This window comes from Lycium ferocissimum, chromosome 11, assembly GCF_029784015.1.
Source record: "Lycium ferocissimum isolate CSIRO_LF1 chromosome 11, AGI_CSIRO_Lferr_CH_V1, whole genome shotgun sequence".
Classification (NCBI taxonomy): domain Eukaryota; kingdom Viridiplantae; phylum Streptophyta; class Magnoliopsida; order Solanales; family Solanaceae; genus Lycium; species Lycium ferocissimum.
In genome coordinates, this window is record NC_081352.1 from 49,184,696 (window position 1) to 49,256,784 (window position 72,089).

The following is a 72,089-nucleotide window of genomic DNA, read 5'->3' on the forward strand; positions in this document are numbered from 1 at the left end:
AATGATAGAAGTTTAAAGGATAGTGTACCTCTTGTTCTAAAAATCAAGGAGGTCGTGGTACTAAGCCCCCCTCCAAGCCTGTGCAATTTTTTGGTAATAGCAATGAGAGGAAGACCATCTAGTCAATCGTCAATCGCTATCACGTACGGAACGTGCTTTCGCATTGATTAAAAAGACGACTTAACAGGTACGCATCTTTATCTCGCGTTCTTATGCAATAATCCTAGGCTATTATAAAATTAACTTACAAGTAGAGCATGCAACATTTTGGTGGCTAATATAAATGAGGTCATTTTTATAAATATAAAAAATTAAAGTAAATTTTGAAAAAGAAAAATAAATGAAATTGTCCAAAACTGAAAGTGAAAACAGGATTTTAGATGTTTTCCAAATTTGAAAATACAACTTCAAGTTGTATTTGAAAATTTCATGGCCAAACGTGATTTTCAAATAAAGTGAAAAAAATCGAAAAAAGTGAATAATTCTCAGGGCCAAACGGGTAAGAGTCTCATATTAAACAAGTCTCTCGACAAAACTCATATATAAAGTTAGCTTCTTTTTATAACCCTAAAACTTCAAGGTCATTGACGCATGAAAATCGGTGAATTATGGGCCCGCCCATTATCCTTTTCTACTCAAGTCTACTTTGAATAAATACAAGATAAAACATTACAGGGAAAAGGGCCAAATATACCCCCTCTACTATTGAATATTGGCCACATTTGTCCTCTGTTATACTATAAGGCCAAATATACTCCTACCGTTGGCAAAGCATTCAAAATTATCCCTCATTTCTAACAGATTCCCACATAAGCAAGCCTAGTAATTGAAATTGGTGACGCGAACGCCACATGACATTTAACTTATTCTAAAAAAAAATTAAGAAGTTTTAATGTTTTGAGTGAACAAAAATGGGGAGGAAGAGGAAAGAAAGGGTTTGCAGAGAGTGAAGGAAAAAGGGAGAAGAAAAAGAGGCAACGGGCATTTTTTGGTGGTGAGTTGGTGTTTTTTGGTGGCTGGTCGGGCTTTATTTTCTAAAATATTCATTTTTAAAAAAAAAAATTAGAATAAGTTAAATGTCATGTGGTGTCCACGTCACCTAATTCCAATGACTAGGCTTGCTTATGTGGGAATCTGTTAGAAATGAAGGGTGTTTTGGAATACTTTGCTAACGGTAGGGATACATTTGACCCTATAGTATAACGGAGGACAAATGTGGCCAATATTCAATAGTAGAGGGGTATATTTCGCCCTTTGCCCAACATTATATTTGAAAAGGATCACGGGTGTATAATTAATTAATTAGGAGGATTTTGGTAAACTGTCTACCTGGTCAATAATGTCCCAAGAAACTCTAGTAGTGTGTGTTGCACGGTTGTAATATACCAGCTATTTTAAAGGGTGTATGCCTCTTTCTATTGAAGTTCGTCTTGTCTTGTAAATTGTAATTAATGTCAGAATTTTGCGTCGTGTGAAATGGAAATTGCCAATATCCTCTATCAACAACCGTTGCTTTGAATTAGAACTCATTAATATGTGTATGCTTTACAGAAGTTAGAGTTCCCTTATCTTAATCTGCCCCATTCGTACGTCATTCATAGTTGCCTAGAAAATAACCACAAATAAAAAGAAAGGAATTGTATTGATCACGAAACATGATGACTAATTGGATGTCTTGATGCATGTGAATTACTGGCCTCTTTCTATAATTTTAGGCAATCCTCGCCTCATGAGTTAACTTTTGGGGTTGAGTTAGACCAAATATTCATTTCTTATCATGTTATCATAATCAGACTCATCACAATTCTTCGTTTACCCAATTTTGGGCCCCCATGTTATTTGTTTACGTCCTATTTGACAGGTTTGGACGTGTAGGGGTGTTAAATTTTCCCACATCGGTTGTGGTATAGAATATGCTCTCTTTATATAGTTTAGGATAAGCCTCAATTGATGACCCGTTAGTTTGAGTTCCCATATTATGTTGTTCATGTTCTAGTTCACATATTTGAGCATGCGATCGATATTAAGTTATTCCACATCAATTGTGTGATAAAAATGTATTTCCTTATATAGTTTTGGATAATCCTAACATAGTGACCTGTTTGGAAACAAGGAGCAGGGAGAGCAAAGAAAAAAGGAAGTAGAATCACTTGTTTACTAGAAGTGGTTAACGAAAAGAGAATAACTATTTTCTCTCTGTCTATCTAAAGTATCTTCCTTCTTTTACTTTACTATTGCCATCTTTTAGTTCCCTTCATTTTTAATTCTGATTTAATTTAGTTTGGCTCGTTAGTTGCGTTTAAGGCATTAAAAAATATTATGTTTGAGGATGAAGTATTTAAAAGTGTACCTAATGATGATCATTTTAATATTGAGTTTAATTTTTTTTAATTCACTGCATAAAGAAATAAAGAACATACTTTAATCACGATATGCGAGAAGAGGACAATGAAGCGATCATTGATCGTGTTGGGGATGAAGTATTTAAAAGTGTACCTAATGATGATCATTGATCGTTTTCAAAAGATGGCAATTCATCTAGTACAATTGTAATGATAATGTGGTTCGTTACTTTTTAAATATATAAGCTAAAATCACATCCGCCTTCGTTCAAACTTCATTTTGTATTAATATGGGGCAGTGACTTGCGCCCTAGCTATAGAACATACTACACCTTAACTCCAAATAAACTGAGGTCCGTTAACAATACAAAATCATTGTCCTTATTGCTCCGTTAATTTAAGTCGATCACAAGTACGTATGCTATATTGCTAAGATTCATAAAAAGTCAATTAATTTTACGCTAATTATCCAGCTATTGCAGAACTTCTCCTTTATCCAAGTTTGAGAATGGCAATGTGAGTAAGCTCAGACATTCGCAGAATTAGTGAGCTACCTGACTATACTACTCCATCTAAACTGATAGACATGAAATACCACAGTTTAATTAAAAGAATAAAACAAGAATGTAGTAAACTACACTCTATAAGTAGCACTGAGAAGGAGAAGCTTAAAGCATGTGTTCAATGAGACACGAACACAAAATCATGCCACATAACAAGCAGAAATTGCAACAAATTGCTAGTGATTGCAGATACATTGACTTCATTTGCATTGATTTTTCCACACAAAAACAAGGAAAACAAAGTGAAAAAAACATATATCAACTAGCTAAAACAGATCCAAGTAACTATTTTATTTCCACATATCAATATGGCTTATACACTGACAACAATATTATTCAAACGTACAACAATCTTATTTTAAACATATCCATGAAAGAGAATTTCAATTATTTAATCATAAATTAGAGTATATGTAACACTTCTTAGATGAATGTCCAGTAGTTGTAGGAAGAGCAGAGAAGCCAGTGTACTGTTTCTCTTTCTTTGCTACACATATTTTTGCGATGGTTTTGGAGAGTTCACTTTGGTTCAATTTAACTTGAGCTGCATACTCTTCTATTGGCATCCACTGCAAAGATTTTTAAAAAAGGAATTTAATTACAAAAACGTTACAATTCCAAGTAAATTTCTTGCATAGCCAAAGTTACAATTATAGGAAAAAAGTAAAAAAAACATTAATATGTTGAACATATATACCTTAGCTTCCTCAATCTCAGCATCTTGCTTGTGGATAGTGAGATTGAGTGGTTTTAGCATGCATATGAAGAACAAATCCGACTTTCCAAAGAATGATTTGTGGCTTTGTCTGCATGCAATAAGCACAAAATTAGAAAATTTAATATAATCATGTGTTGTAGGAAACTCGTTAACAAATTTTTGTTAGAATTGCTTTCTTGACCTTAATTTGTCTTTTCTGTTTGGATATAATTTACATACGTAAAAGATTTTTGTACTATTAAGGTGTATTAGGTAGGATAAGAATAGTACTGGTACTAAATTTCAGTAAAATGTTTGATTGTAAATTTAAGTCTAAATTATTTATACGCTTTATTAAAAATTATTTATACTAAATTATTTATACGCTTTATTCAAAATTATTCTTATACATAGTAAACTATGAAATTAACAATACAAGTACTATTTCTATTCTAATATAGCATATTCAGTACAATTTAAATAATATTATTCAATGCATGTTATTAATTTAATATAATAATCCACACAGTCGATAAGAAATAATGATAGCATAACTAACGTCCAAAAGGATGAGGAACATTCATACCTGAAGGCAAGGAGTTCAACAAATTCTGTCTCAATCTAAAAGAAAAAGAAAGTTCTACATTAGTTTTCTGGCACAATATTTTTAAGATAGATTTTTTTTTTCTTTTTTCATATCCAAGAATTTAATAGTGTACACTTACTCCAGTCTCTTCTTGAACTTCTCTAACGGCTGCCGTGCATATATCCTCGCCCTACAAGTGGTAAAATTCGATAAAAAATTTACATACATATAATATATAACTAAATCAATATAAATCATTTCGTGTATATATTATTGACACAAGCATATTGTTATTGATTTCGTCAAATTTAAAATTAATGTATTGTTTGAACTGTGACTAGTCTATTGATACGTGTATCATTTTTCTGACCTTGTATCTTTTGTGTATGAAAAAGAAATGGTCCTAAACAATGTTGGCCTTTTTATTAGAAAAATATATAAGGATAAGCAGAGTCTTCTTTCTTATATGGATTTCAGTGAACATATAAAAATTGCTTAAATTCTCCGAAATTTAGTGTGTTGACAAGTTTCTTTTCAAAAGTTTTTCAACTGGACTTTCCTTTTCCAAAAATTCTGATTCCCACTTTGAGAATTCCCCTTGTAGGTTTAAGTAATGACTCGGAAAAGTATTAGTGCTAGTAAGAGATATGAACGCATGAAGCTACTGATGAAATCCTCGTGAATATAATGTTAGAGTTTATTTTATTCTTGGACTAGTTAAATTAATTTAATTATGGTTTTCATAGAGTAGGCTAAACAAATATAGTTGAAGAACGGGTAAAATTCACAAATAGTCACTTTTCAGTATTTGTAACTGAAGAATAGCCATTATCACGAGGTTTAGTTTAAAAAAAAAAAAAGTATCAATTTCGGAAAATAAAAAAGTCTGGATGTCCAACTCGCGCCTATATGACATGACCGATCAATAGATCCACCTTTGTCATATAGTCTATACATTTCATATCCCACAAGTGACAGTGATTATTTTCAGATACAAAATTGAAAAGTGGTCAATAGGTGCTATTTCTACGTGATGTATCATGATCACTTGAGTCTCATATTGTTGGATTTCATGTTGGGCTTGAATCACTGCAGATCATGACTTTTAAACCTATAAATATATGACTATGACGCCTTTATACTCATTAATAGGGTTGGGCATAAAATACTGAAACCCGAATTATCGAACCGAATCGAAAATTTTGATAATTTGGCATTTGGTAATTCGGTATTTGAGACGGTATTCGGGATTAAAATTTCATAATTACGATATTCGGGTTCGAGTTTGGTAATGAGATATTAATACCGTTTGGTATTTGGTATTTCATGAATACCGAATTATCTATTGAATAAAGGTTTACCCCTAGTTGTAACTCATATATGTAAGGGTCAACATAGTACGGTATTTGAAACTTCGGTACGGTAATTTTGGTTTTCGGTTTTTAAAAATACTATACCATTACCATGCCAAATTAATTCGGTATGATTCGGTATTTTAAATTTCGATTTCGGTAATTTTTACGCTGTACCATAGTTTGTAAAATTTACTTACATATACTCATATATGACTTCTACTTAAGAAACGTCTCAATAATTATGTGTTAAACACCTTACACATGTAAAAATATTCAAAAGAAAGTACAAGCAATCCCCCTCGTAAATTAATTACACAAAAAGGACATTTAAATCAAGATAGAGTAGTCAAAGTTCCAACGTTTAAACAATTAGTTTTCTAATAATACTAGTTTATATATTTGTTAGTATTATAATACTAAGATATATGAATTGTATATCTAAATTATATACTTTTATTCGGTATTTCGGTATTTTCTTTATGAATAGGATACGTCGAAAAACTTTTTAAAAATGAATACCAAATACCATAATAACGAAACCACGATATAAATTTTTTTGATTTCGGTATCATACAATTATACGATATATCTTTAAGTCACGGATGAAAACAAAGTCCCTATGAGCTATGACCAATTGCATATGACTGCGAGACAGTGACTAAAAAACAAAATAGCAAAATAGGGGCATGTAAATATTTGTACCTCATCAACGGATAATTCACATTTGGATTGTCTTCTAGGCTTTTTTGATTTAATTTCCTAGATGTCTTTTAATTGGGTCAATTAGCTTTTCTTGATGTCTTCTTAGTTGATGATCTTTTATTATATCGTGTCTCCACATCGAAAACAGAAATAATTGAAGGAACCGTATTAAATTTATAATTTAGATGATTCTAATTTTAATACGGTATATATATATAATACTAAAAGTATAAAGTTTAATACCTAACTAAACATTTATTTATTTAATACTTTCAACTACCTATTAAAACGGAACTCAAAAAAAAATTGAACTGAATACCAAATGCCCACCCCTCCTCCTAAACTTTGACAACCGCCCCATTAGAACTATGATATATTGATAGACGAGAAGGAGAGGAAGACTTGGCCAATCCAATCACGAACCATGGCTGGAAGTTGCTATGATGTTTTCTGTCATATCTTGTTTCTAAAGTGTTCTAGAGGTTGATGCACCCAGCTACCCGAAGTAGAGCTTTCTTTGTCCGATCTCTCCTTACTGACTTTTCTAGTTTAGATAGCGTATTGAGAATCATGTCAAAATACACCAAAACATGGGCCCAGGTTCTCTTTCTTCAAGAAAGGGTAAACAACCCGGTTCCAAACACACCAAACAAGCAAGCGACTCCCCTTCTTGATCTATGCAATAATTTTTACGCTGTTACTATAAATTTACTTACATGTAATGCACTCGTCTCTTTAAAGAAAAGTATATTCCAATCCTCCAAGTTAATTACTTATCTTTTTATCCAAAGTGCTGATTCCTTATTCTTTAAGATTTTTAATTTACGAATTTGTGTAAATATCGTCGAAAGCATTGTATAAAGAGATGGGATGTTATTCTGTACAAGTACACATCTTTAAGGGAAATGAATAAATTAATAGACTAATTAAAAGATCAGAAAAGGAAAAGATATAAATTTGCTGACCTCATCAACAACGCCAGTAGGCAGCTTCCAAGTTCCAGTGCTATTTCCAGATTTTTCTTTAACGACCAGCACCTGCCAAATGCCAATTGGAAGCAAGTTATACTTTCTATTTTACTCTTAACAATAATCTGTTATAATCGCATAACATTTATTTGTGATATATTCAGAAAGTTTATCGATGCAGATACTTTGGCATGTTGAAGATCAGTAATTCTAAAACTCTTCATTTCTTTTTTAAAAGGCACGACCATATATACTCATCACAGAAATCACACTTGAAAAGAATGAACAATTAATTGTACGGGTGTTGTAGTGAAACTGACACTTTCCTTTTAAATGAAAGACCTAATTATTAAGACCTAATTATTAGGCTCCATAAAATATCTAACTGTGTAAATAAAAAGAATTGCTTAATTAATGACAAGCTCTTATTAATATATATGAACGATTTAAACTATATTACATAAATTAAAATAGGGGGAGTAATTAAAACATCTGGACAAAACTCACAAGGACTCTCGAAAATATAAAAAGAGAAAGTTAGATAGTGACCAAAAAAATAAAGAGAAAATAAAGAAACTTTAATAGACCTGTCCATCGTCGTTGAGAACAAAAGCACCAATACCAACACGATGAGAAGCATTAGCAGGTAAAGTGTTAGGTGTTTCATGAGGAATCCAATACACAAGCATCAAGTATGTTGCTTCTGCATGATGATACCAAAATCCCTCCTGCATTAAGCATGTAAACCACTCATTTATATGAACCTAAAATCTAATGTTAATATTAGTTACTTAGTAGTCTGTGTAAGTGGAGTGTATATGTATTTCCATGAATATTTTACCTTCACTGCTGCATCAACAAGATGTGCTAGTTCTATAGGCAACTTAATCCAAACACCCTTCTTTCCCTGAGCATCAAAATGATTGGAAAAAGAACAAAAATAAAATTAGAAGATGAGACTGAGTTTTCCGTTTTCAATGACCGGCTGTTAATGAATTATGAATTTTCGATCTCCTTTTTTTCTACTTATAAGTTATATACGCTGACAGTGTAATGCATATCAATGTAATTTAACCTGTTATAGCAAGTTATTTACCATTAATTTGTATTAGGTTACCACTCAATATATATTATAGTATTAAGTAGAGTTACCTGCAAAATTACCTTTTAAATGACTTGATTATATAAACGATTTTTACATCATTGGCAATGCATAAAATTACTTAAACTCAAATACAAATGATCTAAATAACAAGTATATATTTTAGTATTATGTATACAAACTCAAATACAAATGATCTAAATAACAAGTATATATTTTAGTATTATGTATACCTTTAGCCTCCAATGAGAAATGGAAGCCCTTAGCATAGTATGAAATGTATGTGAATCCATAGGCTCCTTCTTCTTCATGTTCACAGTAACTCCTCCGTAATTATCTTCATTTGCCTCAAATATTTCCATTTTTATGTCAATTGCCTCTCCAATAGAACCCATATTCTTCTATTCTCAAAAGTCTGAGCTGTTGGAAGAACAAAGGAATCTGAACAACTTAAGTACTGCTGATGGTACTCATATTAATTATATACTTTTGTACGGATGCATAATTATAGAGTATAATATTTTCGCTTTAAGAAAAGGTAAAGAAATCTGAAATTTGTACGAGCAATTAGTTTGTTGCCTCTCCACTATTTCCAACGTATTACTCCGCACGTCTTAAGTTAGATTTAGCTTGAAAGCATGCTTCCAAAGGACAACAAATATATTGTAAAATAAGCGATCGCTTATTAGTTCAAACTTAATAATATCCAAAGGTAGATTCAGGATTTGAATGCTATAAATTTTAGTTCAAATTTTTACCATAACCTATCCAATTTATTGGGTTCGAAATAATTATTTGTATTCTTACTGAAATTTTTAATGCATATATAAAATTTCAGCCAAATAAGTTACTGAATTTGAATGATTCTGCAACTTACCTTCTATTTTGATTGTTTATAGTTGAAGCGAATGCTTTTACTTCCTCTTCCAACGTAATTATAATTTGAAATACAAAGAATTGAAAAAGAAGAAGTAACTAAGTAAGATATTCTTAATGAAAAAGGAGATGATCAACAAATGTTTTTCAAATTTTTACTTTTCATGCCAAGAAAGAAATATCCGTTACAAATTATAGAGTTCAATCCAATAATAATTTTTTGGAAAGTCTTCCTATACCTCTAAATATATCATAAATAACAGGGTGAAAATCATTAGTAATTTGATAAAACTAAAGGATAAGAAAAAGTCATAGTATCCTTCGATAATAACTCTAAATTATAAATTTAGGAAACTCTTGCTGAAGTTTTTAAAAATCAATTGAACATTGGTAAACTAAAATGGAAACATACATTTAATAGATATTAAAGTACTATTTATCCTTTTTCCATAAATGGATATAATAAACGTTACAATTTCTCATTAACTATGTAATATTTTACTTTGTAAACCAAGTAATAAATCTAACTAAATATATAGAAATTGACATCTAATTTAAAGTATGAATGCGCATAGGTGCTAGTGTAAAAGTAAGAATGCAACATGCAGGTAGGTAATTCAATAAATACTAGTACTATCAATCATATGATCCCTCCATTTCAAATTTTTAAACTTATGTTTATGTAACATAGTTTGACTTGACAAAGAATTTAAGAAAGAATCTTTTTTAGAACTTGTGTCTTAGATCGGCCATGAGATATTGGTGTCTTAAAATCATGCCATTAAGAGTAAACCGATAAATGTTAAAAGTTAAATTTTTTTCTAACACCAAAATATATCATTAATGCTTTGTATAACAGACTAACAAAAAATCGTGACGTATAAAATGAAAGGAGGGGAGTAATATGTTTTGGGACCTCAGCGTATATGCTGTTGTTTTCTTAAAGAGGATTTATTGTGAAAATTTTAATGGGCTGATCAAGTGTCACGAGGATATGCATATGCATAGTACTAGAGAAAGATAAAGAAAAACAACCTTTAATCTTTGCAATACTAAAGTTAAGCAACCACAAAGTTCTTGTTCAGCTAATTAAAACGAGGATAACTTACCTACCACTTAGCAAAATATATCACGGTTTTGCTTCAGCAACAGAATTTTGAAAATGCATGAAAACATTGTAATGAGAATGCCCTATTTATACAAGGCAAGCTCTAGCATCATACACTGACGACATAAAGTTTACTTACAAAATACATCATATGGCACTAAAAAATAAAAATAAAAAATATAAATTAGGAATAGAAACTGAGCAGAAATTTACTTGGAGACGTTTACTGGTGTGAAGCACGATATATTGTAGGGGTCGTCTTTTTGCTAATTATAGTTTAATGTTATGTCACATGTACCTTCTGTAGGTCGGGTATAACTGGGTAGTGTAGTGATGTTAGTCAGTTTTTCAGTATAGTTTTAATATTATAGACTCAAATGCTTCCGTTCTGCTAACTATATTGGCCCTTCCAATAATTCAAACAATTCAGTTAAACTATCTACTAAATATAGGATTCATTCAACAGGCAATTTGAATCGGGTATCGATTAGAATTGGAGGTCAATTAAGCCTCACTCAATTTTGGAGCGTGAGACACTCTAAGCTTAATTGCGTTGCATTTACAGTAGCTCTTTCATCTTTTGTTCCGTTATTATTTCTCACTCTTTCATTATTTTTCTTTTACAAATGTAAACTTTACATTAGTTAAAGGAAAATACAGAGAAATTAAAGGCACCGGCCAGTTGAAAGCTGAAATGTTCAGTTTGCAATTACGTACAAGGCATATTCAGCTGATTCTGCATCAGCCTAGCTAAAACTGGCAAGTAAAGTCAATTTGTCACTACAAGAAAAAAAAAAAAAATTTGGCAACAATTTTTTTTTTATTGCATAAATTTTTTCCAACGCCTGTTATTACAACAATTTTTTTTGTTGTTGCCAAAAGTAATTTTTGCAACAATAATCAATATTATAGCAACAAAATTAAATTCTTTGGCAACAAAAAAGTTCATTTGCCAACAATAAAACTAAGTTGTTGCCAAATATTAAATTTTTTGTTGTCATTTCTATACTTTCTTGTAGTGCGTGTCAGATTCTTCCGGTACTTAAAATACTCCAGCCGTTCATTTTTACTTGTCCACTTTAGCATACCAAGAAAAGACAAACTCTTTTTGCTAGTTTTACTCTTAACATTAATTGCTACACATATACTCTAGGAATTCATAGAGTTGTAGTGAAATATTTATTATTATTCCTTCCGTTCACTTTTACTTGTCCACTATACTAAAAATAGATCTTCACTTTTATTTGTACACTATACTAAAAAAAAAAAATACTTTTACTTGTCCACTTAGCATATGAATAGAAAGACAAACTCTTTTTTCTAGTTTTACCCTTAACATTAATTACTCATTTTTAAATTATTTTTCAAGTCTATTGAGATTATACACCAATTAATATAGATATTATGGTAAAATATATATTTCTTTTATTAATCCTTAAGAGAGGTATAAAGTTAAAAGTGGAATGGAGGAATAATTAGTTGTCATTTAAATTAAACAAATATTGTCACAGACTTGTCATTTGCAACTTCTAGGGAAAAAAGTAACAATCCACTTAAATATGCTTAGACTTCTCGTCACAGGGTATATTTGAATGCGATTTGTAGAAAAGTTAGGTTATCATAATAAATGGAGATTATTGCACTCTAATTAACTTCTCAACTTCCAAATCGACAACCAGCCTTTTTTTTTTTTTTTCAACAAACCATTTTTCATCTAAACAATACTGAATAACTCGTCGTGGACCTCCTATTCAAAACTGAGTTACATAATTACCAAAAAGTAGGAGTATATTACTACAATTGCCCTGCTTACGTGTAATTACATAAATACAAGAAAAAAACATCCGATTTGGTAACTGTAAGGTAATTTAGTTAACCAACCAATCAATGGTTTCTCCCAATTTTCATGAATGATGAATTAGTATCAACCAACTCCCTTAATATTTTTATTCTCCATGCATCTACTTGAGTAGCTTAGGTGAGACTTGAAATAATGGAATCAATTTCGCAGGACTTTCTGAACGATTTCTGAGAAAAGTGATCCTGGGGACTGGGGAGCGTGTTATTAATTGAACAAAAAAAATTAAATAAAAGCAGATTCCAAAACTATTTTATGTATGTTATTGAACAAATAAAAGTAAGTGATCCTGGGGACTGGGGAGCATGTTGTTTCCACTTGATTCTCTTGAAATATGTATGTTATTAGAAAGATGAATAAAAGCAGATTCCAAAACTATTTTAAGGGAATTACTTGCATGCATGGCAATCCATGATGCCCTTCAAGACAAGTTAACGCTAATTGCTTTAGGTTGAAGTATAGATAGCTAGTACTATACTCCTACTTAGTACTAAAGGCAGTGGTTGTATGCACAGCAGAAAAGCCACTGTATTTATTCTCCTTTTTAGCTAAGCAAATTTGGGCAATAGGAGATATTCCACCCAAAAAAGAAAAGAATAAAAAAGATAAATAGTAATTGATGTATTTTAATTTAATTTGGTTCAAAAGATCGATAAATGAGAAAATTTTAAATGGATTTCAGGATATTGCCCAGAAAGCCTTCTTATTTCAATAAAAGAATTAGGGGTTGATAAAAGAGTGCAAAGTCTTAATTTCATTATATTGAAATTCCAGCACAAAAGATTAAAGGAGAAGATTGAGGAGGAGATGGAGGCTTTGAAGAGTTGGGTTTCATGCAGTTCATTTTGGGAGGGAAATGGCTAAATGTAAAGGAGGGTTAGAAGTTTGAAAATTTGGTTGAAAGACAAAAAGAGGACCCTCGAATTAATGTGCTAATCTTGTGTTGATAAGGGCATTTTCAAAAAATTAAAAATGGAGAGGGTGCTAACTTACTATCTTCATGAAGTAGGTTATCGAAACCTATATATATATATATATATATATATATATATATATATATATATAAATTTGTCTGTGATATACAGTAATGCACATGACATTGTCGTAATGTCATTTTTCGTGTCTATCTTAACTACGAATTTTGACTCCAAAAGGCACATCACTCCAATCTTTCCCATGAAAAGCTCTGTGATATATACATTGTCGCACTAATATTTCTCAAAGTTGATTTTAGCTTTGAATTTTAACTCTAAATTAGTCCAAATACCTTTAATCTTCCTCAAATTTTGTATATAATCTTGTCTAGATGCTTCCAATGCATTCCAACCACCCATTTCTTCAGGCTACAGATGACCACCTTGAGAATTTTATGAGTTATTGAGGGGTTGTTTGAGGAGAGAACTAGTTGCTTAAGAAAAATGTGTAGAAAGAGAGGCAACATTATAAAAGTTACACCTTGCGAAATATTTTTGGGGAAATGGCACTTTGTCTATTTGGAGTTACTTGAAATGGCTCATATTTTTAATATTACCCGAAATGACTCTTTTATATATTATTATACGCTTTTATACGTGCTTGATATATTATCTACAGTAAGTGTATAATTTTGTATATCGTGTGTATAAACATCGTTGCAAAAAAAAAAAGCCATTTGGATGTAAATTAAAAATATGGCTACATGAATGTAATATTTTATGCTGGATTGCATTATTGAAATTATCCCATATTTTTATGCTATAAATGCCACTGTCAATTATTGGCTAAGCGATACCAATTACTATTTAAGGCAGATATACCTCTCGTTAAAAAAGTGGTGTATATATACCCCTGTCGTTATACAAATGGTGCAAATATAACCTTTTCGCTGACGAATTATTTTTAAAAGTCAAATCATTTAGCTTATCTTTTAATTAAAAAAATATCACGTGGTTTTAAAAAAAGTCTACCCATTCTTTTTAGTAGACACATTTTTTTAAAGCCACATGGTAATTTTTTCTGGTGTGTCGGGTTTGGTTCCTGGTTCGTCTAAAAAGAACATCTCTGTGACCTTAAAAAAATAAGTCTACCCATTTTTTTAAACAAATCAGACCCGAACCAGCCACATGGTAGACTTTTTTTTAAAGCCACCTGACCTTTTTTAAAAACAATTAAAAAAATAAGCTAAAATTTTTACAAAACTTTCCGTCAGCAAAAAGGGTATATTTGCACCATTTTGTAACGGCAGGGGTATATATACATCACTTTTTTAACAAAGGATATATTTGCTCTAAATCGCAAAGTTAATGGGTATATTTGTACCTTTTTCCTTGTCAATTTCCCTTAAATATTTTGGTCCTGAAAAGTCGAGCTGGGCCCGATTTACATGTCTAGTCCTTAGGGGTCGTTTGGTAGGAGGATAAGTTATCCCATGTAGATGGGATTGGTGGGATAAGATGGGATTACTAATCCCACCTTATCCCACTAATCCCATCTACATGGGATTGGATGGAATATTAAAAAAGTTATCCCACCAACCAAACATAGGATTAATTCCAATCCCATTGGATTAATAATCCAGCCCATCATATCCCTCCTACCAAACAATCCTTGGCGTCTTACAAAGCTTTTTCTCAATTAATCTTTTTTCAAAAAAATTAAAGAAATAAAGACTTAGAGCACCAGGAATAATTGCCAATTGTTACACTTTAGCTGAGCAATATAAACAGCTATCTTAAGCCCCAAAATATTTCGAGAGCTATGCACGAATACGTGGAAAATTGCAAACCCAGAAAGTAAGACGAAGCATGTATTATATTATACAATATTATATTTATATATATATATATATATATATATATATGCCCGAGCTGCGCACCGGCCCAACACTTTGGATTATAGTGTATCTATGTGTATGTTGTTGTGTTTGGATAGTGATATTATATATATATATATATATATATATATATATATATAATAAACACATAAGTTTGTACTGTTTTTATGGATATATATACATATATATATACACTATGTTCGAAACATGATTAATATACATTGTAGTTTGTGCTCCGTGTCTAAAACTTTATTATATTGGTGTTTGCTACGAATACAAAGTCGGCAAAAATTTATTAATACTTTTTAAAAGAGAAGACTTGTTTAAAAAGAAATTATTTTCCTCTCTTTGAGATAAAACAATAGCAATATTTAAGCATCAGTTGATACTTTCAATTTTAATTCGATTTTTTATGAAATTTTGATTTGGATAATTCTAATTCAAATTATTATTTTAATTTTACGTGTTTAAAACGAAAACAAAGTAGAAATTGATTTTCTATTTAAACGAAGAAATACTATTTTTTAATTTTTGGTAAATATTCTCGGTTTAGCTCATTTTACTTGTCATTTGATATTAATTTCTTTTCACATTTATTAGAGTAAGAATAAAAATGAAAAAGTAATTAAATTCTATCTTGTTTTAAAATATAAATATTTTAAGTATATTTATTTTAGTAAACATAACAAATAAATGACATGGCGGAATAGCAAATGCAGCAATTAAATATCTAGATTAGATCTCAGGCTAATATAAGAAAAGAAAGGAAATTGTATGTATTTGCCTACTTAACCTTTTGAAGAAAAGCAATAATATGGGGTCCATGTTTTTTGCTGTGCAATAATTTCATTTGCTCCCACTAATGGGTTGATACGCATGTGGTAATGAATCCACTATTATTGACTTGATTGGGATACTTTGGGAATTACATGAATATTGTTTGATTTTTTAGTATATGGGGTGCATGTTATTTTTTTTTTTTTTTGACATTGCTTGTTTTTTAATATGGGTCCACCTTTTTTTTTCATGAGTTTGGAGGGCGTGGGGTTCACTTTTTTTCATTTTTTTTTTTAATATTGCTTGGCGTTTTTAGTATGAGGTCCACCTTATTATTATTATTTTTTTAAGAGTAACTAACGACGAAGCATGGGTAAACCAATGCTTCTATATAGTAGAAAAATAGAAATATAATAAAGTATTTCTATCTACTTTTTAGAAGAGTTGGTAATATTAAAGTATAAAATGTCATTTTTTTGCCCTTAAATAAAAAAGTGGGACCAAAGGACGGACGACGATCTTGCTTAAAAACCGGCTCTTCTATATAGTAGTAAAGTAAAGTATTTTAACTATATAGAAGCATGGATTTATATATATATATATATATCTATTTTTCTAGCTTTATTTATTATCCTAACGGAATCTTTATTTTACAAACTTTTTTCTGGTACTCTATTCTAGTTGTATATCTTTCTATATCTTCTCTTATACCCTGTAATTCTCACGTTATAGCAGAGATTGTTTCTTCGTTAATCTGACTTTGTAAGAGTCTATTGTTTATTAGTGATGATAATGTTTCTGAATTTATTATTTATAAATATGCACTTAACGCCTTTTCTACTTGTCTATATTCTCGTCGTTTCTCTATTCTCTATATAATAACCAATGATCGATAGCTATTTGTCTAACAAAGGGTAGTGTTTTCATATAATTAATATGGTCTAAATCGCTTGTGGTTCTTTGAGGTCTTTCTAGATTTTATATATCCTAGTAACTTATATTCTAATCCTGATATTATATCTATTAATTCTTGTAGTCTTAACTGGTTTTCTTTGGTACTACTTAATTTAATATATTCTGGGTATAGGTTATTTAATTCTTGTTTGATTTTTAAATAATGATCTTGCATCTATTAACCTAAAGGCATAAAGTTTACTTGTTGTTCTAGCTGTCTAAGATAGTCTTCAGTTCTAAATATAGCGTCGTTGGTAAAATAAACTTCCCAAAGGAGATTATTTCGAAAACTTAATACTGTTGTATTATGATTTAAGTCTAAAATGAAGATTACCTAGTACCTGCTGTCTGTAAGTGTCTTGGGTTGAGGTTATGCCTTTCCCCTTGTCTGTTGTCTGAGAACTTGATGGTCTCATGCTGTTCAAATAGAAAATCAGTTAGATGTGATTTTTAGTCTACTTAATTGGTCTGCTAAATTATTATATTTTCCTTTTATATGTTCGAATGTTAAATTATAAATTGAAATAGTATCCATAAAGTTTAACCATCTTCGTTCATCGCTACTTTTATCATTAATTTTTTGATAGAATTTGACTATAGCTTCACAGTCTGTTGGCCCTTTGTATTCTATTTATTAGTTCTGTTTTGTCTGGTAACTTATATCCATCTGTTCTGGTGTTATCATTAAGTCTTTTGTAATTTATTACCATCCTAGCTTTTCCTCTTACTATCTCACTATGATTTCTTACCATAAATGCTTAAATAAAGGACGATGTTGGCCAACATCACCAACAAAAGCAACAACCACCTCTCTCTAGAAAACTTCCATATTCCCCTTCCCTTTCATCAAATGCTCCAATCCCTTACCCAGCCAAAAATCAGTGTAATATAAACTCCTATTGTAAAATAGTATTAAGCTTTTTAATAACTACCCCTAGTGTGAAGTATATATATATATATATATATATTACAATAGATGGTTTCAACATGTCTGCTTAAAGTCAATAAAATTCAAATTAAGGGCATTTCTGACATTCAGCAATTAGCTATCTACGTGTATTATGGTCTTTGAAAGATTTTGCTGATCAGTATGCTTAGTTATTTGGACAATATAAATACCTCTAGAAAAAAGCCCACCCTTCATGTTAAATTACAGATATGCCCTACATTGAAATGCCATTGAATATAGTGGGCCCATATAACTTTCAAAATTGACACGTAAGTACTAACTTAATGCCTGTGATAATGGAATACCTTATTCTAGTTTCCTCCATCTATTTTCCATTTGAATTTGGAAAAGGGTAAATGATTTTTCATTCGAATCTGGCGAAGGTAATACTTACCGCCTATAGCCAGGTTTATCATATATTGAATTGTGTAAATTTGATATAGTTAAGTAATTTAATAAGATTATAATTTATATTAATTAATTATGATTAAATACTAAAAGTAAATAAATGTCATATATTCTTTTTTTTTTTTTAGTCCGTTATACTAAAAATATTTTTTTCTTTGCTTGTTCATTTTAGCAAATCAAGAGAGATTTATTAGTTTCGTCTAATATGAAAGGTAATCATTAAGTAACTACATAAAGTTATAATAGTCAAACTTAGATTTTCAAATTACAATTAATAAAGTTAATTGCATAATAAAACCCTAATAAATATTTATTTAGGGAGAGTGTTAGGTCAACATGGATCAAATAAAAAGAAACCGAAGAAGTATTTATTAACTCGATGTAAACACTCAGATACAATTTTACCATTATGAGGGGTAAACATAATTCACTATTAAAGAACTTGTAATGTTTCGCTATTTTTTTATATGCAAAATAAACCATCCATCATTTGATTAAATGTACTACTTCTATTCTTTGAGTCACTAATTTTAGGGTCCTTACTCTTGCGAGATAATCAACAGTAAGGTTATAAAAGATCTTCGCCCACTGTTTACTATGCCCCAGATAATCCGGAGTTTAGAATTTAATTAGAACATCAATAGACTATGTATGTTTATAAGAAAATTAGATGTGCATATTTATATCCTGATACTGTTGTTTTAACAAAAATATATTAATAGTTTTAATTTTCATAATATTGGGCCCGTGGTATTGGCACGGACGTTGTCCCCTAGTCTCTATATATATATCTCTCTCTCTCTCTCTCTATATATATATATATATATATATATATATATATATATATATGTTTAAAACACGATTAATATAACATTATAATTTGTGCTTCATATCCAAAACTTTATTATATTAGTGTTTGCTACGAATACAAAGTTAGCAAAAATTTATTAATACTTTTTAAAAGAGAAGATTTATTTAAAAGGAAACTATTTTCCTCTCTTTGAGATAAAACAATAGCAATATTTAAGCATCAGTTGATACTTTGAATTTTAATTCGATTAATTTAAAGGTGTAAAATATTCTATTGTTAACGTATGTAGATTGGGCCTAAACAATACCTATTATTTTTTTATCAAATTTTGATTTGGATAATTCTAATTCAAATTATTATATTAATTTTACATGTTTAAAATGAAACAAAGTAGAAATTTAATTTTCTATTTAAATGAAGAACTACTATTTTTTAATTTTTGGTAAATATTTTTTGTTTATCTCATTTTACTTATGATGTCGTCTTTTGCACGGTTTTTTAAGGAAACGTCAATTAGAATTATAATTTCACTAATTTACCTTATTAATTATTTGATCTCCATTTAATATTATTTTTCTTTTTATGACATTAATCTCTTTTCACATTTATTAAAGTAAGGAAAAAAATGAAAAAAGTAATTAAATTCTATCTTATTTTAAAATACAAGTATTTTAAGTATATTTATTTTAGTAAACATAACAAATAAATAAAACGGCGGAATAGCAAATACAATAGTTCAATATCTAGATTACATCTCAAGCTAATATAAAAAAGAAAGAAAATTGTATGGTTTGGCTACTTAACCTTTTGAAGAAAAGCAATAATACTAGGTCCATATTTTTTGTTGTGCAATAATTTCATTTGCTCTCACTAATGGGTTGATACGTATGTGGCAATGAATCCATCATTATTGATTTAATGAGATACTTTGGAAATTACATGAATATTGTTTGATTTTTTAATATGGGATGCACTTTTTTTTTTTGACATTGTTTGTTTTTTTAATGTGGGATTCACTTTTTTTTTTTTTTTTTTTTTTTTTGATATTGCTTGATTTTATTAATATGGAGTCCACTTTTTTTTTCTTTTTTTTTTTTTAATGGACGGACGACGAAGCATGGGTCTAAACCCATGCTTTAATGAGATACTTTGGAAATTATACGAATATTGTTTTATTTTTTAATATGGGATGCACTTTTTTTTTTGACATTGTTTGTTTTTTTAATGCGGGATTCACTTTTTTTTTTTTTAGATATTGCTTGATTTTATTAATATGGGGTCCACTTTTTTTTTTTTAATATTGGTTGGTGTTTAGTATGCCCCCCCCCCCACACTTTTTTTTTTTTTTTTTCCTTTTTTATATGGGACGACGCATGGGTCTCAACCCATGCTTCTCTATAGTTATAATATCTCTTAAGCTATATTGGTAATGGATTCTAACTGGAGGGTGGCAAATGGGCCATTTAAGCTAAAGTTAGCAGTCAAAATGGGTTGAACTCCGTAGATGGGCTGCTAAAGCCCAACTTTGCCCAAAGCTTGTTTGACTAAGAGGCCGAGTCAAGAGGGCTAAACAAGGTCATAACCCAACCCGCCCAACTTAACCCACCTTTTCAACATTTTGATAAATTAAAAATATCGATATTCTTTGATTGTAAATATTCTCTCGCTCATGCTTTTCTAAAAAAACAGTGTCATGAAAATCAAATTTAAATACTTTTTGGATATGAAAAAAACTCAAACGTATGCTTTTACTCAAAATAATAAAGATATCCATTGTAAATATTTCCTCATAAGTTATCCTAGTACATAAATTATATTTGAAATTATTCCGACTATAATTCAAAATTAAATGTTAATTGACGTAATGAACATTGATTTTTTCAGATTCCTCTCTTTTACTCCTTTGTCTTATTTATATATTTTTAATTTTGTCTTGTACATAACTAAGAGTGGCAAACGTATGTTAGATATGAGTGGGTCAAAAATAGGTTAAACAAAAACGGATAAGCATAGACCCTCAATAAAAAAAAAAAAAAATTAAAAACTTAAAAATGAAAAGTTACAAGTAAAAAAATTTAAATAAGGAAATTAAAAAAAAATATTTTTTTAAAAAAATAAAAATAAACATTTTAAAAATAGAAATAATTACAAAAATAAATTTAAATAATAATTAAAAAATAAGTTAATCATGTTTTGTGGCTTTTAACTTATGAATGGAGAACATTTGATGGGTCAATTTGGGCTCATTTGATGTTTAATTTGATCGACGATTTATCGGATGCGTCAATCTGCCACCAAATGCTCATCTTCAAAATCACTCTAGACCAAATTTATTAAAGCTTGAACGAATTAGGCGGGTCAAATGAATTTGCGCTAGTCTTGCCACCCGAATTCTAACCGGTCACCACCTCACTTTTTGTGTTTCCTTTTTAAGTACATTGATTTAAGTACTTTATATGGTAAGTCAAGTCTTTAGGTGATTGACTTAACTTTTCCGTTTTTAGTGTCATCATGAATCAGCTAGAAGCTTCTTATTTCTTAGTCAGATTTAGCCTTTGTCATCTTTAATTTTAGGGTAAAAAATCAAAAATATCTATCTACTTTGTTTTAATAACTAAAAATATCATTTGAATTACTTTTGGATAATTTATGCCCCTGCTGTTTTGAAAGTTAAAAAATATATCCTTCATTTGATGAAAATATCCAAATTGATTCAAATAACTAAATTTCAACTTTAGACCCGACGATATGAAGTTCATTCCGAGGAGCTAGATTTTAAAAACTTTGTAAATCTTCGGCTAGTCTTTAAATAGGGAGCATAAAAAGTGGCTATTTGTGCACTTCCCTCTTTTGTCTGCCGCCGGACTAGGTGCGCATTGCTTTAACCCACACATCACGGGCTGCAATTTGATTGGATGAAAGTAGCTTGTACTCACTTCTAAATTTGATAGAATTAACGTTGTTTTGTTTTTTTTATTTCCTGACTTCGTCAAAGTATTAGTAATATTTAACATGACAGTGAACTATTGCACCAACTAACACGGTTGATGGGATTTTAGTGTTTTTTTCTGTTTGCTGGACGTTGCTAGGTATATTTATGAGCAACTACCCAGTTTCATCCAATCGACCGGGTGCATGTGACATCACATTAAATTATGTGTAGCACAGGACTGACAAGTGCACAATTAAAGCAGATTCCTGTAATGTGAAAATTATATATTTAGTACCATGTAAATGTTAGCTCAATTTCCTAGCTATTGTCATAAAGATCCTACAAGAATCGAATGATGCAGGAGCAGGTATATCGTCAGCTTATGATGCTACAAACCTTGTATATAAAAGCTAATTCATAGCAAAGTTTTCTTCAATATTCAATCATTTCCAAAATATTGTAAGACTTAATTATAGTAATGCTGAAGCAAAACCTCACAGCTGGTAACTGTTACGTTGTCATCACTTTTTGTTGACAAGCTATAGATGCATGCACATTACCATGACTTAATAGTGTTGCGTTCATTATGTTATAGTATATAGTGTAATAAAGGCTAAATATTGCTATTCTATAAAGGGAAACGGTGACCATGAACTATTTGAAACTGAACAGATTTGTCCTTCGTTAATTAAGTAATTGATCGGCCAAATACGTTCTCGTTGTTACTAGTGTTACGGTTCCCTTTTACGCGAGTGCATAAAAGCTACTAAGAAATCCAATGGTCCAATTTCCTTGTCAAAGTCCAAAACGTCCAAGTTATCAACTTTGAAACTTAGCCCAGTTGAAAAATCATCTTCTATCAATTTCAACACGTTTTCTTCTTGAAATTCATTTTTTCTGTTAAAAGACGATTATACAAATTTTTTCACAGTTTTATACTTAAGCTGGATAGTCATTTGATCATTTTGAAAGGAGTAATCATTAAACTTAGGGCCTGTTTGGAAAGCCACCCATGTAATTGGAATTGATTGTAATTGGTGTAATTACACAGTTTGGCATGTTTGTTTGACCAGGTAATTACACAGTTAGGTGGGAATTGGGTGTAATTGATAGGGTGTAATTACACTCTTCAATTCTCCGGGGGGGGGGGGGGGGAGGGGGGGGGGGCGTTGAGAATTGGGTGTAATTACACTCTGTAATTACAGGGTTACCTTTTAGTTTATTTCTTTTTAATTTTATTTTAATTTCTTTTCTTTTTTAATTTATTTTTTATTTTATTTTAATTTCTTCTCTTTTCTGATTTATTTTTTATTTCTATTATTTAATTTATTTTTTATTTTTACTTTTTAATTATTTTTATTTTTTAAAATATATTTTTATTTTTATAGTATTTGTATTTCATTTCGTTTCTTCTCATTCACAACCTTTGCTTCTTGTAGTTCCATGTAATTGCTCGTATTTTTTTTAGTTTTTTATTTTATTCATTTAGCATAACCGTGTTAATATTCTAATTTTTGAAACTACATCTCTTAATATTAGAAAGAATGAGTCATTAACAAACTTGGCGTATAATAAGTGATGTTATTAAAGTAGAATTTCATTGTGAATGAAGTTATAGACTTATATTTTCCCTTTCTTTTGAATTATAGGAGTATTTACTTATGTTACGTTGAAACTTACTTGTGCAAGGTTAGAATTTAACATAAGAGTATTATGTTAAAAAAAAAAAAAAATCTTTTGGATTTTGAATTTGGGTTATATTTTCGATTTTAAAAATATTTGTTTTAGTGCTATTGACTTGTTATTTCACATTGCATGTTGTTTATTTTTCACTTGCAGTTGATAGAATTTTGTCAAACATTTGAATAATGTTATGGCATTATATTTATAAATATTCTTTTTTTGTCAAACATCCAATCCCATGATGTTCTCACAAAAACGATATGCTTTTAAGTTTTATAATCAATTAAAATTAAAATATTATTAATTTAAAGTTATATATCAATCATTTTTTACAATATTAGTTACAAATATATGATTATTAATTGACATATTTTCAAGAAACAAGATATTATTAAATAACTAATTTAATATCATTTATAAAGGCACATATTTTTTAAATATTAATTTTAATTTTTTTATAAACAAAAGTTATTTTTAAATTAACTAACTGTGTAATTACACTTGTGCAACCAAACAGCACGCTTGTAATTACACTATAATTACATTGTGACAAACAAACAGATCATTGTAATTACAATACTGTGTAATTACTAGGGTAGTAATTACACCAATTCCAATTACCAGGTGGCTTTCCAAACAGGCTCTTAAATAAATTCCACTTCTTTGTTATTATGCTTTACTGTGATTTTTGAAACAGTTTTAAACCTCAAAAATTATGATCATTTTAAAATGGTTATTAGCCGAGTTTTAAAATCGATTTGGCGACTTACCTAAATTACTAGGTGTTTTCCTAAGTTCTAACCTACATAATGGGCTCCAATAATTCATAATTTTTTTTACAAATACAATTTTGCACATAATGAATAAAAGAGGAAGTAACAAGAAAGGCTAAAATTGGGCCTACCTAAGCCCAAAACGCGTGTACTATTTTCGTACTCATAGTAAAAATGGGCATTCAAGTCATTTTCATTTTAAATTGTTAAATTAAATCAACCATGTATCACGATAATGTTAGCTCTCTCCAAATTGCCATTTTTTCTTTCATACCCAATGAAAACGATTGTTTCAATCAAATGATGGAATATAGTTGGGCCTCATGCCGTTTTATCAAACACTTTGTGAGTATGAAGCCCACAACTCTCATCAGTGGAGTATGCGTTGGATTCATGCGGGAGGGGGCGGTAGAATAGGCCGTTATCAATGAGAGAAGAGATCACATTGTGAAACAACAGAAAGTACCGATTTTAAAGATATGAGTTTTCGTGGTGGCGGTCATGGTGGTAGGTTAGCACTGGAGGTTTCGGTACTTCTTTCTTTTTTCTTTGTCTTTGTTTGTAATTTTTCCTAACTTTGATTCACTTAATAGCATGAAATTTTATCATTTTTCAAGTTTAGATTTTTCTTGCTCCAATCCCATCGGAAATGGTTCAAGCAAACAGAAACAAGGTGAGAGAAAATCAATTTAAAAGAGAAATTTGTGGAATAAATGTAATTTAAGAAAATATTTTAAGTCATGGATTAACTTAGTAAATTTTCCATGAACAAGTTTAAAGCCATTTTCTTGAAAATGAACCAATCAGATAATGTTAGCTTCCTTGCCATTTTTCTTTCATACCCGTGAGAATAGTTGGGCCTCATGCCCAACGAAGTTCATGCGCAGGGTGAGTGGCCCGATGGACCGTAAAAAGCACATTTAACCACGTAATAGCATGAAATTTTATCATTTTACAGATGGTTCAAGCAAACAAACAAGGCCAATTGGAATAAATGAAGAATTAAATGGATTAAAGAAAAAATCCAACATGTAATCACAAAACCCAATTGGGAAAAAGAAAGAAGAAAATCCAACATGTAATCAAAACTAATGTAACAGCAGCCCACAATAAGGAATTGTACATTATGTATATATCAAGTATATCAACTCATATACACACTACAAGAAAAAATATATTTGGAAACAAAAATTTTTTTGTTGCCATAGATTGATTATTGTTGCAAAAGTACTTTTGGCAACAAAAAAAATATTTTGTTGCATGAACTTTTCCCAACGGCTGTTATTGCAACAACGTGCAACAACTTTTTTTTTTTGTTGCCAAAAGTACTTTTTGCAACAATAATTAATACTATGGCAACAAAATTAAATTCTTTGGCAACAAAAAAATCATTTGCCAACAATAAAACTAAGTTGTTGCCAAAGATAAAAAAATTTGTTGCGATTTCTATACTTTCTTGTAGTGACACTAGAGTGTATATATGATTGAATATAATTTGTATACACAAGAACATTCACTCATACACCACATACAAATCAATTAGGCAAGGGAAAATTTTAAGGAAAATATACTTAAAATATGTATACCTCATTACCAGTTAAAATACAGTCACAATAGGTTTAGAAAAGGGGATAGTATACCAAACAGGTTTCAGGACATATATAGTATATACAGATCCACTTAGGTAAGCCAGAACATAACCATTTCAACACATAAATATACACCAAGTAAACAAAACATACAGGCATGTCTCTAAACCTCAATAACACTTTTAGAATGTTCACTTACCACTTAGTCATAGGACAAAGTGATACCTCGTAGTTTAAAAGAGATTTTGAAGGACTTAAACAAACTCCAATCAAACACAGATGGCTTCATTCATACACGCTCTGGATTTAAAGGGACTTATCATGCAACATTTGATTCATTTAAAAAACTAGTTTAGGCACGGTGCATATGTTAGACTCAATTAAAACAAGATGCTATACCAACCATATTCAAACTAACATGCTTCATAGTCATAACTAGTTTTCAAGACAGAACAAGACAAGCATGGATAAGCCTTGACAATCATACTGACAAGAAGCATAGCCACATCGGCTAGATATCAACATAGAAGCCTTAGTAATAGCATTTGGGCATAAAGAGACCACACAACCCAACTGATTAGGGTCAGAACCAAACATATAGAACAACAACATAGGTTTAGATCCTCAAATTCCATATTGTTAACAGACTCTAGGTGATCTAAGCTCAGACAGGAGTATCATAAATTAGTTAGGCATACAAACATGATTAATGAGCCTTTCAATTTATCTTGAACACACAACTAATTATATAGCAAAGATACAACATGTATGCGTAACCTATTAGCATTCTAGTATTTGCAAATGAGAGTACCAACTTTAAAATGTAATCCATTCAAAGTAAACAACATCCATAAACTAACTTCTTGACATTTTAGACTTTGATTAAGAGTTAAACATGTGGAGTGATACCATATGCTCGATTATCAAACTTGCAGTAGGAAACTAGCATGCACGTATTCAAGTAGGCGGGGATATAAACTAACCATAATCTGGTAAGTCTAGACAACATGTGTATCCTATTTCATACTTCATATCATATTGCTAACAGAGAACTTAAGTAATCTAAAAACAGGTAGGTTGACCACAAAGCAGTTAAACACATAAACATAGATGTCAAGCCACATGAGTTGAACTAACATAAGTTTGACTGAAGAACACACTGATTATAAGCACAAAAATCATCTTAACCTAGGGATAGCAAATGGCTAAACTAATCTAAACAGGCCTAAACAAAGATTTATCCCATATAATAAGGCTATCAAAGCAACATAAGCATATTCTGAACCTATCTAAGATAAACAATAAACAAGACTCAACAATAATCCACTAAACTAAACTAATCTAAGCACACCAAACAAGTTTAACTATTAAACAAAATAAGACGGGAACATCATTTAATTAACTGAACTAACACATAAACATGCTAAATTATACAAACAATAAACTAAACTAAGACATAACAAAAAAAAAAAAAAAGGAAAATGCAGGAAATAAAGAGAGAAAGGGGAATTACCTTGCTTATGTGTAGCCGTGAAAAGATTTGAAATTGGAGAGTTCAGTTGTTCCCCCAAATGCTCAGAATCACACATAACCCATACAAGAACAGAAAATAACTTTAAAAATTTTAACTTAACTCAAACGATTAAAGTCTTTAACAGCAAAAATGCCTAAAAGAACTTAAGTATTTCGAGTTTGTGAATATGCTACCTCTATCTGTAAATGAAAAATATGGGGTCCTTTATATAGAAATCCCCAAACCCTAGATGTAGTCGACGTGGGATAAATCCCAATTTTGGGATTTCCTCCTCACATATTAGCATTGTAGAGTTAGGATTGATTCAAAATAAACATCAAAGGTCAGATATCGACCAAGAAATAATCAATCCGTAGGGTTCTTCAAGAACCATTAGAAATTAGGCATTCAAAATAAAATACAACTAAAAATAATTAAAGATTTCAAACATATAGCCATTCAATTGCAAAAAAATAGAAGAAAGAAGGTGGTAATATCGTGTTTGGGGATTGGTTTAGGTGAGAAATGGCGGAAGCAATTAATACTTTGCCTTTCTTGGCCTTGCAAGGCCTATACAAGGCTATTAACTGATGTTGGGCTAGTTCAAGTCCAATCAGACTGGGCCTAGTCCATTTTTAAAGGGAAATTGGATTGTCCTGATATATACACGCATATGTGTGTGATATACATGTATATCTACGTATATACACATATATATGTATGATTTTGGCACTTGTTTTAATTAATAACCAAGAGATCTTTTCTACAGATATGTAGGTGTGATTTCGGCACTGTGAAAATGGGTAACACAAGTTACTCAAAGATTGCGGGGATCGGAGACATTTGTATCAAGACAAATGTCGGATGCACATTGGTTCTGAAGGACGTGCGCCATGTATCTGATTTGTGGTTGAACTTGATCTCGGGAATTGCCTTGGACCGAGATGGATACGAAAACTATTTTACAAATACAAAATGGAGACTCACTAAGGGATCATTGGTGATTGCAAAATGAGTTGCTCGTGGCACATTGTACAGGACAAATGCAGATATATGCCGAGTTGAATTGAACGCGGCTCAAGATGAGGTTTCTGCGGATTTGTGGCATAGAAGAATGGGTCATATGAGTGAGAAAGGATTGCAAATTCTTGCCAAGAAATCACTCATTTCTTTTGCCAAAGGTACAACGATAAAACCATGTGACTACTGTTTATTTGGTAAGCAGCGTAGAGTCTCATTTCAGACATCGTCTGAAAGAAAATTAAATATACTTGATTTGCTATATTCTGATGTTTGTGGTCCAATGGAGATAGAATCGATGGGTGGTAACAAATATTTTGTTACTTTTATTGATGATGCTTCACGAAAATTGTGGGTTTATATCTTGAAAACCAAAGATCAGGTGTTTCAAGTTTTTCAGAAGTTTCATGCTCTGGTGGAGAGGCAGACGGGTCGAAAGCTAAAGCGTCTCCGCAGTGACAATGGAGGTGAGTACACTTCAAGGGAATTTGAAGGGTATTGTTCAAGCCATGGGATCAGACATGAAAAGACAGTTCCTGAAACCCCACACCACAATGGCGTAGCTGAGAGGATGAATCGCACCATTGTTGAGAGGGTGAGAAGCATGCTCAGAATGGCTAAACTACCTAAGTCGTCGGGGGTGAAGCGATTCGAACGTTACTTCCGATCAATAGGAGTCCATCGGCTCCATTGGAGTTTGACATCAGAGATTTTAGACCAACAAGGAAGTGTCCTACTCGCATCTGAAGGTGTTCGGTTACAGAGCTTTTGCATATATACCGAAGGAGCAGAGAACAAAGCTAGATGATAAATTTGTTCCCTGCATATTCATCGGATATGGAGATGAAGAGTTCGAGTACATCGTGGGATCTTATAAAGAAGAAGGTCATCAGAAGCAGAGACGTAGTCTTCCGAAAAAGTGAAATTGGAACTGCTGATGATCTGTCAGAGAAAGCCAAAAATGGTATAGCCCCTAACCTTGTTACCATTCCTTCTATTTCTAACCATCCCAGAAGTGTAGAAAGTATAACCGATGAGGTTGCCGAGCAGGGGGAGCAACCTGACGAGATTGCTGAGCAGGGGGAGCAACTTGGTGATTATGCCGAGCAAGTTGAGTATTCTACTCAGGAAGAAGAAGAAAAATCTCAACCTCTGAGGAGATCAGAAAGGCAAAGGGTAAAGTCATCCAAGTACCCGTCCACAGAGTATGTCCTCATTAGTGATGAGGGGGAGCCAGAAAGTCTGAAGGAGGTGTTGTCCCATCCGTAAAAAGAACCAGTGGATAAAAGCCATGCAAGAAGAGATGGTTTCTCTACAGAAAAATGGCACGTACAAGCTAGTTGAACTTCCAAAGGGTAAAAGACCACTCAAATGCAAGTGGATCTTTAAACTCAAGAAAGATGGAAATGGCAAGCTGATCAGATACAAATCTCGATTGGTGCTAAAAGGCTTCGAACAGAAGAAAGGTATTGATTTTGCCAAAATTTTCTCACGTGTTGTCAAAATGACTTCTATTCAAACAATATTGAGCTTAGCAGCTAGCCTGGATCTTGAAGTGGAGCAGTTGGACGTGAAAACTGCATTTCTTTACGGAGATTTGGAAGAGGAGATTTATATGAAGCTGCCAGAAGGATTTGAAGTATCAGGAAAGAAACACATAGTGTGCAAATTGAATAAAAGTCTTTACGGGTTGAAGCAGGCACCAAGGCAGCGGTACAAGAAGTTTGACCCGTTCATGAAAAGTCAAACTTACACAAAGACCTATTCTGATCTATATGTATACTTCAAAAGATTTTCTGGCAACAACTTTATTATTTTGTTGTTGTATATGGATGACATGTTAATTGTAGGACAAGATAAGGAGCTGATTGCCAATTTGAAGGGCGATTTGTCCAAGTTATTTGACATGAAGGACTTGGGCCCAGCACAACAAATTCTGGGGATGAAGATTGTTCGAGAACGAACAAGCAGAAAGTTGTGGCTATCTCAGCAGAAGTACATTGAACGTGTACTAGAACGCTTCAACATGAAGAGTGCTAAACCCGTTAGCACGCCTCTTCCTGGTCATCTAAAGTTGAGCAAGCAGATGTGTCCTGCAACAAAGGAGGAGAAAGATGGCATGGCCAAAGTTCCTTATTCGTCAGCAGTCGGAAGCTTGATGTATGCAATGGTATGCACTAGACCTGATATTGCTCATGCTATCGGTGTTGTTAGTAGATTTCTTGAAAATCCTGGAAAAGAACATTGGGAAGCAGTCAAGTGGATACTCAGGTACCAGAGGTACTCTTTTGGAGACTGTTTGTGTTTAGGAGGATCTGATCCAGTCTTGAAGGGTTACACAGATCTTTGATATGGTGGTGATCTTGATAATCGTAAATCTACTACTGGATACATGTTCACATTTTCATGGGGAGCTATATCATGGCAGTCGAAGTTGCGAAAGTGTGTGCACTCTCTGTTTGCGAAGCGAGTACATTCTCTACGACAGGGTGGCAAGGAGATGATATGGCTAAAACGGTTCCTTCAAGAACTTGGATTGCATTAGGAGGAGTATGTCATCTATTGTGAGAGTCAAAGTGCAATATACTTGAGCAAGAACTCCATATACCATGCAAGGACGAAGCACATCGACGTGAGATATCACTGGATTCGAGAAAAGATAGAGGACGGATCTATGCAGGTCAAAAAGATCCCTACAAGTGAGAATCCTTCGGATATGCTGACCAAGGTGATACCAAAAGACAAGTTTGAGCTATGCAAGGAACTTGTCGGCATGCACTCAAACTAGAAGCCTGGCGTTGCCTCCTTCAAGTGAGTGGGACTGGAGGGGGAGATTGATGAAGTCCATCCCATTTGGTGATAATTGGCATGGGCCAATTTAGTTGGCTAAAAATTGAACTTGGAGCCAAAGGAAAATACTTGGAGCCAAAGATAAATTCTTGGAGCCAAAGCAAAATTTGTGGATTACAAATTTTAGCCTTTTTTCTTTTTCTTCTTTTTGTTCTAGGAGGCCAAGTTTGGTCTCCTATAAATGGAGAGCCATTCTTCCATTTGTAAGACACGCCAACAAAGAGAGAAAGAAGAGTGAGGCATTCACAGATAAGAAAATAGTCTGTGAGAAAAAATAGAGAGTGTGAGCGATATTGTAGTGAGGTGGAAAATCTTAAAAGAGGGTAATTTCTTTTGAGTGTGTAGTGGTCTTTGGAGTATTTTACTCAGACCTACAAAGTGTAAAATCCTTGCTATAGTGATATCAGTTGCTCCTCTCGGCCCGTGGTTTTTCCCTTTTGGGTTTCCACGTAAAAATCTTAGTGTCATTATCGCTCTTTTTTATTCTTGTTGATTAACCATATCACGGTGCTACATTATTATTCCGCTATAAATACCGTGAATATTATTTCTGTGGCGGGTTTATTCCCAGCAAGATCACCATTAATTTCCTTAGTTTGGTACCAGAAAGTGAAAAGGCATTGGAAATGAAAGGTTTTAAAAACTGTAAATAGAGGCAGCAGATTCTTGGCATGATAAATACCTGAGTAATTACTGTATTTACTAAATTTGCTATTATGTTGGCTTCTGTAAGGAAGCACAGGGACAGAACATGGGTGTAAACTAAATAATAATGATATTTTATTTATTACTGTATCATGTATGCTACGTGGGATGACTGTTATTAGGGGATATACATTTAAGATAAAATAAATAGACAATTTATGGGTGAAATGGTTACTGCACGTCTGCACTCCCAAAGGGATGTGATACCTTACTAAATGGGTAATGCATTTAGACACTTTTAGTTTTGTTTCCTCATTAATTGAGTATTGTATTAGAGAATTTCAGCTTTTTTAAAATATGATAAATAGGAAAACTAAGATAAAAAGGAGAAAAAAGATAAATTGGAATGGTGGCTATAGAGAGGTGCCATATCATCTTGTTTATTTCTAGCTTTATATTATATATAGATTTAACTCTAGGAGAATTAAGTTACAATTACAAATAAGGGTACAACCAAAGCGAAATACAGAAATATAGAGTATATACATTGGAGAGGAATACGATGCGAAGTACAGAAATACATGGATATATACATTGAAGAGGAATACGAGAATACACACGAATATGGCTACGATAACCAATCGAGATTGAAATACCCCATAGCTGTGTGAGGATTTCTCGATTCAGATCAATTTTGGTGTAGAAATACACTTGTATCAATTGTAGAAGAAATTTCTTTGAATATATACAAGAAAACTATTTAAACTCCTTGTACAGATTAAGAAGTTGTTGCTTCATCTGTAGCAAAGAAAATAGCAGGGATTTGACGTCTTTGAGGAACACTTCGAAATGGAGTTCTAACATCGAATTTGTTTCATCTAATACACTTTACTGATATGTTCTTCACCAATGACAATGGAGTTTCTTTGAATACATACATACACTCTTAAATTCAAAAAATGGTTTAAAATTTCAGATTTTAGAACGGAAATTCCAGATCATTGAATATATACAAACACCGTGTATATCTACGAACGTAAATACAGTGTATAAGTTAGCTAAACCGTGTAATTCGTTCAAAATTTCAGGATATTTTTAGCGACAGATTATTTTATTTACCAAAAATAAGAAAATGCTTAACCTTTGGTTAACAGAAAAATGGATTTAAGGAGACGTTCATATTTCAAAAAAATTCTAATGATTCGCAAAGGGCGAAATAAGAAATTACTATAAGAAAAACAAAAAAAAATTGTTTAAATTAGAAAAACAAAAGCAGCAGTATTTGAACCATTAGACCGAGGCCCACGTAGTCGCCGGTGCAAGAGCAAATTCAAAATTGGGCCTGCATTCATGTAAAATTCAGAACTTCTTATGAAGGATTGCTATTGCTTCTATATTTGTAATGTAATTGCAATTCGTGTTTCTTGGTCATGTTTTTAAGAACATGACCCAATAGTAAATGCTCGCCGGTGCTGAGCACGGACCCAATATTGTATTACATCTTATGTTTTTTCTTCCATTCACATTTTTCTGTTTTGTTTTAGACAATCAAAAGAATTAGATGCTTATTGTGATTTCAATTTGTTGCTCATGAGACTAATTTCTTTTCCGGACTTTAAAATATGCAACAATATTTATTCTTATTTGTTTTTCGCAATGGCTTTACATTTCTCATTCGAGCATAAATAGAAGTTATGGTAATTGTATTATTTTTGGTTAATACAATAATCTTTTAACAGCCTTTTGCAACATAGTTTTTTGTAAGATAATCGTTCGACCAGGTACGATGTAATATGTATATTATGGATTCATTTAAGCCCAATAAATTTGATCAAATAATGTATTATGGTGAATTTTTTATTAAATAAGTGCAAATATGAGTTCTCAAATCGTAAATCAAATTGACTTGGTAGAATCTAAATTCGAACAAATAAAGATCAAATCCTAAATCCATCCATGTGTTCAACTGCAATTGAATTAAATCAACCACAATAGTACTTCTAAATCCATTTTCAATACTTGTTAATAACTAATACTTGATTTTATTTATTCTTCACCCCAATACTTTTCATGACCTTGCTAAGAGCGAAATAAAAAAATACATATACAATTTTAGCGTTTTGTCCCTGCTTCTTATATTGATAGTTTTTTCAATATTTGTTTGTTATGTTCCAAATTTTTTTCAGATGAGTCCAAAAGTTATTTAAATGTTAGCAAACTCAAAATAAAATTTTTTAGCAAGTCAAACAGAGAGCAGAACCTGAAATGGTAAGTAAATTTATGTGAATTCACATGGTCATGTGGCAGCATCAAAGGTTGCTACATGCCTACATCCGTTGCCAATTACATGAAAGTTGGAGGTAGGGCCCACATATAAGAAAGGATAAACCACAGATGCAATACCTTTTTGTCCATTAGGGAAAAGGTACACACAATGTAATAGTTAGTACAGCACAACTAAAGCCTAAAAATTCTGTAATACCATAAATGCCCCCGAATGTTGACGGAGAGGAGCCTGCTAACTCCCTCTTATAGAATAAGAGAATATTTTATCAGTATGTGATATGCTAGTATATTTATATGGAGTATAAATGTTTTTTTGGTCCGATCAGCGAATATACACCGTGTATAAATACAGTGTATAAGTTAGCTACACCGTGTAATTTGATCAAAATTTCAGGATATTTTCATCAACAGATTTACCCAAAATAAGAAAATCGTTAACCTTTGGTTGGCAGAAAAATGGATTTAATTGGAAAAGGAGACATTCATATTTCAAAATTTTAGAAATGAACTGTTCATCCACTTCGTCATCAATCTGCAATAGTCCTTTTCACCTTTAACTAATACTTGCACTGATTTTTATTTATATATTTCAAAGGAGGAGGGTAAAAAATATAAGAGTAATAACAAAAAAATAGATAAAGTTGCTTCAGGAACATAGTGCTATGAAATCTCTATCCTACCATCAATTTACGACATAATCACCTAAAAAGACTATTTATGACAGTGTTATTTTCTATGAGAGTTGCTTTATTTATTTATATATGTTAGGAAAAATCACTACAACATGATAACATGAAGTATAAATATCATTACACCAATAATAAAAAATCATATTATATAGCAAAAATACTTTTAAAATGAAAAAAAAAATCAAATTTAACATTGGGGGCTTACACGCCTGGACTTGGATCTACGCCTTTCATTTGGGCTCCCGGAGCGTTTTTGGTACGCCCCGCACCGAGACTCGTCGCGTAAACGCCTTTGAAAACACTGGTTAGTATCTCTTTGCGCTTCATTATTTGAGGTGCATAGCCGGCGAGCCCTACGTTCCCTACGTTCTCGTAATGCCTGCCACAATTATGATATTTAAGAGATCAAAATAAATTTCCAACATGATCTACATTAACAGATACTCCATCCGTCTTAAAATAAGTGTCACCTTAGCAAAAATCACACTCATTAAGAAATCAATAAATACAATGTAGAGTTTACTAAGCTACAAAGTGCTATTTTTTTAATGCTAAGGGTATAGTTGGAAACCCATGGCCATTTTTTTCTTGAATTCCTAAAGTGACTTATTTTAAGACAATTTTTTTTTTTTTTTTGTGCTCATGTGACACTTATTTTGGGACGGAGGGAGTAATAACAAGAGGCGTCCAAGTTTTAAGCACCATTTGCAACAAAGCATACACGAGTAGAATTATTGCTTTACCTATGATAATGCTTCCATCCAAATCAACTGTTCCTGATACTCCTTACTTTTTCTATTTCCAATTATCATTGCAAAACCCATAATCTGAACAAAGAAAAGTGGTTAAAAAACAAATCACAAATTGCGTTCTAGAAAATAAAACATTGGGAGATTGATGTGAAGGAATACCGTAAGAAATCCCATGGTTGACTGCCACGCACTCTCCTCGTCGAGATGACCAACTTTGACAATATTTGCACATTGGTTTATCTGGAATCCACTCAAAAAAAAAAAAAAAAAAAAAAAAAAAAAAAGAAGCATATTTCAAGTGTTGGTAGTTTGCGTATCAAAATTGAAAGTAGAATCGAAGATGTGTTAAAAACTTTATATTCAGGACTGGAGGACAGTTTTTAAAATTCATTTACCTGAGCCTTCCCGAAGATGGATCGTTGGAAATTGAGGTTCAACCCAGAAGCTATAGGCTTTAATATAGTCTTCAACCCAACGGCAACACAATTGAGTACTGGCATCATGATGACAAGATGAGTACAGGCAAGAATTCATGAAACATGGAAGACCATGAACTAATGAATGAGAATTCAGAAGTGTTGTACATAACTACTTTTAAATCTTTTAACTACATAAATGCATGTTTTGCCCTCCGTGGCCATGGGCCACGCATCCAGGTCACTAGGACTACTAGCCTCATGCCTAGAGCCCTGGTGAAGGATTTAATTGAAAGTCCAAACGTTGGACTCAAGCCTAATATACAGGGACACTGATTCAGAATTGGTGTTCTCTGGGATTTTGTAGGAGAGTCCATAGCCAGACAGTTAGTTTTAGTTCGCTAAATTGGCCTCTTTAATGCGAACAAGGAGAAAAGTGTTGTGCCTTACTCCTCAGTGACGCTATTTTTCTTTTTGTGATATAAAATTTTAGTCGAGGCCCTTCTTTCAAGTGTTGATGGACTACAAATAAGAAATATCATTACGCAAACCCTGGGATTATCACTTAGTAATAGGATTTTAAAAAATAGGTAGGATTTAGCCTTTGCTTAATCCTAAAAACCTTGCACTGGAAATCACACGTCTATACCAATTTATTATTTTTTTTTTTTTTATAACCATCATATCTCTACAAACTCTACATCTAGCGAATTTGGTCATGTGGTTTTCTCTCATTGTTTGATGCCGCATCACGACCTCTGCCCTCTAAATCAACACCAGACCAGGTCTTGTGTTAATCAAGGTCCGAACTTGTCAAAAGAAAAACTACTCAAATTAAGAGGTAGGTAAAGTCTAACATCTTTACAGAATTGGAATGATAAATCCTAGTTAGAGATAGGGGTAAATTTTGCCCTAGATCAGTAATTCACAATCTGATATTTTCTGCCATTACACAAGTTATAAACCGTGAGTAAACAAACAACAACAACACATACGCAGTGGAATTCCACAAAGTGGGGCCTGGGGAGGGTAGGCCGTATGCAGACCATACACCTACATTGGGAGGTAGAGAGGCTATTTCCGACAGACCCTCAGCTAAGAATAAAACAAGTCATAAACCGTAAGAGTAAGATCGCATAACTAACTTTAATTTAGAAAGACTTACTAGTCATGATGATTCAGTGTGATGAGTTTCTTGCTGTGAATAAATAACCTACAACACCTGTGAAAAAAGGTTAGAGGTTTAGCTCTCAAATCACAAGAGGAACTAAACACACCTCAAAGATGCCAACTTTTCCTCTATCACGCCCACACACACACACACACACACAAAAAAAAAAAAAAAAAAAACAAAAAAAAAAAGTGTTCTCAATACATATCTGGAACAAACAAAAACCATGGATACACACACAACGGGAAGCCACAACTATAATCTGGATCTAACGCTCATATGCTATTAATTTCAAATTTAATCATGTTCAGCCAACTAACAAAGAAACATAATCCTTGTTTGATTCATCGAATACACATTTCCCCTTCAAATTAAATCAAAGGCGAGGTTTTGGTCTAATATCACTAACGGAAGTTAACTTGTACCCAGGGCTTTGAAAACACCTTGAGGTCAACATGGCACTTATCATCTCCCTTTCTTAGTTGCAACAAGGCTCTTTCCCATACCAAAGGTAATTAAACGTTACACAATAATGCATGTACTATAGGCTTTATTATTCATTTGGGAGTAAAAATTTCATCTAATATTCATTTTTCGCGTGATTGCCCTTCTTTTGGGGTGGTCTTTAAATTTTGTCCGTCATATTTATGATCTTTAAGTTTTGCCCTCCGCTTGGAAAGGTGGGCGAATACCTGAGATTTTGGATTCAAACCCCCGTTCAGGCATAAAATTAAAAAATAATTTCGCAAGGCAGGGCTGTGAGGCGTGTATGTCGAATCCCAAGATACACTCCTTAAGGAAAAACTAAAGTTAACATAACTAAAATTCTGTCCTATAAGGCATAACTTCTCCTTAAGACATAGTTTAGTTATGCCCTATGGGGCAGACTTTTAGTTAAGACATAACCAAAAGTATGCCCATAAGGCAGAACTTTTCCTTAAGGCATAGACTTTGTCTTATAAGGCAAACTTTTAGTTATGACTTAAGAAAAAGTTCATACTTTTAGTTATGTTTTATGGGAAACACTTTTAGTTAAGGCATAACTAAAAGTATGCCCCATAAGGCGGAACTTTTCCTTAAGGCATAACTAAAAGTTTGCCTTAAAAAGTAAAAACAATAAAATATATGCCTCAAGCCCGGGAGACTTTTAGTTAAGCATAACTAAAAGTCTGCCGGATGAGGCAGAGCGAAATTCAAACTCTGTCTGGCTAATTTTTTTAAAAATTTTGACTGAGCGGGGATTCGAACCCGGAACCTATGAGTTTTAGGCGAAGGACAAAAATTAAAGACCACCAATTTGAGGGGCAAAAGTTAAAGACCACCCCAAAAGAAGAATTGCCCTCTAATATTCATAAATAAACTTTTAGGGTCATTCGCACAAATGGCCCTATTTCTAGGTGGTCTTTAATTTTTGGGCGCGACATAAACTAAATTTCGGTCGGCATAGTTAGCGTTTAGCTTCAACATATGTATTATAACATCCCACAAGTTATATCGGATAAGGCAAAATGTTCAACACTAAATATATCTGAAAAAAGCCAAAAGTTTACATTCGCTCGGCATAGTTAGAATTTAGCTTCGACATATGTATCATCACATCCACACAAGTTATACAGGAAAAGGCAAAACTTTCAACACTCAACATAATCTAAAAAATATTACACAACTTATGCCGCATAACTTAATTCCTACAGCACTTGTGCCCGAGTGAGGCAATCAATTTACAAAGATAAAAAATGTTAAAAAACTTATGTTGAGAGAAGTATATCTAGATATTTTCATTAAATATGTAGCATGGCCAAAAATTAAACACCACATATATTAGCGGCAAAAATTAAAGACCAGTCCGTATGAAGGACAATCCGTGCAAAACTTTGGAACTTCTAATGATCTTGAAGGGTTAGCAGATATGTCATGTTTTTGTTTCATTGAGTTTGTAGAGGTCTGATTTGTGAATTTTTAAGCCTCCATAATACATACACATGAAGAGCGAAGGTGATGAAGCCTTTCACAAATGCACGGGCCAAGAGAAGAATGCCCAAGTTAACATATATGTTAAGCAACTAGGCCCAACAAGCTAGGGCCTAGGGAAATGGGCTTTATAGGATCTGTGTGTTTGTCACTGTGTCAAATGTCAAGTTTTTGCGCGGATTGACTCATCTTTAAATTTTCGTCCCTCAAATTGCTGGTCTTAATTTTTATCTCAGCTCCTTATTTAATACTAAAATTTATGGGCCAAAGTACCCTTAGTCACTGATAGATCAGAGATTTTGGGTTCGATTTCCAGCAAAGTAAGATAAAAAATCATTTCGCAAAGCAAAGTTTCATAGATATTATGCTATTCGAGCAAAGTTACATAGAAACTATGCTTTGTCCGACATAGCTCTGTAGAAATTAAGTTAACAGGCATAAGATGTGTAGTACTTAATTTGCAAGACAAGGTTTCATAGAAACTATGCCTATGCGGGCAAAGTTACATAAAAACTATGTCTTGTCCGGTATAGTTCTGTAGAAATAAAGTTATGTGGGATAACTTAATTTCTACGTAACTATGCCGGACAAGACATAGTTGCTATGTAACTTTTCCCGAATAGGCATAGTTTCTACGAAAGCTTACCTTGCGAAATTAGGTCACAAATTCAAATTTCTTTTTTTATTTTTCCGGTGGGATATTTTCGATCACTTTTTTGTTACTTAAAATACTGAAGATGCAAAAATTAAAGTCCTGCAATTTTGAGGGGCAAATATTAAAGACCACCCCAAGATAGACATTCCTGCGAATTGCCCGCCAATTGTTCCTGATCTGGCCTGAATCGCTTAATGCTATTGCTCGAGTGAACATTTTGTCTACAGTGAGTAATCCAGTACATACTCGCTGCTTTTTGTTCAAGCTAAATTTTTGAGAAAAAATATATGCACTCATTGTCATAAGAAATGATGAATGTAGTAGTTTGTTGCATAGAATAGCTTTTGTATTGGTTAGTCTTTTAGTTTTGGAAATCAAATTGTCCATGTTTCTCAGTTGTAAACTTGTATTACTGCCATCTATATATCGAATCAAATAGGGATATATACGGTGAACGTAGATTTTGAACAACATATGTTTGACAGTGTGCGGGCAATTACACTATACAATTACATGCTAATATAACTTTTCTAAATATATTTTATTTTTCTTTTCTCAAATATATTTTGAAATATTCCTGTTACAATATTTCTCTTTAATTTCTCTTATTCTCGTTTTCAACCTTCAGACATGTTTATTCTCGTTTTAAACCTTCAGACGCGGTCCCAATTCAGAATATTCGAAAGAGGATGCAACACTGAAATTGGATCACTATTCCTGCTTAGAGTTTCCTTCATTTCCAGAAACTTAGAAACCAGTTCTGGCTTGCTTAACTGAATAAAGACAGCAGCACTTTCATCCAAATGGTAGACAGAGGAAACAGAGGTTGGGCCAAAGGCTTGTAATAGACAAGCTCTGATCTCCCTTGCTTTTAGTTTAGATGGCAATCCCCACAACAAAATGACCTGGTACCGACATTTGAGGTTACTAATAGCTGAGGAGTCTGCTGTACATTTCCCAGTACTTAGATCAATGATGTCTCCACTAACCCAGCTAAGGTACAGGCGATTGATATAACTTTGAAGCTGCGTCTCCTTGGCTAAACCTCCAGCAAGCACATGAAGGCTGAAATCAATGCCTAGATGATTGCACGCCTGTGCAAAAATGCATCCGGTCATGAATGCATCATAGCCAGCTTCATGCTTAGCTCCTGAGTTCCAGTTCGAGGATCTGCAAATCAACTTAAATTAGTGACAAGGATTATTCACATTGTTCATTTTGATCTTATAAATTGAGATACAGAGCAATAGATTTAAGCTATGGGAGTGCTGAAAGAAGCGTAAGATTTTCTTCACAAGCTAATCAAATATACCAAAGATGCAAAGCAAACACAGGCGAGACACGCATAACTTCAGTGTCAAATGCATGCAGAATTCCAACAGGAACTAAAGAAAGATATTGCGTAAAAGATGTAAATCAAAATCAATAGTCAAGCTAGAAACAACCAGGCACATGGTAAGCACATAGTAAAGTAACAAAATAGCATTCTGTTGATTCAGTACCAAGAGTTAAGTAGAAATAGCGGTAAACCTTTTTTCATCTACTTGAACCTCCACCTCTACACATTGTCTATCAGCCAAACCAGAAGTTTTGACACCTTTTGAGGACAGATAGAGACAAATGCTCTGGATAGTGATGTGCTGTTTTTATTCACCATCTTTTGAAAAACAACGTTTGCATTCAAGAGTATTTTGTTGTCAATTATGAAAGGGAAGTACTTCTGAATGGAAGATACATAGTCCTCAGCGGTCGAAGGTAGTGGACCAACGAATTTACTGAATATATGTGCCATATCTGCGTTGATTGTATAAAGTGTTGGGTAAAAGTTGAAAAAGAAAAGGTAACCTTTCCATAAATTGAAGATGATTTATTTACCAAGAAAGCAATTGTGACCAACAATCAACTTCCGTTCCGAGGAAAGAAGATCAATAACATGTCGAAATCCAGCAGCAGACTTGACCATCATTTCTGCTTCTTTACGAAGGCCGTCCTTCATCTCTGTCTACTTGATTTAATACATGAATAGCTTAGATGAGATACAGTCAAGGTACTGAATGAACAGATGAGGAATCACTTCTTATTTTCTTTTTCTCTCATCATTATAAGTTTTATCGTAACACAAGGTGATTTTAATAACTCTTTCTGCAAATGGAACTTAAACTTATTTACTCACAGGTTTCACGTAAATACTCATCCCATTTAGATCAATTTTTCTTTTTTTAATGAAGATCCCATTTAGATCAATCATTATAACTGGTTAATGAAGAGAATAGGTCTCATATTGACAAAAATGATACCAATAACAGTTAATTAAAAAAGACGTTTATTACTAGTACTTGTGGACTCTCAGAAACTGGAAAGTACAGCAATGGTCATAAATGTAATCACTGTGTCCATATATTGTTTCAGCAAGAATTTTCTTTATCAATCAAGCCTTTAGGCCTTACCATCAGTTGACCCCTGTCATCGTTGGAATCTGTATAGACAATCAACTGCTGCTGAGATGTTGCTTCACTAGCTACTCGGATATAGGCAAGATCTTTGAAATGCTTTCTAGTGAGCTGGATTTCCGGTTCACCAAAGGACAATATCATATCAACAATTATATACACTTCTCTTGTTCATGATGAACTGCCGAGGAACAAAGAGAAGGTAATATTGACACTATTACTGGGTAAGTGATTACCTCCTGCTTAAATAAAAGGAATACATCCTCTAATTCAAGCTTTTAGACAAAAAGTAAAACACCAGCTAACATTGGATAAAAGAAGATACTCTCACAGTCTCACATCATAAGTTGATCATAGTACAAAAACAAAGAAAGAAAGAGAAGAGCTAGTTACCTCTTTAATCACCCTTAGTTGACAAGAAGTAAACCCACTAAGGGCAAGGGCTGGACGGGTCTTGAAGAAAACCATTTAAAATCTTTGACTTGGATCAGTGGATAATATTTTAATTACAGAGCTACTGCTTCCCTTAGTTAACAAACTATCACGCCATTCCCTCATTGTGTTCTTCATTCTCTCAGCAAATAGAACATCTGCCATCCTAACCGATGGAATTCTGCATCTTCTCTCAAGCCAACACAGAATCCAATGATTCATCCATGTATATTGAGCTTATACGTTCCAGTGCTTCCTCTTCTTGGCTTCTGGATAAATAAGAAATTCCTGAGATTACATAGAAATGTAAAATCTCAAAAATGAAAGCAATGAAGAGATAATTGAGCTAGCCAAATTGAAATCCGACGGGTACATAACTCTTATATAAATCTAAATAGTGACTAAGTCAGAGAATTTAAAATCCAAATTCAACAAAGAATAACACCTCACCAAGCAAAACCATCCAAGTTTTGACAGCACATCAGTTCACCTGCTTGGAGATGAACCAATGATATTTGCAGCATGCAGCATACCACTTACAATGGTAGCAAAGAGACTCAAATGTAAACTTTTCTATATGATAAAATAAATTCAGAATATAGAATGCTTCCAGAACAGGATGAAACACAAAGTATAAAAAGTACAAGAGAAAAACAATGTGATTCGAAGAGACTGCACATCATAGGTAAGTCAAACTACTTGAAGAAGGGGGTTGGGGGTGGAGCTAGGAACTGATGTCTAGATAGACAACTCTTTAAGTTCACAATCCATTTCTCACAAGCTTCTAGAAGAATGTACTTTGCTATGTTTTGTTCTTCTGGGTAAACATACAAATTCATGGTAGCATTTAAAAAGGATGACATGGGTTTGCTGGAATTCATGATGTCATGGTTTAAACCTTTCTTTTCAATTCTAGTCAATTGAGATCTTGGTAAGTTGAGAAAGTTAAAACCCAAAAGATGGCAAAAGACCTAATCTGATTTGGTATATCAAAATCTTAGGATCACCATCACAACTTCAGTCATAGCCAAGTTCAGTCAATACACTAATGTTTCAACTACCCTTATGTCTTTGTCCAAATGGTCAGTCACCTCATAGGACTCGGATAAGCTGATGCAGATCCATATATTTTGAACAACACTGACACTAACAGTTAACATAAAGTTGCCAAATTGTGAACGTGCTATGGTCTCAATAACTTGTCCAAGAGAACAAAACAAGGTGTTAAGGACTTACCTTCACGTACGCAGATATTGAAATCGAATTGGTATTTCGTCAAGAAATCCAATGAGGTTGTCTGGCAAAGGAACTCGTAGGATTGGTTGCTACCCTTGCCGTGGGGATATATAAAAGTTATGTCTGCCAGAGAGAAATCAGATTTGAGAACTCGGAATGTAACATTAACTGATCAATGCTGTTTATGCTACTTGTTTCCCTTAAAAAAGCATGCTTATTCTAGCCTGTACGCCAAAATAGAGCAGAATTGATATAAAAAATGCAATGTGCAACATCTCTAAGACAAACAAATCAGGTCGCTGCTCATTTGACTTGGACAAACAGAAACAATACAGACATTTCTGCGTTTAATAATTTTAACTCTCATTACACAGCAGTCTGAAAGTACATAAACAATTAACTTGGACAAAAACCATATAAATGAATGAACTAATTATGCATCAAATCTAAATTAATTGCAGTGAACAGTATACAAATCCTTTATATATCCAAGAAATAAAAAAAACAGTGAAGACTTACGGATGAGCGATGAACAAACACCGAACTGAACTTCTCCTTCACTTTGACATCGGTCAAAGTCAAACGACTCTCTCCAAGGAGCGCTAGTTACTCCGGTCCTTGAGAACTGATTCCAAGTTTGATTTGGTAACAAGAAGATGAAGTGAGTGTGCGGCGGCGCGTGGGATAATTTGATTAAGGTAGTTAGTTGATAATAAAGGTTGTGTTTTGTTTTGTTTTTCTTGGCGAAAATTATCAAAATGGTCCTTAGTGCATGGACTTTAGTTTTATTTGACTTCACCCTTGCCCCCGGTTTGGATGGTTGTTTCCAAATTTTTAACTTGCCTCCTTGTCTAAAAAATTTCACCTAAATTAAGGGATGTACCCATTAAACATTTTACTCAAGTTGAAGTGTGTCTGATAGACACCTCACACATAATCTTCCGTGAAAACAAAGAGCGTGATTTTCAGTCACTGTGACATGGCAAAAAAGTCGAACCAAAAGGTGACCCATCAAGGGGGGAAAAAAAAAAATCTCCAGATCCCTCCCATACAACCGTCTACCACGAACAAGCACCGTGAGATGGTTCGGACATGTGAAGAGAAAATGTATGGATGTTCCAGTGCGGAGATGTGAGAGGTATGGGTGGGTGCTCGGTTTTATCAAGTTTCGATTCAGTTATTTTGATTTCGATTTTTTGAAGGTGGACACCGAATCCGAACCAACTAGTTCGGTTCGGTTCTTTCGGTTTCGATTTTTTCAATATGATATTAGAAGCGATTCCATTTACACTAATTCATATTCTCAAAAGCAATAAAACATAAAACTGATAAATTGAAATCAAAATCAAACAAACAGGATACACAAGAACAAAAAACCATAACCATGATATAGGATTACTGGGTGTTACATATATATCGTAAGAATAATTAAGAAAACACATAAAAGACATACATTAATCCTAAAGACACATCTTAGTCACCTTCATTTGTTAAGGATATTTGATTTTCTCAACTGAAGTGGAAAATTAGAAATACAAAAGCATAAGAGGGCTTGTCACAATTGGGTTTTTTTTTTGGCTTAAACTTAATGGACCTGGACTATTTTAATTTTTTTGGGTAATGTATTAAATTTCGATGGGCGTTTGGTACTTCGGTTCGGTTTTATCAAATTTCGGCTCGGCTATTTTGGTTTCAATTTTTTTAAGGTGGACACCAAACACCGAACCCAACTAGTTCGGTTCGGTTCGGTTTTTTGAATTTCGGTTCGATTTGGTCCGATTTTTTGATTTTAGGTATTTATGCCCAACCCTAATGAGAGGTTTGGTATGGATGGTTTCGCAGAGAGGTAGAGGTAGGCCGAAGAAATATTGAGGAGAGGTGATTAGACAGAACATGACACAGTTTCAGCTTACTTAGAACATGATCTTAGATAGAAACTTACGGAGTACAACCGATTAGGAGGTTAGTAGGTAGTTGTGATTGCATACTAGTAGTCATGGTATTACTCTTCTGGTTTCTTGTCCTTCGATTTCTACTATTATATGCTGTTTTTTATACTCCGATTATCTTATTAATTTGTAGTAGTTAATGCTCCTTTTTTTTTTCTTCCAGTCTGCTATATTATGCTTTTATTGTATTTTGCCGTGGCTTATTCGCTTCCGTTATTTTTTGTTTCGTATTGCTTTGAATTATTTGTCCTTATACCGCGGGTTTATAGTAGACAACCTCTCTACCTTCAGAGCCGGCCTTAGTGTGATGACCTTCCAAGTCATCTTGCCACATAAGCACATATTTTAGACATGTGGATGCTTACATGGCAAAGATGCTAGCATTTGTGGGAAGATTCTAGAGCCATGGAGAGTTTTCTTGGAGAGACTCTAGATTTTTATAAAATATTTAGGAAGACTTTCTTGAGAAGCCTTAGAATATTCTAGGCATGTAGAGAATTCTAGAGAGGGGACCTACTTGTAAATATAGAGGGACTTATGTAACAATTATTATTTATCCATTAGCCACAGGTGAGTAGTATAAATAGAGAGCATACATTTGTAAAAAACCATCAAGCAAAATCAATCAAGTTTTCTATAATAAAAAGCTTCCTTCTAAAGAAATTTCTCTTGTCTTTCTCAATTACTATTCCCTTAGCGATTTTGAGTGTAGTAAACTAGGCTGACTTGGCATAGCAAGATCGTGAGCGAGTTGTCAAGTCTTTGCACGTGCGCTTAGTTGAAGACTAAGGACGTGACATTAGGGTCAAATAACTAAAGCTTGAACTTAATTTGGGGGCCCCATTTTTTTTTTTTTTGGAAAATAATGAGTACTTTTAAGTAGAAAAGCATAATTTTTAAATAAATATCAAAAATAGATTTTCACTTTTACTTGTCCACTTTCGCTTATTTAGATAAAAATAATTTATTTTACTGTTATACCCTTATCACTAATTACTCATTTCAAATCATTTTTCAAATCCATTAAGACTATATACCAATTAATATGAGCATCTTGATAAAATATGTACTTCATTATTATTTCTTTGTGCAAAATCCATAGTGGATAGGTAAAAGTGAACGGATGGAATACATTTTTATACTATGCTCTTTCTTGACTTGTCCAGAATGTCGATCTCTTATATAACATTTATACACTCATATATTCACTTTCTTGCTTTATGAATTCCAATCTAATATATATTATTATTCCCAGAAAAATCATAGGTTAAGACTGCTTTTGACAAAATATATTGCATTCTTTTATATTTTTTTTCTTTTGTTTCAAAGAGGAGTTATTGAGCAGCCAAACGATATTTTGGAATCAAATCATTGATTTTTTTTTAAATTAGATTCTGTTAGTCTAAAATTTCCAAGTGTTATTTTTATCTAATATTTGTTGTTTTTGTTAGTTTTACTTCATAGTATAGATTATCTAACATGGGACAAAGTAATCACACTACAACAAAGAAAGAAAATTACGGAGGCAAACTCTCCGCGCGCGTATATATATATATATATATATATATATATATATATATATATATATATATATATATATATATATATATATATGGGGCTGTTTTTGATTTTTTTCAAATCAAATTCAAATTTGAAGTTTTCCTCTTCCTGACCCAATGGCTAAAACTGTCTTTCAGCTCCTATCTCTAACTTTCCAATCTGCGTCCAAGCTAATAGCTGATGGAATTAAGAACTCTGCTGGATCGCATCCAACATTTCGATCAGGAATCATATTACTTGCTGAGGTATTGAAGCCTAACTTATTTTAACTTTTGTATTCATTTTGACTAACCTAATTTTTATTTGCAGAAACACAACAACTTAATTGCAAATATGCAAAAGATGCTCATCGATGAAAGCAAAATTGACATCAAATTCGAAAAATTAGACGAGGAGAAAGCAATTAGCGTCGCATCCAGCTTACTTGCCGAGTCTTTCATTATCTGGGTGAGTATTTCAAAAATTTAATAGAGATTGAATCCATTTTATGTTTGGCGAATATAGATGGTTCCATTTTTTGTTTGTTTAACCTCAAATTTAATAGAGATTGAATCCATTATGTGTTTGGTGAATAGAGATGGTTCCGTTTTGTGTTTGTTTAACCTCAGATTTAATAGAGATTGAATCCATTTTGTGTTTATTGAATAGAGATGGTTCCATTTTGAGTTCGTTGAACCTCAAATTTAATAGAGATTGAATCCATTTTGTGTTTGGTGAATAGAGTTGGTTCTGTTTTGTGTTTGTTTAACCTCAAATTTAATAGAGATTGAATCCATTTTGTGTTTGGTGAATATGGATGGTTCCGTTTTGTGTTTGTTGAACCTCAGATTTAATAGAGATTGAATCTATTTTGTGTTTGTTGAATATAGATGGTTCCGTTTTGTGTTTGTTGAAGCTCAGATTTAATGGAGATTGAATCCATTTTGTGTTTGTTGAATAGAGAAGGTTCCGTTTTGTGTTGGTTGAACTTCAGATTTTATAGAGATTGAATCCTTTTTGTGTTTGTTGAATAGAGATGGTTCTGTTTTGTTCGTTGAACTTCAGATTTAATAGAGATTGGATCCTTTTGGTGTTTGTTGAATAGAGATGGTTCCGTTTTGTTTGTTGAACTTCAGATTTAACAGAGATTGAATCCTTTTTGTGTTTGTTGAATAGAGATGGTTCCGTTTTGTATTTGTTGAACCTCTTGACCTCCCAGTACTTACAAGACGTCCAAGTTCTCCAAATTTCCCCAAAAAAATCTCGTGGACATGATTGTTGAACTTTACCTCCCACCAATTATTAAGAGTTCTTCTAATGTTTTAATGTTGGTGAAAGATGCCCAAAGGAGCACCAAACAGTATCCAAATGTGATCAGTGACTTCCCCTTCAATGGAAGTGTGTTTTATAGAATCATCCACTGAAATTTGACAGCAAAAACACTTGGATGAATTTTGAATGCCAAATCTGGAATTGCTTCATCGAATAGCAATTTTCCTCGGTACAATCTCCAAACTAAGAAGGAGAATTTGAGAGGTATTGCATTGTTCCAAATTCTAGCTAGATCTTGATGTTGTTCTTTTCTTTTGTCTGACAATGTCTTTGTGCTGATTTGTTAGAATATATCCCATCTGTATCTGCAGTATCCATCCAAATCGGGTCATCCTTCAAATTCATCTCACCAATATCAACTAATGAGACTGATTGCAACATCCTTCTACTACTTTTTTGTAATTTGTTCTTATCTTTTATATGTATATCTCAACATCCATTTCTCTTTTAGGCTGGGCTTACCTTGTGGTGGCTCCAAACCACCTATGCATCCAAAGATGTAATGGAGAAGTTGACGGTTTTGAAGGAGGGACTTCTAGAAGATCTTGATGGCATGGAGGAAAGGGTGGAGACATTGGAGCATGATGTCTTCAAAACCTATGCGCAACTAAAAGTCACACAAATGCTCAATGGCATTCCTTTTGAGAAGAAAGGCAACCAGCAGCTCCTTGCTCTAAAAAGGATAAAAGAGGAGAAGTTGAAGCTTGGTGCACCAACACAAATGCTCAATGGCATTCCTTTTGAGAAGAAAGTCAACCAACAGCTCCTTGCTCTAAAAAGAATAAAAGAGGGGAATGTTGAAGCTTGGTGCACCAACGGTGACTCCTTACTCTAAAGGAGATAAAAGAGGGGAAGTTGAAGCTTGATGCACCTTTCTTGCATTTTACATCTTAAGAATTTACTTTTCAATAATAGTTTGCCAAGTATAGTTTGAACAGTCTACAAGCAATATAAAGACTCTAAGTGAGATTACGGATTTTACACGCATGTTTGAAATATATGAGCAATCTAAAGAAATAAGTGGGATTATGAGTTTTACATGTATGTTTGAAGTATATGAGCAATATAAAGAGATCTTGTTCTTTTATAAACAGTTCTTTTCCAAGTGGCCCTATAGCAACTTCATTCATTGGTTTGTCATTAAATGATCTGCATAAGTGAAACACAACAAAGTTAATGGAAAATGTAAATTGAAACATCACTAATTAAGGAATTGAAGACATTTCAAGTGTCCATATTAAATCTGCACTTGAGTATAGAGCCTAGAGAGAGAAGTGATGGGGCAGGGTGGAAAACTGTCTTAAACATATGGTAGCATCTAGTAAGCAAATGTGAAATCTTATAAGATATACACTTTAAGTCCTAAATCTTGTTTGGCCATAGAAATTCAATGACCAAAGAAATTTGGCCAAGTTTATGGTACAACTAATACTGCTCCCAGTACAATTATAAATTGCAATGTTCGTACCCTCTTCTCGCTTATATATATACTAGCAATACATGTCTGTGCGATGCACGGGCCGAATATTTATATTCACTTTAATTAGTTAGACTTTAAGGTTTGTATTTTAAAAATAACTTTTAAAAACATTCTAATTGTTATTATATATACAAAATGTATTTTATGTACCATCACTTTAGTTGTAATTAAAAGTCTTTGAGATGGAAATAGTCGGACTTTTTTATCATTATCATGACAATGAAAGTTGTTCATTGATGTAAAAGAAAATTAGTAAGAATATGAGGGAAATTAATATTTGATTCTAAATTTTTTCTTTTAAATTCTTTAATATTTTATATGTATACCGACAGGTTGATATCCATTTCAATTAAGTAACTATTCATATCCAAACATAAAAACCATTTTGTTGTATATATTGGATTAAAATATTTTTATTAAATTAATTAAAAAGTATATTATAATTTTTTATATTAATTTTTACAAAAAAAATCAAAATTAGAAAGATATACAAGTAAAAGTGCACAGAGGAAATAAATATGTGTCGGAGAATTGAAATAGAAGTGCACACGTGTATACATGATAAGAGAATAAATATTCAGTACTATGACATATATCCACGTGAGATTTATTAATTCTCAAAGAATGTGAAAAGTCAAAATGAACAAATTAAAGTGCACGGAGGAAATAAATTTGTGTAGGAGAATTAAAATTGAATTGCATATGTCTATACATGAGAAGAGAATAAATATTTAGCTAGAGCATGAAAATCAAAAGTGAACAAGTAAAAGTGCACGGAGAAAATGAATGTGTCGGAGAATTAAATTTAAAGTGCATACATCTATACATGAGAAGGGAATTAAATATTAAGTACTATGACACTTGTCTACATTAATATGGACAAAGGGAGTACTTCATTTTTATTAATTCTTAAAGAACGTCAAAAGTCAAGTATAGTAATGTGGCCAAGTAATATGGGACGGAAGGAGTACTTCATTTATTAATTCTTAAATAACGTGAAAAGTCAAAATAAATAAGTAAAAGTGCACGGAGAATTAAAATAGAAGTGCACACGTGTATAAATGAGAAGAGAATAAATATTCAGTACTATGACATATGCATCCACGTGGGATTTATTAATTCTCAAAGAATGTGAAAAGTCAAAAGTGAACAAATTAAAGTGCATGGAGGAAATAAATTTGTGTATGAGAATTAAAATTGATTGCGTATATCATACGGGGGAGAAGAGAATAAATATTCAGCTAGAACACGAAAAGTCAAAAGTGAACAAGTAAAAGTGCACAGAGGAAATAAATGTGTCAAAGAATTAAATTTAAAGTGCATACGTCTATACATGAGAAAGGAATAAATATTAAGTACAATGACACATGTCTACATGGGATATAAAAATAGTTGGATAAAGTGTACAAATTATATAGCTCATGGTACAAGAATTTAATGCGGGTACAATTCGTGAAGCAGTGGGTACAAGGAGGGACTGCTGTGTCGTCCCTCCATGGCACTTATTATATATAGAAATGTGTCGGAGAATTAAATTTAAAGTGCATACGTCTATACATGAGAAGAGAATAAATATTAAGTACTATGACACATGTCTACATGAGTTATAAAAATAGTTGGATAAAGTGTACAAATTATATAGCTCATGATACAAAAATTGAATGCGGGCACAATTCGTGAAGTAGTGGGTACAAGGAGGGACTGCTGTGTTCGTCCCTCCATGATACTTATATACAGAAAAAGAAAATAAATATTAAGTACCATGACATATGTCTATGTGGAATAAAAAAGTAGTTGGTTAAAGAGTACAAGTTATATAGCTTATGGTATAAGAATTCATTGACTGTACAATTTTTGAAGCGGAGGGTACAAGGGGGGACAGTCGTGTTCGTCCCCCCACGACACTTATTAATAATAGAAATATATATATATATATATATATATATATATACTAGTTTTGTCAGGCCCGTAAGTATTTTTTTTTAATTAAAGAAATATAATTTATGTTAGCAATATTTAAATCTCATATAAATATATTTCCAATATATAAAAGCAAAACTTTCTTTTCACTCCTTTAGCATTTTAACTTTCATTTTGATTAAATTATTTACTTCAAATCAAAGGCGTAGTCAGAATTTGATGTTCATAAGTTGTGGATTCTAATTTTTTTAAAGTTATTTTGTTCATTAATAATTTATACATAGTTAATGAACTTTTAAGACAAAAAATACAGAATATATGCAGCGGATGAGGCTGCTCATCCCTTAATTCGGGGTCACGGGTTCGAGCTTGGGTATGAAAAAAATCTTTGGATGGAGTGTTTCCCCCGAATGGGCGCTACACAATGCGAACTATCTGGATTAATCGGGCTCAAATGCGGATACCAGGCACCGGACAGAAAATCAAAAAACTAGAAAAATGAGGTAGGAGGTTCGACAGTTTTCGAAAAGTAAACCTTAAGAATAAAAGTAAATTTGACTTTAAAAAATAAGATTAGGACCTAGAAGTAATTAATTGAAAAGTTTGACATATTATTGGTAACTTATGTGAGGACTACAAAAGCCTCTTAGTTATCCCTTATATATTGAACTAAGAAAAAAAGTTAAAAATATTGCTCTATAATATAAAACTGAGGGAGTAAAGAGCAAAAAAAAGAAACCACAAAAAATATTTTACAATATCAATATACAAATTAAAGAGGCAGTTGAATGAACTTAAGAAAACTAATTGGTGTTAAAAATTGGGAATAACCAATCAAAATGCCACAGCTAGAACACACTTGGTGCAATATGAATGGTCAATCAAAGATGTGAGGACTACAAAACTTACATATTCTCCCTTATATATAAGTATAATAATATTATTTCCATTTATATATAGGCTTAGTGAGCTTACGGCCCCAACATTGTGTAAACACAGGCTTTGGTTCATTTTTTCTTTTTAAATTTTATTCATTCATTATGAAAATTAGATAATAATATTATTTATAAAAAAAGTTAACAAATTACCCTTTACCATCTTCTACTCCCTCCGTTTCACAATGTTTGTCTGATTTTAACTTGGCACGGAGTTTGAAAAAATAAACTTTTAAATCTTGTGGTTGTTAATTAAAGATATGTAGAATGTACCAAAATATCATTTAATCTCGTGGTCTTAAATATCTTTATGTCAAAAGTTTGAATAAAAGAATTATCAAAAAGAAAAGAGATTTTTAAACGGACTAAAAAAAAAAAAGTAAGATAAACATTTTGAAACGGAGGGAGTATAGTACATGCAAATGAATGTGAAATTTGCTTTTTAAAAGTTTTATATACATCATTTATTAAAACAAGGATAAATTTAAAAAAATAAGTAATTTCTTTAATTATTATGGAGGTTATGGAGATGGAGGATTATGATAGAAGGTTAGTATAGGTAGTCGAGTATCGTTTATTATTATTACTACTACTCTACTATCTTAAATTTTGATTTTATTATTACGTGTTGTTTGCTTTGCTTCAGTTATCGTATTATTTATTGTTGTTATTATTCTTTTCTTCATTACTTTCAACATGACTTCTTCTTTCTTTGTATATTTTTTTCATATCTGATCTATATGTTTTATTTGAGTTGAGGGTCTTTTGGAAATAACTCCCTACCTTCATAATGTAGGGATAAGATTGCATACACACTATCTTTCCCAGATCCCACTTGTAGATTATATTGAGTATGTTATTGTTATAATTGAGGCAAGGTAGCACATAGTAGATACTGTTTGTTATCGTACTGTAGCTAAATAAGAGAGAACAAATTGCGTCTTACTATCTAAGTAAAATTTGTTATAAGGCAACGAACCAAAGTACCAAACTATTCACAAAATATTAGACAAGCTAAGTGAAAGTACGAAACACATGATACGATCGTTATAAAGATTTTAAAATTTGAAATTACCAAGTTTTAATTGCACTAAGTAAAACATTAATTATCTTATAATATAATTTTAGCATATCATCTAAGTAATTAATCCCAAAATTATTTATACAGTTCAGTAGTAAATGAAAACACCTCCTCCTCCCTTCTTTTCCCTCTTGATTTTTCTCATCCATGTATGGAAATAATAAAAATCTCTTAAATACAATAATGCTCTAAAAAAGAAGTTTTGCCTTATCTGATCTTTGAGCGTTCAAAGTCTTTGTTTTTACTTGCTCTAATTACTTTGTAAGCCATGCAACATGTGAACTTTTTACGTCATGCTACCTTTCAAGCCTTCTATGAGCTTTCCTCTCGTAGTGAGTCTTTGTTTTTGTTTCAACCTTTATTTCTTTTTCACTTCTTTTTAAGAAAAATAGTTTTTGCAGTTATTGTCACCTTTTTAGTTTGTTTTAAAAAGCATGGCTCTTTCTATATTCGATTAATCTTTAATTTCCACATTTCATATGATTTATTTAATTCTCCCTCTTCTCTTTTGCCTAAAATGTACAACTCCTAAAATCTAGTAATGGCAGGTAAGTTCAAAAGCCAAAGGTTGGCCAAACCAGGTTTGTGAAAGCATTTCTCTTTTGTAGTCCTTAACCAATTTGTTTATTTACATTAAACTTTTGACAAAGTATAATCCAACACGATAGTCAGCAGAAAAATGTTATAAAAAACAATTCAACATTTGAATTTGTCTCTTGTTGTGGCATCTTGAATAGTAAAACGAATCTGATGCTATTTATCCAATTTGGGATGAGCATTGTGCTGCAACTTTAAGTTGTCATTCATTAGACTGGAAAAAAAAAGAAGGAAAAGGGTTAGATTTGTCTGTGTACTACTGTACTCTCACAAATAATATTTGTCGTTCGTTATATATTTTTTTATATATTTACCCTTTTCATTCAATTTTAAGGTTATATTTGCCCTTATACTCTATTTTCAGGTCATATCTACGCTCCATCCTTTAAATTCATTTGTCCTACCTTTATTTTTCTACATGGCGCCTAAGTAGAATTTTTTGTGATAAATAAACCCAACTAAACCCTCCCCCTCGCCGGCCAGTTGGATTTCACAAAATTATCAAAAACAAATCGAGTACTTTTCATATCCTTTGTGGTAAAGATTTTTTCTAAAAGGGATTAAAGGTAAATATGACTCGAAAACAGAGTATAAGGGCAAATATGCCCCTAAAGTTAGATGAGAAGGATAAATATATTAAAAAAAATATAGTGAAGAATAAATATAGCTTATTTGTAAGAGTACAAGGGCAAATCTGACCCTTTCCCTTTTTTTTTTGTTCCATTCATCAAAACTCAATAAAATTTCATACTCCAGTTGTCTATCCATTGCTCCATGTTGTTTACTCCTTTTTTCATACTACTATAAACCTATTATTATACAGTCAAACCTCTCTATAACAGCATTGTTGGATCCGAAATTTTTTGCTGTTATAGAGAATGACTGTTATACACCTATAACAACATGGATTTTTAAATAATATTTAGCTGTTATAAGCAAAACAAATGCATAAAATTTAATTTTTATTTTTAATTGCCAAATTCTAAGCTTAACATTTTATATAACGAAGGAAAATCTTTAAATGATATATATATATATTCTTTGTCATAAATAGTGTATTAAATGATCAAATATTTGCTCAAAATCTTTACACTTATTATTTGGTAATCATAGTCTCATAGACATTCTATTTTGATAAAGATGGTTAATTATTATATTACAAAAAAAAAGAAAAAAAGAGAGTTGTTATATGGGAGTTAATTTTACAAAGAACGTACTTTGTTATAAAGTTGACCGTTGCTTGGATTCAAAAATGCACACTTTAAGTAACTACTTTATATATATATATATATATATATATATATGCCTTATATGGTCCTCACACTTTTTAAATCACTCTTTTAAAATTGCTTATTTGCTTATATCCAAGATATTGAGAAAAAAAAAAAAATCTCATTCTTCTGTGTTTGTTTGATTCTATCTGCTAGCAAGTAAGTTAGTACAAATCTAGTATTAGACGTGGCAGTCTTGCAGGTGCAAATTTTGTAATTTCATTATGTTAAATTGTGGAATCGAAAACGGTTTGATATTGCAAATTAATAAGTTATAGTTCAATCTTGGACATTTAGTAAGGTGATGATATATTCAGGTCTAGCTAATTCTACTATTTTTCAAACAAACACCATAACTATACATGTATGACCTTTTTTTTTCTTCAATATTTCAATAGAAAAAATCACCTTGCTTTATGAGAAGCAATGATTATTATTTATTTTATAAATAAAGATCAAGCTAGCTGGAAATTACAAGAGAAGTAAAATATAACATAAAAAATCGGTTAGAAAAAACTTGGTTGTTATAGAGAAGTGTTATTATATGAGGATAATATTGTTATAGAGAGGTCTGACTATAGGATGCCGTTACTCTATATAACGGCATCCGCATATAACAGCACCTCTCTGTAATAACAGTTTTTTCGGAATCGATTTTTTATGTTACATTTTACTTCATTATAACAACATTATACCTATAACAGCAACAACCGTCTTTATAACAATATACTTTTTGTAAATTTACCCCCCCTATAATTGCTATCTTCCTTTTTTGGTAACATAATAATTAACCATTTTCATAAAAATAGAGTATTTATGATTACCAGTAATAAATTTAGAGATTTTAACCAAATATTTTGATACTTTAATACATTATTTATGACAAAGAATAATATATAAATATATATTTTTATCATTAAAATATTTCTCTTCATTATACAAAACTGTGATTAATCTTAGAATTTGATAATTAAAAATAAAAAATTAGATTTATGCATCTCTTTTTGCCTATAACAGCAAAATATTATTTAAATGTCACTGCTGTTAGAGGTGTATAACAATCATTGGCTATAACAGTAAAAAAATTCCGGACCCAATAATGTTGTAATGGAGAGGTTTGACTATATATCAATTTAATCTGGCAGTGTGAAAAAAAAAAAATACTCTTTGTGGAGAAACACCTGACAGTGCCAGTATATATATATATATTTAATTTTTTACCTTATTAGTATATTTTAACCTGTGATAGTCGATAGGATGTTAGTTATATCTTTAATAGTGAAAAGTTTCGCGCTTCGCGCGATTGTGAAATATACTTTCTCTTGCAAATATAAAAATCGAATATAATTTTTTCTTTTATCTTAATTAATAGTATATACATTTAGTTTAAAACCTTTGTTTCTATTAAGAAAAGAAAACTTACAATATAAATGCATAAAAATTAAAACTAATATGCTAATAAATATCAAAACGATAGTTTACTGAAAAGATAGGAAATCTGGAAGGAAAATAAAGGGAAAATAAAAATATATCACGTGGTCGCTAGCCTCAAACCCCTTTCTCTCTCTCTCTGCGCCTCCCTTTCAAAATAAAAATCAAAATAAAAAATCCAAAACAACAAAGGATCCAATAATTTGCCATTACAAAAACTAAAAATAAAGAAAGGATAACATAATATAAAAATGACTTTACTCTCAGTAATGATTAAGATCACTATTTAGAAATATGTCAAAATTTCTTGAACCTCATAATCCATTGGGAGTGCAATTTTATTTCTTGTAATCTTCAACAATATTTGTCCTCTTTTTCTATAACCCATTAATATACCAACATATCACCATTCATATACCTCATATATTGATATAAAAATATTTACTTTCAACGAAAATACATACATTATCTACAAATTTAAGACATACTAATCTCTTCTAATCAAACAATAATCGGAAAAGGGCGAAAATTACCCCTGAACTTTGGGAAATAGTTCATTCATACCCTTTGTTATACTATAGGGCCAATTATACCCTTACCGTTATACTATGATCCAGATATACCCTTATATTAAATGGCCTGCCACGTGGCATCATCCTAGAAGCCCAGCCCAGCCCAGCCCCCCCACACCAAAAAAAAATAATTTTGTACCCACCAACTTAACCCCACCCAACCCGGATATAATATTTTCACCCAAAATTATACGGACCCAACCCGTATACCCCTAAAAACCATTTCCCCCCTAAACCCACACTCTCTCTCCACACTAAATCGCCGACTCCATTAGAAAACCTATTTTTTTCATGTCGCAAATTCAGTCTATTTAAAGGCTCAATAAGGTACTATTTTCATCATCAAATATTGTCCATATATGCATTTATCTGCTACTGTTTGGGTTCCTTTTCCGTTTTAAATATTTTCCATTTCTGGGTTTGTTTGTTGATTAATATATCCGATTTCAACTTTTTCGTTAGATTCCTTTTTGTCTTAGTTGTTGTTGTTTTTTTTTTTTTTTTTTTTGTCTTTGATGTGTTTCCCTTTGTGAGGTTGGTGGTTATATCGAAAGTGGGTATTGTTATATTTAGGGTTTTCTTTAGGGGTTTTGTTTTAGTGGTTTTAGGCTTCTTTTGTGGTCCTGATATTAATGTCGGGTTGGTGGGATAATGAAATGTGATATTGTTTTAGGATTTTTAAGGTGATATTGTTTTAGGATTTTTACTTTTTTTTAAAAAAAATATTCCTTAGGGTTTGGTCTGTAGAATTTTATATTGGTTAGTTAGGTTCTGAGTTGTTTATTGCTGTATGGGCGGATTTATGTAAAACAAAATGTTGTCAATGTTGGGGAATTTAGTCAATAAACAATTTCATGTCAAATGTGTGTTTTGGGATAAACAATTTCATGTTTTTTATACTTTCTCCAGAATTTTATATTGCTTAGTGTGATAAACAATTCCATTTAATATCTGTTTGGTTGTGTGATGTCTTGTAGTCTTGTTGTCCCTTAGTATTTTTTATTGTTTAACATTTATGGAAAGTTCAATAATTTATTAACTAGATCACTAGTCGTAAGTAACACAATCACTAGAGTCTTCGTTTCTGTTATCCAACCAATGTCCCCTATAGCCAATGACATACTAGAACTTACCAGTTCATACATAACCCTCGAGTCGACTCACATTCTACAACCTCAACATAACTCTCCAATTATTAGCTCTTGTTTCGAATGATTCCCCTTTTTATCCTTAATCAAATCTTAGTCTAGATTAGAGATTCAAGCTTATGATTTTCTACTTCATGAAGTCCCATCTTACTATTGGCAAGACTCACCAATTAAACTAATATTTAAAGCCTATTATTCAATTCTCAATGCTGAGGTGGAAACTCATCTTCTCCAACTAGTCCCCACACATTTGCACCATTAATTTAAGCCTAAGACGATAGACATTCATAAGACAAGATAAGGGAACTTACCCCCAGAAGAAACAACTTCACAAACTCTTCAATTCACTCTAAATGCTCTCTAGAGCTCGAGTTATTCAAACCTCATCATCAATTTATCACTTGACGTCCTACTCGTCGAACTAGAATACCCTTAACCATTCGCCTAATTTTTTTCCTTTTCATTCTATTAACTCAACCGAGAAGTAACCCCAGTAGTAGTAGGAATTAGCTGGAATTAGCTGAATCATTACAATAGGTACAAGGCTCTCAAAATCTCTCAAGTATGCTTAAAGAACCATGAAGGGAAATGACAAGGTTTTTAACTTAGGAAATATCTAGAACAACTGCCCGTCGTTCGCTGCAGCGGTCTCCACGTCCGCTGCGGCGAACTCGCTGTGGTAGGTCAGGCCCCGCTATAGCGGATTTTCCCATTTCCCAGATTCCGCTATGGCGACGTATTGTCCGCTACTACGGTCTCGCCGCAGCGATCCTCCTTTCGCCACAGCGATCCCGCTACTCAGTTTTCATTCCACATCCCAACTATTTATCCAAGGCCTTAAAACCACAAACTAAACATGCAGGTCAATGTACAAACATGCTACAGACTCACCCATGGCCTTAGAATTCCCAGCGGAGGTCTATTTTATACGCATTTCAATCTAGTACAACTTGCACCCTTAATCTGACAAGCATGGCAGATGCCAATTGTTCCCTTCCTAATAGTGGAGATTAATCTATCCAATGTTCTCTTCTTTACAAGATTATGCAAACAAAATAACCGGGTCTAAATTACAACCCATACAACTAAACTTCAAGTCATAACTGGAAACTGAACTTGGATCATGCGTCCGAATCAGGAAGACGCATCTAGTACCATACCAAGCCATGCCATAACACAAAGCGCTCGCATAAAAATTTAGGAAAGGGGTTTCCAACATTCGTGGAAGAATAAGATAAGGAAGTGCAAATACCTTGGAATCGTGTAGATATCAATTCGAATGAAGTAGCACGAAAGAATGAAAGAAGTGGAAGTTTCCTAAATGTCCCATAGCCTTTTGCAGATAGGTACGGAGCTCTTCATACCGATCTGCAAGACTCTACTAGACACGTCCTTATACAACGAGATTCACGAACCTAGGCTCTGATACCAACTGCCACGACCCAAATTATCGATCGTGCGGGCACCTACCTTATTATCACTAGTAGGCGACCCTTACCTGTTAACCCATTAATCACTAGCCAATTTCAACTTCTTTAATCATTTATACTCTAACTATCAATAAATAAGTAAAAGAATAAATAGTCTGACCAAGTCATAAATATTAATTAATATAAGTGCGGAAGTCTTAACTATTACACCCCCAAAATCTGAAAGTCATCATACAAGGACTCTAACCACTAATGTCTAAAGAATGAAATATATGTCAAATATAATACTCCCTCTGTTTCAATTTATGTGAGCATATTTCCTTTTTAGTCCGTGCCAAAATGAATGACCTCTTTCCTAATTTGGAAACAAATTCACTTTATGAAATTATTTACAACCCCACAAATATTCAAGACTTATTTTGAACCATAAGTTTCAAAAGTCTTCACTCTTTCTTAAATGTTGTGCACAGTCAAATGGATTCACATAAATTGAAACGAAGGGAGTAATAAGTAATGTCTGGAATTTAAAGTAGAAATTTGAAAAGAGAGATCTTCAGGTGGCATGGTATGGGTAGGAGCTCACCCTCGGATCTGATTGAGCAAACTAGCTTCAAGCTAGAGATGTAGTCTGGATGAAATCTCTGGAACACAATCTGCACTAAAAAAGGGTGTAACAAGGTAGTATCGGTACAAACACTATGTACCAGTTACACCTCAGAAATTTCATGTCGTTGTGTCGTAAGTAAACTAACATGAGCTTAAGGTTAATATTAAGCTCATATGACTATAAGAAGGGTACTTGGTAATATTAGGGTGCATGCGATAAGATTCGAAGTTATATGCATTGGTGAAGTAAAGTTTGATAAGGACAAGTGAAGTATAAGTGGTGTTTAGGAAAGGTCTCGCAAACTATTGAGCTCAGGATTAATTAGTAAAGTCTTGGGAAGAAGTTATAAGGGTACTTAGGTGGTTAATGAAGTGTTAAACAAGTGTTAAGAAGGTTCCATAAGGATTAGAGATCAAACGAATCGACGAGAACAAGTTCGGGGAGAAGGTGGATTATACGGTCCGTATAATATTATACGGTCCGTATAATGGTCCGTATAACAGTTACAGTGAAGGGTCATCACTGATGGAGTTATACGGTCCCTTATACGGACCACATAATATTATACGGACCGTATAAGGGTCCATATAATCCCATCGGGCTGAGTTAATTTCCAAGTATAAATATAAGTCCCACTTTCTAATTTCTCATTTTATCATTTTCTCCACTTTTCTCAAGACCTCTAGAAGGTTCCATACATTTCACCAACATAAATTCAAGGTGAATCAAAGATCAAACACCAATAATTAGTGGAATCAAGTGTAAGGATGCTAACTAGGGTTCATGGAAGCTAGAAATTTTCTTGGAAATGAAGTTAGGGTTTTCTCCAAGTGAAGTGTTTCCATCCAAAGTCCGTTCCTACATAATCAAAGGTGAGTTTTATGTTCATTCCATGTTATTAAGGGTATTGAATAGATGAAAGACTTGGATTACGGAAGAAAGTAGAGTATGAAGTTCAAATATGGAAATAATGATATTCTTGAATAGTAACTTGACTTGAATCATAGTTCTTGATACGTAATGAGTATGATCTTGCTATGAATGATATTAAAGATGTTGTAGAGGCAATATATGTGAATGAATATGATGTTGTGTCATAATTATGGTTATGGATGACTTTGAAAGAGGATTTTGGGAATTGAATAATGTCTAGCTTGACGAAATTGTTGATTATTGTTATACCCCATTTAGACTGGGTTAAATTAAGGTACAACATATTGGAGATTCCTATTCTGCTAGTTTTAAGGAGTCGCCACCTAATTAATTTAATGGTGAATTAGGACACATATTTTATTAACTAAGGTAAAACTTAACTAAACCTCCGTTAATGGTCTGCTTAACTTTCAATTCTAGGTAAGGGTTCTAGTTATCCTAAAGGGAAGGGGTTAGGCATCCTCTAGGATCCGCTAATTATGGTTTACCGGCCAGACTTAGGTTAATTAATTAAGGTTAAAGACTCGAATGTAATATTTAAAATTTAAGAAAATAGTTTGTAACTACTGCTAAGGTTTTAAAAGAAAAATGTAATAATGCCATTTACTTATAAATATTATTAAGGCTTTAACTAAAAAATGCTCTTTGGAATAAAATTTATAGAAAAATATAATAATGTACGTAAAGGGGATCCTCAAATGCCATTTAAAAATAAAATTCATAAATATTGCCAAAGCTTTAAATATAATGCTATTTAGAATGAGGTTTATAAAAATTTATGATACTTTGCCTAAAAGTGATAGCTTTTTAAGAAAGGGGTTTAGCAAATTCGAACTTTGGATATGTTATATGAGTATAGCAATGTAGAATAATCTAGGCTTATTATAAACAGGATCCAAAAGGAAGTGAGTTTCTTTCTCTTTCTTTTTTTTTTTTTTTTTTTATTTAGCTTTAAAATAAAAAAACGCATGATTAAGTCAAACTTGCAATACCTAAATTCATGTTTTACGTACTTGCGAAATTTCAAATTTTAAGATGATAGAGAAACAAAAGGTAGTTCTCTAATTCAAAACATATGTTCTCGTTAGTGAAAATTAATGATTCTAATAAGAATAAATATTATAGGTACTATAACTTATTCTAACATAAAAAGGAGAAAAATGAATCTTATGAAATTAATTATTAGCTTTCCCTTAAGTTTGACTACCCATTACACTAAGACTAAACCTATCAATTCATTAAGGCTCATCTAAGTTAACAAACAAAACAAACAAAGCGTTAGTTGCGTAATGCGAATTAAATGCATAAAATAAATGAAAGAATAGATAATTTAAATGGGGCTCAACCCATTTTTAGGCTGCTGTGACCAGGCCACTGTTGGGCCTTAGCCCAGTCATTTTCTAGACCGCTGCGGCTGCTGCCGTTGTTCCTGTCTCTTGGGCTTTGGCCCAGAAAAATGTGTTTTCCACTTTTACTATGGATAGAGGGCTGGACGGAAATGACTTGAGCGAGATTATGTTGGGCTTTTAGCCCAACACCGAATACGGGAGGAGAGCGAGTCCTTCGGACTCGTATGCGGCGATCATGCAAAAAATGAAAGGAAAAGGATTAGTATCTACTCAATGAATAATGTTAAACATGTAAAATATAAATTCAAACAAATCAACAGATTATGTATATACTACGCATATTTTAAGTATACCTCATTGCCTTAAAAAAATTGAAACATTTATAAGTATATTGAGGATATTCCAAACAATCAACATACAACAGCCAATGAGAAGCACAGAATCAGCTCACGTTTTGAAATATTTCAACTAACTATGCTAACATGCGCGAGATTCCCTCTTGGATTTCATTCTCGAGTTCATAAAATAGCAATTTCAGCGTGCATTGTTTATAAGATAAAAATTATTCCATCATGGTAACTAGTCAGGTGGCCATGGCAAACATAACAATGTAACAACTTAAGACAAGCACTTTATGTCTAACAATGAATCAGTCACGAGCAGCTGCAACAGCGACATTGCAGCCACCGGCAACAGCAAAGGACAGCCGCAGGTTCAACTTAAATGAGACCACAATGACTTATACTTTTAACACACACATACACAAGCTAAGTCTACAAACCAATAGCCATTTATCGCTATGTCAACTGATTACAAGACATTGCTGACTTAAAGGAAATTTAGGCAAAACAGCAGCCAGTTGAAAATGAAATCTAACAATGCTTGCTTCTGGGGAAAATGACTCTTTCCGGAAAAGGCTAAGGTTCGGACGAACTGAGTCCTACATTTAAAGTGCAGCAACACAGGATTCAAATGACTTAAGACATGGATTTTCGACTTCTCAAAGAGCATAGGAGCAAACCTCTACTAACATAACACACAGTTAACCAACTTGGTCAGTTTTTCGGGTTTTAACGATCAATTTAAATAATCATAAAGACCAATCATCTTATTATTGAAGAGCTTACCGAGGTACACACAATCATGCAAGTTTGACTGTTCTTTCGGACACAAGCTTGTTTAGAAAAAGGAATCTAAAGGAAAAAACAGAAAGAAGGAAATACTTCCGGGAGGATAACAACAAAGATGGGCACTTACCATTTGGGCAGAACATGATTTTTAGATTATTCAAATTATTCAATTTTCAGATTCCCAAATTCCAATTCTTGATTTGAAACTAAGGAAGAGGACTTTACTACCAACTATGACCAAGGAAAAGGATTACCATTTAATCAGGCAAACACATATGAAAACTAGGCATACGGAAATGTACATAAGAAAGGGAAACGAACTCATGATATGTGCATATATTGGGATTCAAAGAGAGGCTAAACATCCAGACTCGCAGAAGTCAAGCAAAGCCATTCATGCTTAGATTCCGACAGAACTATAACTAAAATGAAACATCAAAGCAAAAGAAACAAAAATAAAAGAGGAGGGGAATTAAAACAGCAACACTCATACACATCTCACAGGGAAGACATGAGAAACTGTGAAATGCAAACAAACCAGTTAGTCTACTTAAGATGAAATGCAAGCATAAAGGGAGATGCAAACAAACCACTGAAACTGAACTCATATTTTTCTATACCTCTATTGCAACTCAACAGATAATAAGAAATCCCCATACTAGGGTCTGCTTTTATTATGAGTTTAAAGACAATAGATATACTTATTCACGACATCTACTCATGCCTAGTTCATATCGAGTTTTAGCCCGCAACGAACAAAAATTGCGATTTAAGCTAAATACCAAAATCGAGAGGAAATAACGAAAGAACTAAAAAGAGAAAATTATACTACATAACCAATAGCTTAATAGAAAGATTTAGACTAAACTAATCTAACTACTGGTTTTAAAATACCCGGAACTAAAAAAAAACAACTAAGATGAGGAAGGGAATATTACGAACCTTTTTCGAGTGCAGCGAACTGAGGCGCGAGCTTTCGATATACCTCGAAACAATTCGAATCCGCCGAGTTAGTATTTCCTCGAACCCAAACAGAACCAAGTGCGGAAACAAAGAATATGATTTAGATTTTTTTTTTCGATATCGAACAATGCTACCACTGCTAAAATAAACTAATCTTTCTAGGGAATTTTCAGGTGGCTTAAACTTGTGCTTTGTTTAGAGAGGATTTTGCGACTGAAAAGAAAAAGAAACTTGCTTCAATTTTTTGGGGATTTCTCGGCTAAAAAGAGTTCTTAAATTTTTTAGGGGGATTTTCCGATCTGTCAAACTCCTTTCAAAACGAGCCCAGAGACGATTATTTATAGGAACAGATTAGGGTTTGCTAGGGTTTGAAACGAAAATTGGGCCGGGCTTTTTCGATTCAACGTTAGGATTTTTGTAGCCTTTCACTATCTTGATCAGAATACCCAGATAAAAGGACAAAACAATTAAAATCGGTACTTGAAAAAAATGGAAAAAAGCTGATGAAGAACGTGATTTGAATTCACAAATGGACGAAGTCCATTAAAACGTTTCAGATCGAAAGAACAGAGGGAAAAAGGAGACAAACTCTTCAACGTTGACCATTAAATTCTTTTCCCTAAATCGACCATACACGGTCTGTGGGAACGAAAGGGGTCTGTGGAATCGCCATTTTTGGCCGAGGAGAGAGAGAGAGAGACGAAGGAAGAGGAGAGAGGAGCGGGTGGGGGTGTGTGGCGTTAGGGTTCGTTTGGCTGTTGTTCGTTCTTTGAAGAATGAAGAGAAAAAAAAGTTTGGGATTTAAGGCTTTAGTGGGCCGGGTCAGCTGAGGGGTAGTGGGCTGGGCTGGTCGATTTAAAATGGGTTAATGAATTAAAAACATGGGCTGGGCATTGCTGGCCTGGTCCGAAAATAATTATAAGTTGATTGGGGTGGATGGGCTAAAATATATTTTCTTCTTGTGCTATTTTGGGCTTCTAAATTTGCATAAATGACCTCCGTGTGCCAAAATACAAAAGTATGTATTTATTAGTGCTCAGATAAAAAATAAAATTATATAACCTCGTAATAGCCGTGTAATAATATTTTTAAAGTCAACAGTAAATAAACGCTATTATTTAATTATGCGAAGATAATTGCGATGCGTGTGCATAAGATGGCAAAAATGCTGAAATGATAAAATGCGAATAATAATAATACTAATAATAACAAAATAATAGTAATAATAATAATAATAATAATAATAATAATAATAATAATAATAATAATAATAATAATAATAATAATAATAATAATAATAGTGATAATAGTGGTAGTAGTAACGGTAATAAAATAGAAGATAATAACAGTAGTGACTACAACAGGATAATAAAAAGCCAGTATTAGTAAAAGCCAATAATTATAGTAAAATACAAATAATTATTTTTTTTTTAAAAAAAATGCCAAAATATTAGAAGCTCAAATAGATATTTTCGGGAGGACGGGACAAAATTGGGTGTCAACAATTATGATATTGTGGGTGTTGTTATTGAAGTTTGGGAGTTGTTTATTATTGGGAGGAAGTTGTCGGAACAAAGGAGGTGCTGCCCAATTTTCGTTAGCTTTTAGTTGCCTTAACTTAAGCTTAAGTATGTTTCCGGTTATCTAATCTTAGTACGAATTCCCTTGAATGTAGAGCTGTAAGCTTGGAAGGAGGACACTTAGTCGTTAAGGAAACATAAAGGTATGTAAGGCTAATCCCCTCTTCTTTCTAAGGCATGACTCTTACAACATGATTTCCCCTACCTTTCCATGACTTTCTTACATTCCGAAAGTTACAAGCCTATGGTCATTAAGAGCTTCTCATGAGATAGGGATAAGATATGTGTTATGATAATGTCAATGATAATGATGATTCTATGTCCCGAGATTCTAAAGCTTATGAAAGGATGCTATTATGAGATTAATGATCTTGACGTGTGATTTCCTTGGTTGTTATTCATCATTGATGGTCTCACCTTATAATGCTAGCTCCGTCGAGGTGAGACAAGATGGTCATGATTGTTCCATAAGATAATCGGAGGTTACCGACCTTACATCACTCCGATAGAGTTACAGCTTTTATTTGAGTTCTTATGCGTGCTTCATGATAAATATATAATGATGATTACACCGTGCCTATATGGCACGGGCAACACCGCTAAGGCGGGCGGCTTACTATACCGTGTCTATATTACGTAATTATTCACAAAATTGATCATAAACTGTATTTTGTGAGATTTACTTTGATTGTTTTGACATCTCCAGTACATGATTTTAGAGGTATATGTTGTTGAGTACTTCATTTTGTATGGATGGTACGACCGTCACACTGTTCTAGAACACAAATGGTTTATATTAATTATTGTGAATATATTTCACGATTGTCAAGATATTTTTCAACTCGCGACGTTTTGAATTTTTTATTACTACTTATATAGAAGCACCCATGCTTCGTCGTCAGTCACCTTAAACAAAAACAAAAAATTATTAGGTGGGCCCCATACTAAAAACACCAAGCAATATATAAAAAAAAAAAAAAAAAAAAGAGCAAAAAAGTGAACCCTACTATCTCCAAACTCATGTAAAAAAAAATGATGGACCCCATGTTAAAAAAATCAAGCAATATAAACCAAAAAAAAAAAAGTGTATCTCATATTAAAAAAAAAAAAAAAACAATGCCGAAAAAAAAAAAAAAACGTGCACCCCATATTAAAAAATCATACCCCTATTAAGTCAATAATGATGGATTCATTGCCGCATGCGTATCAATCCATTAGTGGGAGCAAATGAAATTATTGTGCAGAAAAAAAATAGGGACCTCGTTTTATTGCTTTTCTTCAAAAGGTTAAGTAGCCAAACCATACAATTTCCTTTGTTTTCTTATATTAGCCTGAGATCTAATCTAGATATTTAACTGTTGTATTTGCTATTCTGCAATGTCATTTATTTGTTATGTTTACTAAAATAAATATACTTAAAATATTTATGTTTTAAGATAAGATAGAATTTAATTACTTTTTCATTTTTATTCTTACTCTAATAAATATGAAAAGAAATTAATGTCGTAAAAGAAAAAATAATATTAAATGAAAATCAAATAATGAATAAGGTAAATTAGTCAAATTCTAATTCTAATTAACGTTTCCTTAAAAAATCGTGCAAAAGACAATATGACAAGTAAAATGAGCTAAACCAATAATACTTACCAAAAATTAAAAAATAGTAGTTCTTCATTTAAATAGAAAATCAAATTCTACTTTGTTTTATTTCAAACATGTAAAATTAATTTAATAATTTGAATTAGAATTATCCAAATCAAAATTTGGTAAAAAATAATAATTATTGTTTAGGTCCAATCTATATACATTAACAATAGAATATTTTACACCTTTAAAGGAAAAAAAGTGGACCCCACCATCTCCAAACTCATTAAAAAAAAAGTGGACCCCATATTAAAAAAAATAAAGCAATATCAAAAAAAATAAAAATGTGCACCCCATATTAAAAAATCATACTCCCATTAAGTCAATAATGGTGGATTCATTGCCACATGCGTATCAACACATTATTGGGAGCAAATGAAATTATTGTACAGCAAAAAACATGGACTCCATATTATTGCTTTTCTTCAAAAGGTTAAGTAGTCAAACCATACAATTTCCTTTCTTTTCTTATATTAGCCTGAGATCTAATCTAGATATTTACCTGTTGTATTGGCTATTCCGCGATGTCATTTATTTTTTATGTTTACTAAAATAAATATAGTTAAAATATTTATATTTTAAAATAAGATAGAATTTAATTACTTTTTCATTTTTTTCTTACTCTAATAAATGGGAAAAGAGATTAATGTCGTAAAAGAAAAAATAATATTAAATGAAGATCAATAATGAATAAGGTAAATTAGTCAAATTATAATTCTAATTGATGTTTCCTTAAAAAACCGTGCAAAAGACAACATGATAAGTAAAATGAGCTAAACCAAGAATATTTACCAAAAATTAAAAAATATTACTTCTTCTTTTAAATAAAAAATCAAATTTCTACTTTGTTTCATTTTAAACATGTAAAATTAATTTAATAATTTTAATTAGAATTATCCAAATCAAAATTTGATAAAAAATAATAATTATTGTTTAGGTCCAATCTACATACATTAATAATAGAATATTTTACACCTTTAAATTAATCGAATTAAATCCAAAGTATCAACTGATGCTTAAATATTGCTATTGTTTTATCTCAAAGAGAAGAAAATAGTTTCCCTTTAAACAAGTCTTCTCTTTTAAAAAGTATTAATAAATTTTTGCAAACTTTGTATTCGTAGCAAAGGCTAATATAAGAAAGTTTTGGATACGGAGCACAAACTACAATGTTATATTAATCGTATTTTGAACACAGTGTATATATATATATATATATATATATATATATATATATATATATATATTATCACTACCCAAACACAACTTACGTATGTTTATATATATAAATATATATATATAATACATATGTTGGGCGCACGGGCATACACTGTCTAGAACAAATAGATAACCTTTATTGTGGTTAGAACTCTATTTTCCTCATCAGTTATATATTAGGAGCTTATATTGAGATATTGGTACTCATTTGGATAAAGGATACTAGCTTCCTAATTTCAAATTAATTAAGTTCAATTAATATTTTTGAGCAATTATATTTGATCTTTAGCAGTGGTGTATATTAAAGTTGATGCTGGCCATAATATTGATGGGCACTAGTCACGAGTTATTGCTATTATTGATTCGAGATATTTGTTTGCCTTGGAAGTTAAATTTGCAGGCGATACTTTTCATGATGAAGTATCTTTATTGGACGCTCTCCATAATATGATAATATGGTACACACCTATTCATTCTAATTTCATGATTCCTTCTCGAAAATACTTGTGACATATTCTAAAATTTATTTTTAGAATAGAGCTTTAATCTCGAGCTATATGACTCTAAACTAAAAATTATGATGGTATTTTCACATTTGGATATTGAAGAGGCTACTAAATTGTACGGAGGATAATATTTTCCAATATCGAGCATTCCTTAATGTTTGTCAGCATGGCTAAGAGATTCATATTATTAAATAAATTGTAGAAGTTCATTTTACGTGATGGAATCCTGGATATATTCTCGTGATGTCAAAGTTGACGAGATAATTTAATTGTGACATGCTTTAAGGATTGATAAATAATATAATTTGGGCGGTAAGATAGAAGAAATGCGATAAATTATTTTATCCTAGAGCTACATACCTCATGTTGTGCATTAATTAGCATATATATCGCTTCGTACTCCTGGGCACATTTTTAATTTTCCCAAGATTGAATTAGTTTTGTGAATTAAAGTGAATAGTGTGCACCAAAGTGGCCTATTTGCTTGATTCGTGACGCTTATTCATTCCATGTGCTAGGATTTTATTGAATTATTTCATACAATAGCGTGCCCAATGGGGATTTATTTTGTGTTTTAATTTGATGTTGGAGCGTGAGACCTGAAAAGAATTTTAATTTAGTAAATTTGTCTGCCCAAAGGGAATGAGTTTTGTAATACTAAAATATTTTCTTGTTACCTGTCCAAAGGGGTAATATTGTGAAGGCTCACATTAGTTGCACATAATTCCCGTATATCGCATTCATCATAATTTTGCCCAAAGTTATTTTGAGGCCTTAAAAGAAAATATTTTAGTTTAGAAAATTTGTCTGCCCAAAGGGGATAGATTTTCTATTACTAGAATATTTTTTCATTACCCGCCCAAAGGGGGTAATATTGTTAAGGCTCATATTATTTTTCCAAGGAAATAAGTTGAATTATACTCTCAGACTTTCTAAATCATATCATCTTGTTGTGTTGGCCTAATTACCTTGTCTCACATAGAAAATGTCACCGATAATAATTTTGCTATTTAGAGATGGAACATAGCCTTGAGTTAGCCTTGAAACTTTGTCATATCTACTTGTGTTGAAAGATTTATATTGTTCACTGTTTCTCGTTGAGATAATATTTGGTGAATCTATGTGATATCTTCGGTCTTATCTTTAATTGTTAAAGATGATCTAATTTCGTAACCCTTGATTAGATCTTTGAAATAGATGTACGGTATGGCCCAACCGGAGTTACGTTCGGATTTTTTAAACACCAAACCACAACCAATGGCCCCGCATCGCGGGCCAATCGTGCAAGTCTGAGTTTAAATTTATACGACCAAACCAAACCAATAAAATTCGGGTTTACGCGGTTATATTTTCAACCCCATTCGGGTTTTCTCGGGTTATTCGGTTTTCATGATTCTAGGTTGGTTATTAACGATTTTGTGTTTTTTTTTAGGGATGGGTGTTCTTGATACAAAACATTTGTTAACTTTTACAAATTCAAATATTTCTTTAAAAATCCTGAGTAATATACAACTTTTTGAATATGTAATTAATGTCTTTCAAA

General features: G+C 32.3%; 2 protein-coding genes and 1 pseudogene across 2 annotated transcripts; 1 reads left to right on the plus strand and 2 right to left on the minus strand.

The window, feature by feature from the left end:
* Positions 1 to 3,048: 3,048 nt before the first annotated feature.
* On the minus strand, positions 3,049 to 9,025 carry LOC132036344 (nudix hydrolase 2-like). The gene is made up of 8 exons (XM_059426665.1): positions 8,549 to 9,025; positions 8,055 to 8,120; positions 7,801 to 7,941; positions 7,211 to 7,282; positions 4,328 to 4,378; positions 4,189 to 4,223; positions 3,603 to 3,711; positions 3,049 to 3,474 (listed from the first exon to the last, which is right to left on the minus strand). Exons 1-8 carry the CDS (start codon positions 8,708 to 8,710, stop codon positions 3,301 to 3,303), a joined length of 810 nt encoding a protein of 269 aa, XP_059282648.1. The 5' UTR covers positions 8,711 to 9,025; the 3' UTR covers positions 3,049 to 3,300.
* A 31,256-nt stretch (positions 9,026 to 40,281) lies between these two features.
* LOC132036515 (poly(A)-specific ribonuclease PARN-like) lies at positions 40,282 to 42,648 on the minus strand (annotated as a pseudogene).
* A 4,887-nt stretch (positions 42,649 to 47,535) lies between these two features.
* On the plus strand, positions 47,536 to 49,833 carry LOC132036638 (uncharacterized). The gene is made up of 3 exons (XM_059427020.1): positions 47,536 to 47,685; positions 47,750 to 47,887; positions 49,203 to 49,833. Exons 1-3 carry the CDS (start codon positions 47,557 to 47,559, stop codon positions 49,584 to 49,586), a joined length of 651 nt encoding a protein of 216 aa, XP_059283003.1. The 5' UTR covers positions 47,536 to 47,556; the 3' UTR covers positions 49,587 to 49,833.
* Positions 49,834 to 72,089: the final 22,256 nt, after the last annotated feature.

Excerpts from the sequence above, each read along its gene's own strand:
- LOC132036638 (XM_059427020.1), top strand. The coding sequence starts at position 47,557 with ATGGCTAAAACTGTCTTTCAGCTCCTATCTCTAACTTTCCAATCTGCG. Across the intron at positions 47,686-47,749 it reads GAATCATATTACTTGCTGAG|AAACACAACAACTTAATTGC; the intron begins GTATTGAAGCCT and ends TTTTATTTGCAG. Across the intron at positions 47,888-49,202 it reads CCGAGTCTTTCATTATCTGG|GCTGGGCTTACCTTGTGGTG; the intron begins GTGAGTATTTCA and ends TTTCTCTTTTAG.
- LOC132036344 (XM_059426665.1), bottom strand. The coding sequence starts at position 8,710 with ATGGGTTCTATTGGAGAGGCAATTGACATAAAAATGGAAATATTTGAG. Across the intron at positions 4,379-7,210 it reads CTACTGGCGTTGTTGATGAG|GGCGAGGATATATGCACGGC; the intron begins GTCAGCAAATTT and ends TACCACTTGTAG. Across the intron at positions 3,712-4,188 it reads GTTGAACTCCTTGCCTTCAG|ACAAAGCCACAAATCATTCT; the intron begins GTATGAATGTTC and ends TATTGCATGCAG.